The sequence below is a fragment of the Lepisma saccharinum genome, chromosome 24 (assembly GCF_977018435.1).
Source record: "Lepisma saccharinum chromosome 24, izLepSacc3.1, whole genome shotgun sequence".
Classification (NCBI taxonomy): domain Eukaryota; kingdom Metazoa; phylum Arthropoda; class Insecta; order Zygentoma; family Lepismatidae; genus Lepisma; species Lepisma saccharinum.
In genome coordinates this window covers 9,634,155-9,706,243 of record NC_139252.1, presented here as the reverse complement: position 1 = coordinate 9,706,243, position 72,089 = coordinate 9,634,155, and positions in this window count along the sequence as shown.

Genomic DNA, 72,089 nt, shown 5'->3' with positions numbered 1-72,089 from the left:
CTCCTTCAAAAATATTTGAATATATATTATATGACAGGATATACAACCATATTAAACCTTATATATCAATATATCAACATGTTTTTTGTACTGTAAAGTCTACGTCAAAGAATTTGGTCAATTTCACAAAGACTATATCCGATTCACTCGATGATAGGAATTCTATTGATGCAATATATATGGACTTCGCCAAAGCCTTTGATGCTCTTGATCACGATGTATTGTTGAGTAAATTGTGTAAGTTTGGTCTCTCTCATAAATTTCTTACGTTAATATCCTCTTACCTATGTAATCGAATGGAATTTGTGACATACAATCAAGCTAAGTCATACACTTAAAACATCTGTTCCGGTGTACCACAAGGCTCCAATCTTGGACCATTATTATTTCTATTATATCGTCAATGATCTACCCACAATTTTTAAATACTCAAACTGCTTACTTTTTGTTGATGACTTAAAATTGTATAAAGTAATGAAAGATCCAAACGATGCACATAAGCTGCAAAAAGACTTGGAAAATGCACAAAGATGGAGCATCGAAAATAAATTAAACTTTAATGTCACAAAATGTTTTGCAATAACTTTTTCCAGTCAAATCAAACCCAATATTTATCAGTATACAATGAATAATCGTGCATTACAAAGAGTAAATCAGATAAATGACTTAGAAGGTACATTAAATAATAAATTTTCTTTTCGAATACATATTGATCAAATTTGTAATGATGCTTACGGAACGTTAGGGTTCCTAATTAGAAGTTCACAAGACATGCATAATGAAACAGCTCTGACAAGCCTGTTTAACTGCCTTCTCCGAACTAAATTAGATTATGCAAGTGTAGTCTGGTCACCTTACACACAATGTAATAGCAAAAAGATAGAAAGTTTTCAGAAGACATTTGTACGTTACTTATGTTACAAAAACGACAAAAGATAATCTTTTCAGGATCAGGTATCATATAAACAACTACTCAGAGAATTCAATGTTACACCTCTGTACGAAAGGAGAGTAGTATCACATCAATTATTTTTATATAATTAAGTCAATGGGCTGGTCGACAGTCCAAGGCTCCTCCAAACATTATTATTTAATGCTGAGAAGGACATGTTACGGTTCAGGTAGCCTTTTTATTACAGTAAATACAACTCAACAGAACACCAGAATTCTCCCATTCAAAGACTATGTATTAAACATAATGACATTGTCAGAAACGGTGGAGACTTGGATTTCTCTATACCATTCATGCAATTCCTGCCCGTCCTTTGAAGAATATCATGAATAAATAATAAATAATTATAAATGTTTTCTGTGTACATGGGTATGTTTGCGAATATAGTTATGCCTGTATGTGTGTATATTTGTTTATATATGAGTATTTACATGTGTATAGTTATAAATGTCTCAGTCTGTATATAGATATGTATCTTGTTCTACCTCAGTGAATATCTTTCTTGGATATATGTTCTCTAGAATACTTGTGCTGGTGTTCTTTATGAAACGATTATTGTAGTTTTGCTCTCCTTCTTCTTCTTTTGTTTTGTATTGTTAGAATTATATTTTTTAATTATTTAAAATATATATATATACATGTTACGATAAAAAGCATGTAAGGCGCAATCAATTGGGGCTCGTCAGTGTTGCTAACTCACCCCATGAAAATGTCAACATAATATGATATTTCACAGGCGAAGCTAACCTACAAATAGGAGGTGGCGACACTGAGTATGATCTAATAATTATTAAGAAAACCTAACTGGAAACAGTGGTGCAGTGTTGATGACTCTTACTGTTTCTCTCCTCTTTGATCCCTGTGTAATACTTTCGCCTATTATAATATTCAAATAGCTATTGACAATATTGACCACGATATATCACATGTTAACAAAACCTTAAGCAATGTCGGGGCAAGCTGTACTTTTTCTTCCTTTTTTACACTTGTACGATGCGTTTTATCTTGGAACTAATTGCATACGCCATGGATGGAAACATGCATACCTCTGTCCCACTCACACAGAAACCTGTACATAAAAAAAATGCAATCTTTAATTTGTAGAAGAGGAAGGAGCCAACTAACCCTACAGCTAGAAATGATTTTATCAAATTAATACAGTGGTCTGGCATTCTTGCTCTACACAAAAATGTAGATGAAATAACCATGCCTATGAACTTTTCGGGTTCAAAAATCAGTCTGTCATGGAAACATCGATCAGACTGCATCACCAAGCATCGACCTGTTGCGTCCATGTTGCACAGACTCGAATGACTCTTTATCATTCACCTGTACAGCATTTGGACAAAATACAACGACGACGTTGGCAAAAGTTTTACATCTTCAACAACAACCTACATTTCTACAAAATTACGATCAGCGGCAAACTTCAGACAATTGCGAATCCGGAGAACGTGGGTGAAGACAAGGTTTCCTTTGGCAATTTTTTTTTATCGCATCAAGCACAATAGGATCGACAGTACTACCACGAACGATTTGTCTGCCGACGATTGCCTGTATGTCGAGCTTCTGGGTGATTACGACAAATTCATCCCTCTCTTCATCGAGTTGTGGATTACATACCCTATAATAAGTGAGGATAGTAGCAAAGCGAAATGCGACGGTCATGGCGACGAGCTTCTTCTGCTCGACGTCAGGGTCAAGAAGTTGTGGAGTGACCAGCAGGCTCTGCAGTCCACGTTCAATTCCAGTCTCCAGACCGAGAGAGCCAGCTTGTAGTCTCAATGCCTGGTCCCCATCCTCAAAATCGACTCCGAACTTAAATCCCTCTGCAAAAGTACACCGAACTCTCGTCCATCGAGAACCTTGGAAACTTGGAAGTGAGCGTTGGCTAGTAGGAACACGAACTCAAGGCGCGAGCCTACGACATAGAACAACGTAAAAAGTAATTATATGATCAAAGGAACAGGAACGAGACCAAACTGCACTCCATCGTTTAGAGTATCAAAACTCAGGACGATTACGGAAATCTTCGGAAGAAATTTCAATCATTCGAAATACTAACTCTTGAAAACATCAAGATAAAACTTCAAACAGATGCTTTGCGCACCGCCATCGCCGAGGTCCATGCCAAACTCTGAACGCTGGAAAGCAGGAAAACTTCGTCCTGCGAACTGAACGCCATTGCTCGAAGCTTAGCCATCATCAAGCTCCAGCTCGAGACTTACGAGGATTTCGGGAAAATTCAAGGCACAGTAGCCAGGAAGCTCTGGAATCGAAATTGCCCTTCATCGCCGAAACTCTGGTCAAAGCGGGAAAGCATGAATCCGAACTTTCGCATTTAGCATTTCCATCACTTTCCATCACATACAGAACAAGTTGGAAACGCTGCAACGGTCGACGCCTACTCAGGATGGCATGGCACAACTTCAAAAAGCCATGCGTAACGCGGCGAATGTTAACGAATTGGATACTGTGAAAGAGCCTTCGTAGTTTCTTGAAATTACGGTGGGTACCATGTCCACGTTGCAGGAACTGAAATCCGTGAAAGGAGCCGTAATCCAAGTACTTAAATCCGACGACGTCAAAAACTTCCAAGCCGAAATGCCTCAACTTCCTGACACGGTTGCTGCTTTGCCCACCTGCACGTGATGGTTGCTGATATCGGGTTCCAAGTGCACTAAATCACCACCCAAACTTTCAATTTGAGGCTCGTAGAAAGCTTGCAGCTGATCGTCGCAAACCGCGAGCTTCAGATCGTTGCCGTTGAATAGAACCAGGAATCGGCCTAGGCCGACTTCGCCACCAGACTGCATGAATTGAGAGAGCAAATCAAGCAAATGTACGGCAACGTGAGCGTACAAATCCAGCTACGGCGAGATTTTTCGTTCCATCGGGGAACACCTGGATCCGGTTCTGAGTAGACTGAACGATTCAGAATCTCATCAATTGTTCTCTTTCGAGATTGTCAGGCATCACAACTTTTTGAATGTTCGATGGCATTGGACGTACGATAGCGCTAGTAACATTTATAAATTATATTCTTACACCCAGTCTCACGATTTCTTCCTCAACGGCACCGTTTGATTTCTCAAATTTAGATACTGAAAAAATGGAAAGCATCCAGAAGTGCCGCTCTTCACCATGCAAAGATAGGATGGGGGTATTCAGAGCTCTCAAAATACCAATTGCATGTTATGACTACGCGAGTAACAAATACAAAATTCACGATGATGAACAATTATATGTTTTTGACGTCGAAAGTGGAGACAGTTTATTCTTCGAAGTTAAACAATTGTACCCAGAGGAAAACCCATCTTCTGTAATCTTTTCCTTCTGATGAAATCTCTCAGTCAATGGTAGGTAGGAAAGCTTTTGTTGCCGAGCTGCACAAACCTGCACGTCTCAACTACGAACGCTTGCCGGTGGTTACCAAGGCCATCGACGACCTCTGGCAGCCGGACCTCTTCGAAATGAGAAGCGTTAATTTGAAAAACTTGCACAAAGTCAACAATGGTCACAAGTACTTCCTGACCGTAATAGACACGTTTTGAAAATAGGAATTCCGGATCGACTACAACAACTCTGTCCACCGTACGATACACATGAAACCTGACGACGTGATTAAGTCTGATGAACTGCGATTGATCTACACTTTTTACTGTCCCATGTACCGACATACTAACAAAAAAAAAAAAAATATACAGTATTATACCCGGTTAGGATTAACTAGTTCAAGAGCACATTCGAAAAGGGGTTCACCAGAAACTGGAGCACAGAACTTTTCACCCTAATTCGGGTTATGCCGGAGACGTGCAACACGTATCTAATAAAGGATTCTCGCAACGAAATTTTGAAATGGTGATTCTACGAGGAGGAGCTCTCGAAGACAAAACATCGGGACGCGTACCTCATCGAGAAGGTGCTGGGCAGGAAAGGAAAAATATGCTGGACAAATGGCTGGGTCTTGAGAAAAAAAGCTGGATCGACGCGAACGAGGTGATTGTGTGATTTGTGTGTGGGATGTGGTGAGGACACTGCCCGATTCCTCCTCGGAACGCTCTAGGAAAAATGAAGAGTTGCTGCCGGACAACATTCACTGCCTCGTCGTCGCACCTTCGGGATGTGGGAAGCCAACGTTAATTCTGGACAACTTTTTGCTCGCAAACAACTGGTTGGATTTGAAGAACAGGCACCTGTACAGTTTCTCCAAAAGTTTGGAGCAACCAATACACCGCCAGCTAGCGAAACTGTACGAAGGACTGGGAATAGCCATATTCGCTTCTGAAGTGATACTGCTGGCCCGCTGTTTCGATAACTCGGTGGTGGTCTCGACTACGTGAACCTAGAAAACCAGAAATATATTCGCAATTTTTTCACCCAGGGTCGCCACAGTGGAGCGGACTGCTACTACCTTCGGCACACGTACTCCAAGATTCCCAAGCAGCTGTTCCGAGACGAGGCCAATCTTGTGTGCCTGTTTCTCAAGTATGCCAACAACCTCAAGCACGTGCACTACGACTACGTGGGCGGACATTAAGCTACAAGGCATTTTCAAAATTCTGCTCGTTGTGCTTGAACCGGGACGATTATGGATTAGTGACAATCGACATGACGAGGAAACCGAACTACGGAGAATACAGGAACAAAATCAATGACTTAACAAACGTTGCAACATTGCATAAAGATCGAATCAAATAACAAAGGGCGAAACGTAAACTCGCAGAGTAGAACCTGAAGCTGCGTGACTACTTGGCGAAAGTCTTCAAGGAGTGGGAATTCGAGATTCGTTGAAGTTACTAAGAGAAAAACCGTCAGGCACAACCACTTAACGATGTCATCAGCAGACTCGGTAAAAAAATCAAAGATGTCACTGAGGAAGACAAAGAGTTGATCAACAAACAAACCACACCGATATCCACCATTCGCACTACTCCGTTCGATCTCGCAGCGCCACCGAAACGTCAGGCCCTAGGTAGCACTTCTTTGGACAATCTTGTCGAGCTGGGTCCGTTAGCGAGGGATTACCTAAGCATCGGTATATTCGAAAAGAACGAGGTATTCAGATTGTTCCTGACCATGAAACTAAACTAGGGTGTAATTTGGAAGATTGGAAAACCGAAAGTCACGTTCGAGTGTGACGACGTGAAAATCGATTTGGCGAGAAGAACAGCTGGACCAAATTTCCCGGCACAGTGAGACTGTGGGAGCTCATCACCAAAAGGCAACCCAAAGATTTCACGGATGAGGATTTCCAATGTTACACGGAAATTTTGATACAGAATCGTGTCAAATCCAGCAGTGGTGAAAAGTACAAGAACCTCATCAAGCCGATATGGAACCAGGTCAAAACGGGCATCGGAGTCATACGCTACAATACTCTGCCCAAGGAGTTTGTGTGGGTGGACGAAGTGAGGAAGCTCGTGGACAGTTTACTGTCCATCGCAGACGAAGAAAAATGCCAGCAATCGTAATTTTCACAACGAGGAGTTGGGTTTGGTATCAAGGAATATTTGATTATAATTATCTGCATATAGTGTTCATCTAAACTTTAGATACGCGTATGGCTCACATAACTCCTAAACTACCTTAGCAGATAGAGACACACCTGACGCAGCTTCTTTAACTTCATATATTTTGCAGGACACTGTATTACAATCTTTAGCACAAACTTAGTTAGATAAAAAACTCGTTAGATAAAATTCTTCAAGAAACTAAAATAAAAGTTCAAGCATTTTAGATGCGTTTCAAACGAGAAACAACGAAGATAAAAAAAAAAGACAAATGAAGCCAAAATTCAAGTACGCATAATTCCCTTCATCTTCTTGACATTTAAGTGCTGATACTACCGTTAGAAAAATCATTCGATTTCCAATAATTTGAGAAGCAAGAAACATCGTGCCACACAAATATAAAGTAATACTTGTGTGAGCATCACATATGTTGCTCGTGGTACCACGGATGAAATACACGAGGATCACCTATGACGTTCATCGCAGTCAATCTGTTAATATTTGCACTGAATTTAGAAAAGTCCAGTGTTTCTTCATCTTCTGCTAGTAGCCGGCAGCTTGGAAAATGGACGAGGTTATTCCTCTCCAAATAATGTTGAAAATCTTCAGTGTATTACGAAACAAATTTATGTTTCCCATTAAATCTGACAACGGCTGTTTCATTCCTATAGTTTCAAGTTCAGTTCGTTCAGATGATTTGTGATATCTAGTAGAAACGCTATTTGTTTGAGGAAGTCTATACTCTGAAACCGTTACAATTGTCTTGCGTCCTGATGAGGCAAACTGTTCAAGGAACGCAAGGATTTAATTCATTATTGCAAAATACCTCTGAAGGCACTTTACTACGCTCAACCACCTCACATGGTTAAACGAAGTACGTCGCCATAATATGCCTCCTTATTTTAAAAAAAAAAACTCTCGTAACTTTCTATGTAGAAGTGCTTTGTTCACATCTCGAATTCTGTTTATTATTTGTAAAACTGTTTTAAATACTTCATTTAGTTTCACTGATTTCTCACAGAAAGCCATTTGGTGAAGAATGCAAAGCAATGCTGGACAATTTACTCCACTTTACTAAAGCAATCATACAAATCCAGATATCTCTCCTGTCATCGATTTTGCTCCATCTCTTACAATGCATGAATACTGTTACAATGCATGAATACTTATCAAAACCTCCCATCTTATCTACCAACATATTTACCGCATCATATATGTCCTTCCCTTAAGTGGTTCCGTAAATAGTTTTTTTGAAAAATCGTCCTGCGTTATTCACATAAATATCAATAGATGACTCACATCTCTTTGATCTGTACTTTCATCCAGACACAACGAAAAATAGGAAATGCTTTTAATCATGTTATATTTTCTTATTTTCTTAGTTGTTCTCCCATATCCATAACAAGACTTTGTACAGTCTGGTTATAAAGTGGCTAATTCAAATTTGCTAGCAGCACTAGGGTCCCCTAAACTCTTTGTCATTTCAATTGCGAACTTTTTCACCATGCTTCCATCAGAATAAGGTTTCCTTGTCTTAGCAAGTTCAAGTGAAACTTCATCAGAAGCATGCAAAGGTGATATCTGTCCCTTTGTAATACTGCTAAACATACCTGTCTGCTGTTTAACCTTCTTCTTCAGGTTCAAAATTAGCAAATCCCTTTACTATCTTTCATATTTTCCGTATGTTTCTTCATGCTTAGTTGTATAATGTCTCTTCACATTATATTCCTTGAGCACTGATATAATTTGCAAACCCATCAAACACGGAAGTTTTCCATTGTTGTTTGTACTTAGGTAGTCCCTTCACCAACGTTCTGAATAGGTTCTTACATTTTTTGGAGATATTGCGAATTTCGATATTTAACAAACTTTGACAATCATTCACAGTACAATCCGAGTTGGAACACTGGAAATCTCATCGTACTTCGTGCATAGTAAATAAGATCTCTATAGCGCCTCTCTGCAGTTTGTTTCTAAACACCAAGAGTAAAAACTTCGCGGAAGCGGGCGAGTTCACTCCGCCTAGCAAAGGGGTGGACTTCATGGTGTGAAGAGAAAGCTAAATCACATTCTTCTTATGATAATTATTGACTTCCAAATCAATTCTACCTGCGATATTGTCTTTATTCTAAGAGCTCCTTCCTTTCAGTAAAAATAGAACGTATTTTAATGTATATACATAAAATTAATATATTTTTAAAAACTGTTTGGCGGACCTCCAAAAAGTCATCGCGGGCCGTCAGTTGGAAACCCCTGGACTATAGGCTCGAGATTTTTTCACATGGAAAATGTTTTTTTACACGAAATATTGTTGTCGCTAAATAATGTTGAATTGCAAACATCTAACGCCCTCGCTCTATCTTAAAGGTTTTCTGAAAAGATGAAACGATCACCGAAAAACGATGAAACAATTAAAGAAAACTATTAAACGTATTGTCATCCTCATCTTGACGATTAATCGAACGTGTAACGAAAGGCAAAAGAAAAAAATAACCCCCAACTTCAAAATTAGTCAAACAAAACAGAACGTTCAAAAATGAAACCTTCAGGATCGCATTCTTCAACTAACCTGCCCCACCGGAGGTGCTGCATTAAATAATTTAAATTGTATTGACGCCAGAAAGCACTAGTGCAGTAAGCTCCGTCGCTTCCATTCGCAAACGTGTTTGTCAAAATCTTCATATTAGTCGCTAGATCTTGCCATTTCAAGGAGACTAAATAGCATGTGCAAATGAATGATGTCTGAAAATACCTTGCAGTTACTTAATTTTCAATTTTGCATTCCATAATTCGCATCGTGTGTATTATATATTTTGTATTTTGTGTGCTATATTCAGGGCGTCAAGACTTGTATATGAGTATAATGAGTATGCGTGTGTGTGTGTGTGTGTGTGTGTGTGTGTGTGTGTGTGCGTGTGTGCGTTTTCTCCTTCGCTTGAAAATTCGAGTCGTCACCAGTCAGTCAGTCAGTCATGCTTAATGTTAGGTGAAGCAGGACTGAAGATCCCGCAAATAGGAATGTCATCCACATGAAATCCAGCTTATTCGAAATTCACTCTTTAAAAAAAAATAGTTATATTCGTCGACACACCTGGAAAGGTTCTGATTTGAAATTATGAAGTTGATAAAAAGTAGTTTTGGGCTTTACTATCAAATGTTGCAATTGCGTTTTGGGGCAAGGTGTGCTATACCATAGCGTTTTATCTACTTCGAATTTAAGATAGAAGTAGTGTACTTGGGCCGTTTCTACGCCATAGTTGGTACGAGCCCTTCTTTTCCCTCTTTTTTTATCAATTGAATATCAGTTTTTGACATATTTTGACACTTTTTTGTCGATGTTTTAGCGTTTAGCGATGTTTTAGTAAAATTTCCCTTTTTTCCCACCTCGTATTGGTACGAATGCCACGATCTTACGTGATATAACTTAACCTATCCTTTTTTTTCTTACGATTTTTTTTTCAGTGAACCTATATTTTTTTTATTTACGATCTTTTACGCACCGAACTAACCTACAAGGGACTCTGTTTGTTTTAATATTTCAGTATTTTAAGGTTTTCACAAATTTTATATAACCTAAAATGTGTTGGATGTTGATTTTTTTTTTAGTATGTGGCAACTTTTTTTATGATTTTTTTTTAAACTGCTCCGTCACCCTCTCGTTCTTCACGTGGTACGCGAAGGACTTCTCTGCAATCAGGATGACGCTGCACACGGTATCATCGGGCAGCGTGTCGTGGAACTCGCACACGACCTTGATGTTGGTGCGATCGTTGACCACCACCTGCTTCCTCTTCGTCGTGTTGATGACGAACATTAGTCTCCGTGCTTTGAATTCGCTGGGTGTGTAGTACATGTCCACGTTTCACTCTGTTACTCTCTTGTAAGCGGTGTACGCTTCGTAAAGTTTGAGATAATCATCTTTGGTCATGTCGAGGTTGTAATTCTCGCGCGGGAACACTTCGTTCCTGCCATTCTTGAGATAAACGTTCTTGATCTTGCAGTCGTCGAATCCGCAAACAGATTTTTCCCAAGTCTTATCGTTTCCAAGATAATCCCACTTCCGGTCGCCATTTTGGATTTCCGAACATAGGTTCTATTCACATTTTACTCACATATAGGCGTACGTGATGAATCAGCAAACAGATTTTTCCTAAGTCTTACCGTTTCCAAGATAACCCCACTTCCGGCCGCTATTTTGGATTTCCGAGCATAGGTTCTATTCATACTTTTTCTCACGTATAGGTGTACATGATGAATCACCAAACAAATTTTTCCTAAGTCATGAATTGGAGGGTTCTATGACAACCTATATTAATTCTCGTAAGAGAACAGAAAACACAAAAAAAAAAAATACTGTGGTCACTTCAACAAATAGTCTTCTTCAACCCCAATCCAACAACCCAAAATCATCATCCTAACTAGAACCATGTAACTATCTGCCATCTGTTAGAGGTTTTGTGAACTAAGTGGTGCTTTGTTTGTGTGTAAAAAAAATGGAATGCTTTTTGCACTTGGTTATCATCACCTAACATGTTATTAATTGTTTTTTTAAAATTATTTACAACTGAAAACTAATAATTAATATTATCTAAAGTTACTAATTAATATTATACAAGTAATTCATATATTTTTTTTGTTCTTGTTGCAAGTGTTGGGTAATTATAGTTGTTGCAAAATATAGCTCTCGCGTATGACAGTGTCTGAGTTTTGTTGGGTATATATAGACGAATCGAAATTTTACATGTTATGTTAAATTGTATGTTAGGGTACATGGTAGGAGAAATCATTGTATATTAGAGCGCTCTTTTAATGATTTGCCTATAACTGCATATAACTTAGCAGAAATTCTTTTTAACCAAACAATCAACACAAATCTCTCTTTTTTATAGAGAAAAGGGAAGGACATAACAGTCCCGAGACAGTATTATTGATGTAACATTCTTAACAAGTCAATGCCTTAATGTTTACACACATACATAAACACATCAATCTCTACACAACCACACACACACATATACAAGAATATTTGGAATGGAAAAAAATTCTCAGGAAATTCCCCTTAGCCAAGCAAATCGCCAGTTACATGATCCTCTCTCTCTCTCTCTTTTTTTATAGAGAAAAGAGAAGGTCATGACATATCCAAGCTAGTATTATTGACGTGACATTCTTAACAAGTCGACGTCACATATACACACACGCTCACGAAGGGCTCATACTTTTCTGTTTATAAACGCTCCAATTACCCTTCTACTCTAAAGTAGGTCAAAGCATGTAGAGGCTCTCGTGTAGTTTAGCACGTAATAAAAAAAAATGCAAAATACCCCGACAAGGTTTCATCTACTAGGACCTCACTACCATGAGCCTAATCCTAGTAAGCCACATACACACCTGTTCTTCGTATCGCATATGCTAGTAAGTCAGATGACATACTGGGAGAATCACATTTCCCCCAATGATCCCACCACAACAAACGTCGCACATGCTAGAAGAAACAGGATCAGGATATTTTATGCTAAATTTACGGCTGCCTGTATGCAGTTATAGGCAAATCATTAAAAGAGCGCTCTAATATACAATGATTTCTCCTACCATGTACCCTAACATACAATTTAACATAACATGTAAAATTTCGATTCGTCTATATATACCCAACAAAACTCAGAAACTGTCATACGCTAGAGCTATATTTTGCAACAACTATAATTACCCAACACTAGCAACAAGAACAAAAAAATATATCAATTACTTGTATAATATTAATTAGTAACTTTAGATAATATTAATTATTAGTTTTCAGTTGTAAATAATTTTAAAAAAACAATTAATAACATGTTAGGTGATGATAACCAAGTGCAAAAAGCATTCCATTTTTTTTACACACAAACAAAGCACCACTTAGTTCACAAAACCTCTAACAGATGGCAGATAGTTACATGGTTCTAGTTAGGATGATGATTTTGGGTTGTTGGATTGGGGTTGAAGAAGACTATTTGTTGAAGTGACCACAGTATTTTTTTTTTTGTGCTTCTGTTCTCTTACGAGAATTAATATAGGTTGTCATAGAACCCTCCAATTCATGACTTAGGAAAAATCTGTTTGGTGATTCATCATGTACACCTATACGTGAGAAAAAGTATGAATAGAACCTATGCTCGGAAATCCAAAATAGCGACCGGAAGTGGGGTTATCTTGGAAACGGTAAGACTTAGGAAAAATCTGTTTGCGGATTCATCATGTACACCTATACGTGAGAAAAAGTATGAATAGAACCTATGTTCGGAAATCCAAATGGCGACCGGAAGTGGGGTTATCTTGGAAACGGTAAGACTTAGGAAAAATCTGTTTGCGGATTCATCACGTACGCCTATATGTGAGTAAAATATAAATAGAACTTATGCTCGGAAATCCAAAATGGCGACCGGAAGTGGGGTTATCTTGGAAACGGTAAGACTTAGGAAAAATCTGTTTGCGGATTCATCACGTACGCCTATATGTGAGTAAAATGTGAATAGAACAAATGCTCGGAAATCCAAAATGGCGACCGGAAGTGGGATTATCTTGGAGACGGTAAGACTTAGGAAAAATCTGTTTGCGGATTCGACGACTGCAAGATCAAGAACGTTTATCTCAAGAATGGCAGGAACGAAGTGTTCCCGCGCGAGAATTACAACCTCGACATGACCAAAGATGATTATCTCAAACTTTACGAAGCGTACACCGCTTACAAGAGAGTAACAGAGGGAAACGTGGACATGTACTACACAACTAGCGAATTCAAAGCACGGAGACCCATGTTCGTCATCAACACGACGAAGAGGAAGCAGGTGGTGGTCAACGATCGCACCAACATCAAGGTCGTGTGCGAGTTCCACGACGCGCTGCCCGATGATACCGTGTGCAGCGTCATCCTGATTGCAGAGAAGTCCTTCGCGTACGACGTGAAGAACGAGAGGGTGACGGAGCAGTTTTAAAAAAAGTTCGTAAAAAAATTGCCACATACTAAAAAAAAAAATCAACATCCAACACATTTTAGTTTATATAAAATTTGTGAAAACCTTAAAATACTGAAATATTAAAACAAACAGAGTCCCTTGTAGGTTAGTTCGGTGCGTAAAAGATCGTAAATAAAAAAAAATGATAGGTTCACTGAAAAAAAAATCGTAAGAAAAAAAAAGGATAAGTTAAGTTATATCACGTAAGATCGTGGCATTCGTTTTAAGTACGAGGTGGGAAAAAGGGAAATTTCATTAAAACATCGCTAAACGCTAAAACATCGACAATAAATTGTCAAAATATGTCAAAAACAGATATTCAATTGATAAAAAAGAGGGAAAAGAAGGGCTCGTACCAAGTATGGCGTAGAAACGGCCCAATTACAGTACTGATAGAGAAAATAATCTACCACGAATTCAAATCACTAGCATCTTGAGAGGAAGAGAGATACAATTTTTAATGTTCTGCTGTCCGAATGTTGAAAGTCAGTTTTATTATTACTATGATATAATACTGGAAGGAGCTAATTCGACAACCACCCACTACTATTTTATCCCAAATTAAGATGAGTTCTCCCCATTTGAAATTATTGAAGCAGATTTTTTTTTCATATCTTGTTATTAGATAGTTAATTTTTCAAGCATTTTCTCACATTTTTCCCTGTCATTTGAATGTCAAATTGAACAGTTGTGTTACATAAATATTTACAATTCATAGCTTATGGTAATCGCTACCTTACACTCGGCAAGTCATAAAATTTTCTGACTTGGTGAAAAATTTGCTAGTCTGCAACACTTCTGAGTGCAGTTTTCTGATTATTTATTTCGGGTTTACAGCCACATTCGATCGCCAGAAAATCTCAAATTTCACTCAATCGTGTTTGCCACTTTTCTCAACAGAAGTCGATAACGGAAGTAAAGACAGCTTGATATTTTGGAAATTTTTCGTTATCTCAAAGCATGGCATTTGCATCTTGAGAACATGATGAGATTAGAATTTGCGGTGTGGCACATGATATGATGGGATTGTTCGAAAACGACAACTTACAACATGTTTCCCTGTATTATTATCAACATCACTGCCACATGGTTGCAAAAAAATAGCTCAATGTTACACCACGCTTGGAAACACATAAAGATGGACATAATGATTTCATTAATTTTTGTTTTGGTAACAGTTCCGTATATCTGAAACACATGTCTTCATTTTTACAGAAGAAACTACTTACGCAAATGAGTTTCTCAAAGGTTTCCAACGTTCGTGGAAGTATTTCATTTCATCGTGGAATCTATTTGACCGGGAAATAATTAATTTTTCAAGAGAAATATCTCACCAACACACAAGTGCCATTCCTTTCGCTACGTGAACTGGATGCTACATACGTTTGATGATGCAAACCCCTGATAGTGTTTCCAAACCCTTTTTGTAACTATGTTTGCCTAACGTAACCAAACATAACCTAGCCTTATCGAAAATGGTTTTTAGGGCTATCCGTGAATGGTTCGTGGGGCTATACGTCTGCTCTCCGTGCATAATGTAAAATTTGCACTCGAGACAAAGCGATAGTTAGTATTTTTGGGAGAAGAACGTTGGAATCACTGCATAATCACTACGGTAGTCAACATGTGTCCACCATGTTGTATGTTAAGGAAGCGAAAGAAGGAATACGAAAAATTACTCTGTCTGAAATATTTTTTTTTTTCCTGTAAAATGGATAATGGCACCTTGAACTATGTTCCGCAATACACAATTGGTGAGCACGAACCATGAGAAAAAAACACAAAATATCCCATTGTAATGTGTTTCCGATATACGGAACTGGTACTTTTGTTTTAATAGAAAACCGGAAATAAGGGGTCAAGCATATTTTTATTTGCTCCACAAGGCAACTCACATGAACAGGAATTGCAAATTTAACAAATCTTGCAAATTTAACCTTTGCAAGATTTGCTTTCAAACGTTGATATTGCAATTAACACGAGCAGAGAAATAACGGGTGGAACATGTGTTGCTCTTGTCTGCTCGTGCGCATCAATGGGCGTTGCAAAGAATTCTAATAATCGTGTGTAAATCGAAAATCGTCCCAGCATTGGAATTACAACTCATATCTTCATTCAGCAGAATTGGAAATTGTTCAGTGCAGATGGATTTCTGTTTCAAGAATAAGCTACCAAAATACTCGATACTATCAACTATATGTATACTAAGTTTATGTAAATAAATTGTTAAATTTCAATCAATTGTGCTTTCTTTTATATACTAGATTAGGTTTCTGAAACCGTTTAAAGTACATTAGAGCAAGCAGAATGATGTTTTCGAATTATTCATAGAGGCGGACATTTTTCAAAATTTTCTCCAGCTTAGATTTTCGGAGATTGTACTCCTTAGATAGAAGGTGTCCCAAGAAACAAAATAACAGACACATTTTATTTCTAATGTTTTTCCTACTCAAGCGAAATTAAGGCCTAATTTATATTTACTGTAATTATTTTTATTATAGTAAATTGTCGGATTGTCCAAAGACTAACTGTCCATTCCAAAATGAAAGCAGTAATGCGAGACGCAGCTAAAGACTTACCTTCAACGCTTTATTCCTTATCTCACTCATACTCATATTTATGAGACTCCAATTTACATTAGAGAATTTCTTGAATTGTCCGTACATAGAACTGTCCGCATTTGTTACAAGCCGAAACAGTTCCTTTAGCACATTTTCCTTGGCAATATTTGTCTTACTAAAAATATAAAGATATATATGAATGTGATACACACACATGCATACTTATATACACATATACACACGCGCATGCACATGAACACAATCCCGTTTATGTATATCTCTATTGATATGGGAATGCGGGAGTACGTTTACATGTATGATTTCTGTATATAAACTGAAAAATACGCTAAGACATAGGCTAATGTGATTTTAATATTGTAATTTACATTTCAAACTTAGGATCCAGATTGAAGGTGATGGATTCAACGTCCACCCTGAAAACTACAAATCGCAACAATAAAGGCTACGCTCAACACTCTAGATACTTCAGTTAAGAGGGCGGGATAAGTTTAATCATAGGTGCTAACTTCTTAACAGTCGTTGAACACAGACTCCAATAAATATCTGAGGTCTTGGTGGGATAAGGAAAGGTTACACCAGTTTATATATTTTTGTTTATTATAAACTCAACACATGGATGTCTGTTAACACACTTACACACAGGTCTTTACCTGTAACTGTCACGTTAATTTACCTGTACTCCACACGTGCTTTTATATTTACCGCTTTTGGTTTCGAAGAGATAAGTGGGCAAGGAACATCCAAATTATTCCTCGCAGTGAGGCGCCAGGGGGAGTATGGGGACCTAATTTTATTTAGTGCGTTGCAAAATATAGTAGGAAGCACGCGGTACCACCAACCTCAACTTGGAACTGGCCGTAGCCAATCGGCACCCCCGACGAGCGGGACGTAGGAGAAGCTGTTCCCCCTCTCTCTAACCGGTTTGATGCTTCCGACAAGGGGGCGCTAGGTCAGGGAACAAAGGATGCTGCGACACCCCCGGCGTTAGCTGGGAATTGGCAAGCCAACCGGTGTCTCCTATACAGGGACGGCAGATTAGGAAGGAAGGTCCTTGTACTCCTAGTCAAGCAAGGCAGGTAGAACCTGATCACCTTTAAGCTAAAGCGATTGGACCAAGTTGGTAAGTTACTACTAAGCTCTTCTTTCTTTTCTTCCCTCCTTCTGGGATACCTGCTAAGCTTCGGGCTGGGAGGCCGGTTTACCCTGTATATTCGCCAGTTGACATCAGGAAGCCAACTGATCTCCCGGCCTGTCTGCGCTGGCTATATACTTTCGGTGGCGCATGGGAGGCGAAAATTCTAACTTAGAGTACGCGTTACCAACTTCTCTTTTTGTTTACATATTGCTAACTTCGTACTGAGATTTATCATGGTTTGATATTGAGAAATCACTAGTGGAAAAATTACTAGGAACACGTGTTATCACAAATTAAAACTGTGTGCATTAAGACGATACATGAGTCGCGAAGTCCTGTACATTACTAAACAATGGGTATAACAATGTCAATGATAAATATTAACGTTTTAAGGAACAAGTTTGTTTTAAAACTGAAAGGGTATGCCTCACGGGAACATTCCGTTCAACTTTGTAAACAGAGATGTCAAAATATCACCTGAATATTGTGACCACGCAGGGTCTAATAATACGTTAGTGATGACCACGCAGGGTATATTAGTAAATGGTGACCACGCATGGTCGTTACATGAATTCATAGAAGGACATATTTAAGAATGATACTAATCATGAGAAGTATTCCACTACGTGATATAATCGACATGCAACTTGAAATAAACTTAAAATACAAATTTCATATATTTTTATCCTTTAATTAGCTTTCTTGTCTTATGAGATTTCGTAAACCAAAGCTTCGATTTCTTTCACGTAGTCGTAAGAGGATTCTAAAATATTAATCCATTATGTACCACCATGCTATAAGTATGAACGTTGATTTCTGAATTTTCATGTAATGTAAAACTACATTTGGACGCGTTAATGTTACAGTGGTGTAAGTCACCTTTTGATTTTAAAAAATGTCTGACTCACAGTACTTTACTGATCAACACAACAGTTGTTTCCTTTATCACTAGAACTTCCACTCTCATCTTGTAATATTCACGTACTCGAGATTTCATCCGTGAATATTACACGTACCATTGAGTACGATTATAGAGTTCATTTGTTAAATAAACTCTCTACCCCAATAGACTGGAGTTCCTCGTCGTCATGTCTGTCAACCTGTAGTAGCACCATTTTGAATTCGAAAAATTCCTATGCCAGGATGATCTATGGGTTTTGTATAGTTTTGAACAACGTTTAAAAAGTTTTGAATCCGATTCAGTTTTTCGTAATAACGAATTCAAAAATGCTACTACAGGTTGACGCCTCAGTAGCACTTTCACCAAATTCAACGGAAACGATGCCATTTCGTAGTCTAGGTTATGTATCGTTTTGAACAACCTTCAGAAAGTTTTGAATCCGAAGGACAACTTCAAAAATTCAAATTCAAAAATGCTACTATAGCAGCACTTGTTTTGAATTCGAAAAATTTCTATGATAGGATGATCTATGGGTTTTGTATAGTTTTGAACAACCTTTAAAAAGTTTTGAATCCGATTCAGTTTTTCGTAATAACGAATTCAAAAATGCTACTACAGGTTGACGCCTCAGTAGCACTTTCACCAAATTCAACGGAAACGATGCCATTTCGTAGTCTAGGTTATGTATCGTTTTGAACAACCTTCAGAAAGTTTTGAATCCGAAGGACAACTTCAAAAATTCAAATTCAAAAATGCTACTATAGCAGCACTTGTTTTGAATTCGAAAAATTCCTATGCCAGGATGATCTATGGGTTTTGTATAGTTTTGAACAACCTTTAAAAAGTTTTGAATCCGGTTCAGTTTTTCGTAATAACGAATTCAAAAATGCTACTACAGGTTGACGCCTCAGTAGCACTTTCACCAAATTCAACGGAAACGATGCCATTTCGTAGTCTAGGTTATGTATCGTTTTGAATAACTTTCAGAAAGTTTTGAATCCGAAGGACAACTTCAAAAATTCAAATTCAAAAATGCTACTATAGCAGCACTTGTTTTGAATTCGAAAAATTCCTATGCCAGGATGATCTATGGGTTTTGTATAGTTTTGAACAACCTTTAAAAAGTTTTGAATCCGATTCAGTTTTTCGTAATAACGAATTCAAAAATGCTACTACAGGTTGACGCCTCTGTAGCACTTTCACCAAATTCAACGGAAACGATGCCATTTCGTAGTCTAGGTTATGTATCGTTTTGAACAACCTTCAGAAAGTTTTGAATCCGAAGGACAACTTCAAAAATTCAAATTCAAAAATGCTACTATAGCAGCACTTGTTTTGAATTCGAAAAATTCCTATGCCAGGATGATCTATGGGTTTTGTATAGTTTTGAACAACCTTTAAAAAGTTTTGAATCCGATTCAGTTTTTCGTAATAACGAATTCAAAAATGCTACTACAGGTTGACGCCTCAGTAGCACTTTCACCAAATTCAACGGAAACGATGCCATTTCGTAGTCTAGGTTATGTATCGTTTTGAACAACCTTCAGAAAGTTTTGAATCCGAAGGACAACTTCAAAAATTCAAATTCAAAAATGCTACTATAGCAGCACTTGTTTTGAATTCGAAAAATTCCTATGCCAGGATGATCTATGGGTTTTGTATAGTTTTGAACAACCTTTAAAAAGTTTTGAATCCGATTCAGTTTTTCGTAATAACGAATTCAAAAATGCTACTACAGGTTGACGCCTCAGTAGCACTTTCACCAAATTCAACGGAAACGATGCCATTTCGTAGTCTAGGTTATGTATCGTTTTGAACAACCTTCAGAAAGTTTTGAATCCGAAGGACAACTTCAAAAATTCAAATTCAAAAATGCTACTATAGCAGCACTTGTTTTGAATTCGAAAAATTCCTATGCCAGGATGATCTATGGGTCTTGTATAGTTTTGAACAGCCTTTAAAAAGTTTTGAATCCGATTCAGTTTTTCGTAATAACGAATTCAAAAATGCTACTACAGGTTGACGCCTCAGTAGCACTTTCACCAAATTCAATGGAAACGATGCCATTTCGTAGTCTAGGTTATGTATCGTTTTGAACAACCTTCAGAAAGTTTTGAATCCGAAGGACAACTTCAAAAATTCAAATTCAAAAATGCTACTATAGCAGCACTTGTTTTGAATTCGAAAAATTCCTATGCCAGGATGATCTATGGGTTTTGTATAGTTTTGAACAACCTTTAAAAAGTTTTGAATCCGATTCAGTTTTTCGTAATAACGAATTCAAAAATGCTACTACAGGTTGACGCCTCTGTAGCACTTTCACCAAATTCAACGGAAACGATGCCATTTCGTAGTCTAGGTTATGTATCGTTTTGAACAACTTTCAGAAAGTTTTGAATCCGAAGGACAACTTCAAAAATTCAAATTCAAAAATGCTACTATAGCAGCACTTGTTTTGAATTCGAAAAATTCCTATGCCAGGATGATCTATGGGTTTTGTATAGTTTTGAACAACCTTTAAAAAGTTTTGAATCTGATTCAGTTTTTCGTAAAAACGAATTCAAAAATGCTACTACAGGTTGACGCCTCAGTAGCACTTTCACCAAATTCAACGGAAACGATGCCATTTCGTAGTCTAGGTTATGTATCGTTTTGAACAACCTTCAGAAAGTTTTGAATCCGAAGGACAACTTCAAAAATTCAAATTCAAAAATGCTACTATAGCAGCACTTGTTTTGAATTCGAAAAATTCCTATGCCAGGATGATCTATGGGTTTTGTATAGTTTTGAACAACCTTTAAAAAGTTTTGAATCCGATTCAGTTTTTCGTAATAACGAATTCAAAAATGCTACTACAGGTTGACGCCTCTGTAGCACTTTCACCAAATTCAACGGAAACGATGCCATTTCGTAGTCTAGGTTATGTATCGTTTTGAACAACCTTCAGAAAGTTTTGAATCCGAAGGACAACTTCAAAAATTCAAATTCAAAAATGCTACTATAGCAGCACTTGTTTTGAATTCGAAAAATTCCTATGCCAGGATGATCTATGGGTTTTGTATAGTTTTGAACAACCTTTAAAAAGTTTTGAATCCGATTCAGTTTTTCGTAATAACGAATTCAAAAATGCTACTACAGGTTGACGCCTCAGTAGCACTTTCACCAAATTCAACGGAAACGATGCCATTTCGTAGTCTAGGTTATGTATAGTTTTGAACAACCTTCAAAAAGTTTTGAATCCGAAGGACAACTTCAAAAATTCAAATTCAAAAATGCTACTATAGCAGCACTTGTTTTGAATTCGAAAAATTCCTATGATAGGATGATCTATGGGTTTTGTATAGTTTTGAACAACCTTTAAAAAGTTTTGAATCCGATTCAGTTTTTCGTAATAACGAATTCAAAAATGCTACTACAGGTTGACGCCTCAGTAGCACTTTCACCAAATTCAACGGAAACGATGCCATTTCGTAGTCTAGGTTATGTATCGTTTTGAACAACCTTCAGAAAGTTTTGAATCCGAAGGACAACTTCAAAAATTCAAATTCAAAAATGCTACTATAGCAGCACTTGTTTTGAATTCGAAAAATACCTATGCCAGGATGATCTATGGGTTTTGTATAGTTTTGAACAACCTTTAAAAAGTTTTGAATCCGATTCAGTTTTTCATAATAACGAATTCAAAAATGCTACTACAGGTTGACGCCTCAGTAGCACTTTCACCAAATTCAACGGAAACGATGCCATTTCGTAGTCTAGGTTATGTATCGTTTTGAACAACCTTCAGAAAGTTTTGAATCCGAAGGACAACTTCAAAAATTCAAATTCAAAAATGCTACTATAGCAGCACTTGTTTTGAATTCGAAAAATTCCTTTGCCAGGATGATCTATGGGTTTTGTATAGTTTTGAACAACCTTTAAAAAGTTTTGAATCTGATTCAGTTTTTCGTAATAACGAATTCAAAAATGCTACTACAGGTTGACGCCTCAGTAGCACTTTCACCAAATTCAACGGAAACGATGCCTTTTCGTAGTCTAGGTTATGTATCGTTTTGAACAACCTTCAGAAAGTTTTGAATCCGAAGGACAACTTCAAAAATTCAAATTCAAAAATGCTACTATAGCAGCACTTGTTTTGAATTCGAAAAATTCCTATGCCAGGATGATCTATGGTTTTGTATAGTTTTGAACAACCTTTAAAATGTTTTGAATCCGATTCAGTTCTTCGTAATAACGAATTCAAAAATGCTACTACAGGTTGACGCCTCAGTAGCACTTTCACCAAATTCAACGGAAACGATGCCATTTCGTAGTCTAGGTTATGTATGGTCTTGAGCAACCTTCATAAAGTTTTGAATCCGAAGGACATCTTCAAAAATTCAAATTGTCACGTGCCAGTTTCGATGACAATGAAAATTGCAAGGAGGAATGGTTTCTCGGAAGCGACGATAGATGGCAGCACGCCATATAAAGAAGAACAGAGCTCATTGTACAAACTACTGGCGGAGAAGAGCGATTATATATATTATAGTAAATGAAAATATATAAAGGAATATTATATATTATTATATTTCACTCTATTTTCGGGTGAAAAAAACGTTTTGAATTCAGATGTGGATAATATGGACCATGACCATGACGCACCCAAAAATTCAAATTCAAATGAAAAACTTCACTTTATGACAGCATCATAGAACTGTTTTGATTTGATTTGATTGATTTTGCTTTGCTTGTGCCACTTTTGGCTAATTTGCGATGATGGGGTGAGTGATGATATGATGAAATTGATGAATAGACATCACAAACGTCCATGCCCAAGCCAGGATTCGAACCCGGGACCCCAGCATCATATAACTATTTTCAAAGAAGAGTTGTCGGATTGATCTGTTCTATTAGTAGCCTTCGATGTTTCTGTAAGTATCAAATTACGTATTATTGTGTCAACAACCAATGTTTGCGATTTCACTTCAGTCCTTATGTCAATTTTTTTTTTCCTGATTAATAAATTTGTGCTGTCTAATTTGTTTGTTTTTGTCTTGTGTAGTAGTTGTGGTGTGTTTATGTTTATATTGTGTTATAGTTGTGATGTGTTTGTGTGTGTCTTGTGTAGTAGTTGTGTTGTCTAATGTGTTTTTGTTTGTCTTGTGTAGTAGTTCCTCCATTCATATTGGGGGTTAGGCGTAGAGCTGACAACTCTGCACTGAAAAAAAAAATGTCAAGAAACTGCAATATAAGGCCATGGATGTTCCCAAGGTAAAATATTCCGGAGGTAAAATAGTTCCCCGTTCGAATCTCCGGGTGGGGACTACTTTGGGAGGTCCCTGGACTAAGGATAAGATCTACATTAGGAATAAGGATATTAAATTAGGCACCTGGAATGTTCTGAGCCTTTACCGGCGTGGAGCATTTCAGTGTACAGTTAATGAGATAGTTAAGTATAAATTAGATGTAGTAGCTGTCCAGGAAGTTAGGTGGCCAGGAGAAGGGAATTGTAAAACTAAAAATTATACTTTTTTCAATGGTGGTACTGAAAATCATAATTTTGGAACAGGCTTTTTCATAACTAATAGAATTATCTCGGCTCTTAAAACAGTAGAATTTATTAATGATAGGATATCATATGCAGTTTTACAGGGTAGGTGGTGTAAAATTATTTTAATAAACATACATGCACCAACGGAAGATAAAGATGATAATACTAAAGATGATTTTTATACAGAGTTAGAACAGGTCTTTGATAAATTTTCTCAGTATGATATGAAAATTCTGTTAGGTGACTGTAATGCACAGATTGGCAAAGAAGAGACATTTAAACCCACGATTGGTAAAGAAAGTCTTCATGAATTAAGTAATGATAATGGTATAAGATTGATTACTTTTGCAACCTCAAAGAATTTAATTGTGAAAAGTACCACTTTTAAACATAAAGATATCCATAAATATACCTGGTCTTCTCCAGATGGTAAAACTCATAATCAGATAGATCATATTCTCATTGATAAGAGAAGGCATACTACTATAATTGACGTTCGTATACATAGAGGTGCTGACTGTGCCAGTGACCATTATTTAGTAATTGCTAAATGAAGAGAAAGACTCTCAGTGATAAATCATAAGCAACAAAATCTAAAAGTTATAAAATTTGATACAGGAAAGTTTACTGATGAAAGAATTAAGAAAGATTACCAAATTAAACTGTCAAATAGATTTGATGTTTTGCAGGATTTAAATGATGATGAAAATATAAATGAAACAGACGTAAATAAGAATTGGGAGCACATACGTAATGCAATAGAATCAGCTAAGGAAAGTATAGGATACCATAAACCGAGAAAAAGTAAGCCATGGTTTGATAATGAATGTCATAATCTAATAGAAATAAGAAATCAGGCTAGACTTAGGTGGTTAACTAACTCTGATGATACAAACTAAACAATTATAATAGAATAAAGCGAGAAGTTAACCGCACATTTAGAAGTAAAAAAAGAGATTAGTTGAAAAGCAAAATTAACGAAATTGAAACAAACAGCAAAAAACAAAAATATCAGAGATTTATATAAAGGTGTAAATGAGTTTAGAAAGGGGTGGCAACCTAAAGTAAACTTGATAAAAGATAAAGACGGTGATTTTCTATCTGACCCAAGCGATATTCTAAATAGATGGAAGAACTACTTTAATGACCTTTTAAATGTCCATGTAGGAGATAAATCAGAAGTAAATGAAGTACACACAGCAGAACCTTTAGTTCCAGAACCTAACTTGACTGAAGTTAAAGATGCTATTAAAAGGCTAAAGAATAACAAAGCACCTGGCATTGATTTAATACCAGCTGAGTTAATTAAATATGGTGGAAATTCATTAATATCTCAAATTCATAAATTAATTTGTTTAATATGGAATAAAGAAGAAATCCCTCAACAGTGGAAAGAATCCATAATTGTTCCTGTGTTTAAAAAAGGTGATAAAATGAACTGCAATAATTACCGTGGAATTTCTCTACTCTCAACAACATATAAAATATTATCTAACATTCTTTTAACAAGACTAACCCCATATGCTAATGAAATTATAGGTGATTATCAATGTGGATTTAAACGTAACAGATCAACTACAGATCAAATTTTTGACATCAGACAGACACTTGGATAAAAAGTGGGAATATAATCAAAATGTCCATCAGCTATTCATTGATTTCAAAAAAGCATATGATTCGGTCAAAAGAGATAAATTATATAATATATTAGTCGAGTTTGGAATACCTAAGAAGCTTGTTAGTATGATAAAAATATGCACCAGTGAAACAGAAAGTAAAATTCGTGTGGATATTAATATGTCTGACAAATTTACAATTCATGATGGATTAAAACAAGGAGATGCATTATCTCCTTTGCTCTTTAATTTTGCCTTAGAATATGCTGTTAGGAAGGTAAAAGAAACTAAAGGACTAAAATTAAATGGTGTGACCATCTTTGGACCTAAAAGGGATGAGGAGACAGGTGAGTGGAGAAGGGTACATAATTTAGAACTACATAATTTGTATTCATGTCCAGATATTATTAGAATAATTAAATCAAGAAGACTTAGGTGGGCCGGCCATGTGGCACGAATGCGATAGGAAAGAGGAGTTTACAGGATTCTTGTTGGGAAACCTGATGGTAAGATACCTGTAGGAAGGCCAAGAAGAAGATGGAGGGACAACGTTGAGATGGACCTAAGGGAAATCGGTAGGGATGGAAAAGAGTATATAGAACTTGCTCAAGATAGGGAAAGATGGAAGACCTGTGTTGCTGCAGCCATGAACCTTCGGGTTTAAGAAGGCTAGGGAGTTAGTTAGTAGTTAGATTATAAAAATTATAGAATGAGTGAATAAAATGTTATATATAGCAAATTAAGATAATTAAGAACATGCTCATATATGAAACAATTAGGAAAGTTATTAAGTGAGCAAATTAATTCAGAAATTTATCTGTTTTTGAATCTCTGGCGAGGAGAACGTCGCCATGTTTTGGTTGCTTGTCCCCGGTGGTGCTGTTGTCAAATTAGACGCCCCGAAGCACTTTACGGTTGCGCTCTTTATTAGTCGCACAGGGCCATCGGCAGCGCTTGTTATTAGCGATCCTGGTTATTTCCCTTGGTTGTTGTTTTAGGAGGAGGCGCTATTGTCAGATTAGACGCCTCTAAAAATCCTCTATAGCTTTGGTTCAATTCTCTACAAGGAATGCAGCATAATGATTTGTCTATATTACTGAGAAGAGATATGGTAAAGAGAAATATTTGCGATAAATGAGAGAAATAAGACTTTTTCCAGTGGCAAAGAAGAATAGAGGAAATAAGAACTTGCTGTGGAAAGATACAAATACTAGAATTTATCGAGAATATAAGAATATCTCATCGGAATATAGAAGATAATAAGAATTGCTGCTGAAAGAAGAAATAAGAATTGATATGAATAGAGGAAATAAGAAACAGCGATGAATAAAAGGGGTGACTATCTTTTGTAAATAGAAGAAAGAGATTGTCATAAAAGGTAGAAGAAAGAAAAAGAAGATTATCCTTTTACCAAAGAAAAGAAGTGGAAATTGAAGAATGAAGAAGCCATTCATATATTTTGTCATAGAAGAAATTGATGAAAGAAGAAGAAGCTTTTATTTCCTATAGAAGAAATTGATGAAAGAAGAACGAGCCTTTCCATATTTTATCATAGAAGAAATTGATGAAAGAAGAAGAAGCCTTCCTATTACCATAGAGGAGATTGATAAAAGAAGAAGAAGCCTTTTACCAAAAATAGAAGGAAGAAAAGAAGAAGAAGCCTTTTCCCAAATTAGAAGGAAGAATATAAGAAGAAGCCTTTTCCCCAAAATTGTGAGAAGAAAAGAAGAAGAGGATTTCCTTTCGATTACACATATATATATGTATATACAAGCTTCGCTATATATTTTCTCTGTATTGTGTATAGTTTTCAGAATATAGATCCGCATTTAACTATATCCTCTTGGCTATAAAACGCTTTCTTATTTGGAATTCTCGAATAAAGAACCTATCCCCCTGAGATAAAGTTATCTGTAGCCGTGGTAAAGAACATTCAAGTACGTACCCCCAAAGGGCGTAGCATTTAGTGGCGCCCATAACGTGGAGCCTTGCCTTCCCTTAACTTACCCACGAACCAGACGTAGCAAAATTCAAAAATGCTACTATAGCAGCACTTGTTTTAAATTCGATAAATTCCTAAACGAATATGATCTGTGGATTTTGTATTGTTTCGAGCAACCTTTGAAAGGTTTTGAATCCCAATCGGTGTTTCAAAATGACGAATTCAAAAACGTTTCTTCAAATTTGCAACTCAGGATAAGTTTCAACAAATTCTACCGTTGAATTTTCCATTTCTTAATACACTCAGGACTGTGCATATTACACTAGAAATTGTTTCATCTTAACACGTAATATTGAAGTTGATAGTACCTTAGAAAAGGGGCCACGCCTTATAATTTTGTCCGGATTGCAGGAGCGAAATACTGATAAAATAATGTGGACGGATCTAATATTTATGAGTTTTACAAGCACGTATTCTCTGGCCCTCTTACTCTCATTCTTTCTTATATTTTTTTGTTTTTCTTTCGCCTTTTCTCTTTGCTGCTGCATCACTTCTTGTTTACCCTTTTCCACCATTGTCCTCTGCTTGTAATCCAACCACATTGCGCTAAGAAGCCAGGTGTCCCAGGTTCGAATCCTGGCCTGGGCATGGATGTTTGGAGTGTCCATTTATCAATTTCATCACTCATCCCCATCTTCGCAAGTTAGCCAAAAGTGACACAAATAGCGAAGCAAAATAAAGCAAATCAATCAATTGTATTACAGCCCTCTCTTCCGCTTTCACCGTTTTTCTAATGTTCTTGTTATCTGTCTCATTTTTAGTATCTCTATCCAAATACTCGATGTTGTCACCTGTTGTAAAGCAGCTTGTCTACCATTCCTATCTCTCCTGTTTCAATCTTCACATAATCTCCCTATTTCTCTCCCTCTGGAGTTTCCCTAGCTCCGGTCTCGGTGGCGGAATGCACAGCTCGTTTCTCGGTTTTGAATCCCGGCCTGGTGTCCCTTCAATCAATTTCATCTTAGCATCACTCATCTTCATCTTCGCGATTAGCCATAAGTGGCAGAAAACCGAAACAAAATAAAATAAATCAAATAAAAGTTTCCTGGCCTTCATTGTATCCCTGTCCATGTATTTCAGTTGCTCGCTGTAGACTTTTTCTCTTTAAGTTATACTAGTATATTAGGTGAACCAAGCAAATTACATTAATTGATATGAATGATTTGTATCATTTAGATTATTATACTGGCTTTGAGTCCAGATGTCAAAAGTTTGTTAGTCCGCAAAATGCAGTCTAGGGTGTACTAAGTTAGCATTTAGGGAACAGATTAGAGTATATTGTTTAATTCATGCGACAATTTTGAAAAATATGGAACATTTTCTTTACAAGTGCAAGTGACACCCAAGTTATACTATAGCCGTCCGTAGGAGAGGAGCAAGGTTTCACACTTCATGGATGGAAGCAAACGAGCAGCAAAACTTTTTGAAATGTAATTTTAGCGTTTAGAATCTATTTTGTATGTATGCAACCAACCACAGGAAACGACCGTTCTGACTTAACTTCCAGGGAAGCGCGGCAGGGTTGCCACTAGCGTCACTTGGCAGTCTTACTTGAGTTAAATACAAAAGAGTAATGATACGTATTTGCGATGTTGTAAGAATTACATATTTACAGTACTTATTAGAATCAACACTCTTGACAGTGGTAGCGTCATTGCCTTGTAATCGAGGGGTTTCGGGTTCGATACCCGGTGGAGGCTCAAGTGGTTCGGATCCCACTTTAAACTGAAGGTCCAGTCCCGATTAGCCTTACTGTGCATAAAGTGGACTTAAAACACCAACTCAACCCAACTCAACACTCTTGAATTTCATTCCTCATTTATTTGAAATCCTTTGCATTGGTAAGTTTGTAAGTACTGTAAATACTACTTACAACATCACAAATAACATTATTCTTTTGAATTTAGCTCAGGTAAGACTGCCAAGTGACACTAGTGGCAACCCTGCCGCGTTCCCCTGGAAGTTATGTCAGAGCGGTTGTTTCCTGTGTTGGGTTGCATACATACAGGATAGATTTTAAGCGCTTGTACCGCAGAAACTAAGCGCTTTCGAGGAAAAGTATATTAGGAAAGGTTACTTTTTTTTATGATATCTACCAGCACCCAAGCGTTGTTGAAGTTGTTTTGCGACACCCTGTAAATTAAATATAAAATTGATTTAACTTCTGATTTTCCTGTGTTCAGTACTGTCCTTCACTTCTCAAAGTTCTCTCGATCCATCCACATAGGAGTAGCTACGTCTGTCCATCTTGAAGTGCTTCCAAGTTCTAATTTGAAGGAATCCTGCTTTCAAGAAGAATTACAAAACAACCCTTTTCCTAGCTCCACCTTTTAGTCTACAAGGAACGGACATGTTTCCATTTTCATACTGGTGCTAATGCAGGCCCAGACTGGCCCACCGGGACACCCGCCAAAATCCTGGTACACCCTCTCAATGCCTTTCCGAAAACATATTTTTGTCCCCACGTTTTTGTCAACTCCTGGCAATCAGCGCCCTGTTGAGAAAAATTGCCACCGACCTCTTGGCAGCCCCAGTCCGGTGTAGTGCTAATGCACGTGTTTCTGGAGAACAATTAACAACACCTTGCAGTCACGGTAGCACGTAACACATTAACAGAATAACGACTTACCTTCTTCCGTTTGGAAACTGGTTTTGGGGAAATGTTTTCGATTCTGTATGATTGTATGTCTGTCTCAAAACTATAAAACTATAAGTAACTATCCATCTAACAATACATAGCTGTTAACAATTGGGTCGTAATTTGAGACGGAGTGGTGGACTATTGCGTAGTGGTTTAGATATGTCATCATTGGATATACTATATGAGTCAATAAGTTGAATTGTTCTACAACTCACACCTAGTATCAAAAAATAAAAGAGAAGTTTAACGCGGCAGAGTTGAAACCTTTCAACGCCTTTACATAAATGGCAATCACACTGTATTTTTGTCTCCAGGTCTGAAACTTCTATTTTATGGATTTCTTTGTATTGGTATGTGCGCCCGCTCGTGTTCGTATTTTACCGTATATCTTCCTGCACTCTATGGAAATACAAAAATATCGTTCTGTTAATATTTACTACAATTGGTCCACTTTGCATGTCATATGTACGCCTAAAAAGTACATCTGACTGTACTAAAGGAACGTGGAAAAATTCTATAGGCTGAATTGAATTAAGTAAATGTATCGAACAGAAAGCAGTGGTCATTATTCAGCTGATTAGAAAGTACTTTCGTTTCTTGTTTTTCAAATTGCCTCGATACACTTATCGCCTTTAAAGAATGGTATCGAAGGTGTCGTTATTGAGATTGAACCCAAGTCTTAGGAATGTTAGGAATGTTTCTGTTAAGTTTTCTTTAAAACGTATTGTTGAATTCAAAGAACATCCTCTGTGGGATTTTAAAAACATTATTTTAGAAATTTCAGATTCTCGCCCGCAATAACAGAATAAAAAGTTCGGTAGGGGAGACTGTTGTCCTATGGAACACTTCTAATTTACATTTAAAGTGTATATTGTTTACAAACATTACCTTCTTCTTTAAAATAATTCAAAGCACTGTGAACATATTCTACAATATTGTGGTAGTTAGTTCACTTTATCTGCGCTCTTGTAAACATTTTTTAAAGAGATGAAAATTGTTTAAAATGGGTGTGTAATGGTGTAATATGAAGAAGTGTAGTTACAGGATATTACATCGATTCAGTGCCGCATCTACAAGACGCAAAACCCCGCAGTGCAAGGGGGGGGGGCGGAGACAAGCAAGCCTTTAGGGGGCCCTCAGCCATTGTCATAGTGGAGGGTTAATATATGCATAGGCTATGGAAAAAATACAAACTTAGTTACTCAGGGGTACAGAAACGAATACAATATATACAGGTAAAAGAAAAATTATATTCCCTGTGCATATAGCACCGTGCTATGAAGGCACATTTAGGGAATGTGGCCTCACAGATTTTCGATGTCAGCCATCTTGGAGATGATGTGATCAGCACCACGCTGCGGTTGCCTTTACTCCCCGGCCAGATTCCATTTGATTTGAGGTTGGGTGGGCCCTAGAGTCGCTTTATACGGGGACAAAGCCGGAAAAATTACGACCTTAGATCACCCACCCTGGGTCTCCCGCGTGGCAGTCAGACTAGAATCAAATCAGGCTAGAATTTTACGAGAAAAGCAGAGGTGAAGGTTTCTTCAACCTATCTTTAATCAGGAAAAAAATATGACTGCATGATTGTAACAAATGCATCATTTTCCAGGTGTGAGAAAATAACCCCCTTGCCATTTTAAAAAAAAATTGAGTTGGGTGGGTGTGTGTAGGTGAGTGGAGGTAGGGGGGTAACCTTTGGTAATATTTTGCGGGGGGGCCAAAGACTTGTAGATACCGCACTGCGTCTATTGCTTGATAAGATGCAAATTTGTTTCAGAAGACTATGCTGCAGGCCTTCTTTCCCTCAGATTTTTTAAAAATAATTTTCCGAAAGTAAATACCGTACTTACACAATTCACACAAAAGATATTGTAGGAATTTTTACTACCTATGAAATTATATATATTGTAACTTTTTGTATTCCATCACTAAGAAGAATTGATATTTTCCTCATTGTATGCATATATAAATGAATTAAAAAGGTCACATACTTTTATCAGATAAATTATTTGCAGATAGGTATTTCTATTTCAATTTAATCGCCTGGTTCAGTCCCGATTAGATTGTTTTAACACACTTCTGAGTATAGACTCAGACGAGAACAAACACAAACAAGGAGAAGGGCCTCATCATACACAAGACGAAACGAGATTGTGACAAGTTGCTGTGTGAAGGGCACTGAGATCCTTGGACTTGATAAAAAGAAACGGTTCTATTGATTTCTCTCATCTGATAAAGCTAGATTCATAGCATTGACCCCGCTTTCACATTCAGCTGTAGATATTGTTACAATTTCGATTGGATTCACAAAGTCTTTGAGTGTGTTGGCAGTGTGATTTATATTTTATTTGTAAATGCGATAATATATAACATGCTTTCGCTTACATTAAACTTCACATTTTCACATAAACGAGGTACTAACATGTCGCTATAAAACACACGTTGACGCTCATCTGAATGTTATGTATCTGCATTCAACACAAATATATCCAGAATATTATATATATATATTTATTTTGTTCAGTGTCTTCAGGACATATATTACATAGTTTGTTACATATTTGCTGTTATTTATGTCACAAACCAACTTTTACTGTAGTCGGGCCCCTTGGGGGAGTAGTTAGCAAATTGCACTACGACGTCAGAGGTCCAGGGGTCTCGGATTCGAATCCTGGACTGGGCATGGATGTTTATGAATGTCCATTCATCAGTTTCATCATAACATCTTTCATCTTCGCAATTAGCCAAAAACTGGCACAAAATGAAGTAAAATAAATCAAATAAAGAAATCAACTTTTACTCTAATTAACAAATTAAAGTAAATAATTGGAGCTTTCTAATTCAATTAAGATATAAGATAATTTTATCAAACAAAAACCATAAGTTATCAAATGGTCTGCTCTTTAATTTTGGTTATCTTCAGTTTTAGTGACAAATTCACCGTTTTCGAGATATTCTTTTTTTAAATTTTCAACGTTAAATCTTGGCGCCATTTTTCAAGATGTCGTCGAAGTTACAGATTAGAGAGTTGTAAACTCTTCAAAATCGGATTCGTCACATTCTTTTTACTATGGAGGCAGTTAGTTTCATTTCTGTTGCAATTAGTTGCCCAGACGACATTACTAGACTAAGTTCTAAGGTGTTTCACTCAATGTAGCATATACTACTGTCAGATTTGTTTTATACCTGTTCTCAAATCAACCCCTAAATGAAACGTACACCAAACAGACATTACACTTAACTGTATAACATACCTTATTCCCACCAAAATTGAAGATCCGCTTTGCTAGGTATTCGAAGTCAAAGGTCACATCATGAAGTGTGAAACCTTGCTCCTCTCCTACGGACGGCTATAGTATAACTTGGGTGTCACTTGCACTTCTAAAGAAAATGTTCCATATTTTTCAAAATTGTCGCATGAATTAAACAATATACTCTAATCTGTTCCCTAAATGCTAACTTAGTACACCCTAGACTGCATTTTGCGGACTAACAAACCTTTGACATCTGGACTCAAAGCCAGTATAATAATCTAAATGATACAAATCATTCATATCAATTAATGTAATTTGCTTGGTTCACCTAATATACTAGTATAACTTAAAGAGAAAAAGTCTACAGCGAGCAACTGAAATACATGGACAGGGATACAATGAAGGCCAGGAAACTTTTATTTGATTTATTTTATTTTGTTTCGGTTTTCTGCCACTTATGGCTAATCGCGAAGATGAAGATGAGTGATGCTAAGATGAAATTGATTGAAGGGACACCTATTCCCAGGCCGGGATTCAAAACCGAGAAACGAGCTGTGCATTCCGCCACCGAGACCGGAGCTAGGGAAACTCCAGAGGGAGAGAAATAGGGAGATTATGTGAAGTTTGAAACAGGAGAGATAGGAATGGTAGACAAGCTGCTTTACAACAGGTGACAACATCGAGTCCCTTCCCTACTTCTTTCTAGATTGGAATGGATAGAGATACTAAAAATGAGACAGATAACAAGAACATTAGAAAAACGGTGAAAGCGGAAGAGAGGGCTGTAATACAATTGATTGATTTGCTTTATTTTGCTTCGCTATTTGTGTCACTTTTGGCTAACTTGCGAAGATGGGGATGAGTGATGAAATTGATAAATGGACACTCCAAACATCCATGCCCAGGCCAGGATTCGAACCTGGGACACCTGGCGTCTTAGCGCAATGTGGTTGGATTACAAGCAGAGGACAATGGTGGAAAAGGGTAAACAAGAAGTGATGCAGCAGCAAAGAGAAAAGGCGAAAGAAAAACAAAAAAATATAAGAAAGAATGAGAGTAAGAGGGCCAGAGAATACGTGCTTGTAAAACTCATAAATATTAGATCCGTCCACATTATTTTATCAGTATTTCGCTCCTGCAATCCGGACAAAATTATAAGGCGTGGCCCCTTTTCTAAGGTACTATCAACTTCAATATTACGTGTTAAGATGAAACAATTTCTAGTGTAATATGCACAGTCCTGAGTGTATTAAGAAATGGAAAATTCAACGGTAGAATTTGTTGAAACTTATCCTGAGTTGCAAATTTGAAGAAACGTTTTTGAATTCGTCATTTTGAAACACCGATTGGGATTCAAAACCTTTCAAAGGTTGCTCGAAACAATACAAAATCCACAGATCATATTCGTTTAGGAATTTATCGAATTTAAAACAAGTGCTGCTATAGTAGCATTTTTGAATTTTGCTACGTCTGGTTCGTGGGTAAGTTAAGGGAAGGCAAGGCTCCACGTTATGGGCGCCACTAAATGCTACGCCCTTTGGGGGTACGTACTTGAATGTTCTTTACCACGGCTACAGATAACTTTATCTCAGGGGGATAGGTTCTTTATTCGAGAATTCCAAATAAGAAAGCGTTTTATAGCCAAGAGGATATAGTTAAATGCGGATCTATATTCTGAAAACTATACACAATACAGAGAAAATATATAGCGAAGCTTGTATATACATATATATATGTGTAATCGAAAGGAAATCCTCTTCTTCTTTTCTTCTCACAATTTTGGGGAAAAGGCTTCTTCTTATATTCTTCCTTCTAATTTGGGAAAAGGCTTCTTCTTCTTTTCTTCCTTCTATTTTTGGTAAAAGGCTTCTTCTTCTTTTATCAATCTCCTCTATGGTAATAGGAAGGCTTCTTCTTCTTTCATCAATTTCTTCTATGATAAAATATGGAAAGGCTCGTTCTTCTTTCATCAATTTCTTCTATAGGAAATAAAAGCTTCTTCTTCTTTCATCAATTTCTTCTATGACAAAATATATGAATGGCTTCTTCATTCTTCAATTTCCACTTCTTTTCTTTGGTAAAAGGATAATCTTCTTTTTCTTTCTTCTACCTTTTATGACAATCTCTTTCTTCTATTTACAAAAGATAGTCACCCCTTTTATTCATCGCTGTTTCTTATTTCCTCTATTCATATCAATTCTTATTTCTTCTTTCACCAGCAATTCTTATTATCTTCTATATTCCGATGAGATATTCTTATATTCTCGATAAATTCTAGTATTTGTATCTTTCCACAGCAAGTTCTTATTTCTTCTATTCTTCTTTGCCACTGGAAAAAGTCTTATTTCTCTCATTTATCGCAAATATTTCTCTTTACCATATCTCTTCTCAGTAATATAGACAAATCATTATGCTGCATTCCTTGTAGAGAATTGAACCAAAGCTATAGAGGATTTTTAGAGGCGTCTAATCTGACAATAGCGCCTCCTCCTAAAACAACAACCAAGGGAAATAACCAGGATCGCTAATAACAAGCGCTGCCGATGGCCCTGTGCGACTAATAAAGAGCGCAACCGTAAAGTGCTTCGGGGCGTCTAATTTGACAACAGCACCACCGGGGACAAGCAACCAAAACATGGCGACGTTCTCCTCGCCAGAGATTCATAAACAGATAAATTTCTGAATTAATTTGCTCACTTAATAACTTTCCTAATTGTTTCATATATGAGCATGTTCTTAATTATCTTAATTTGCTATATATAACATTTTATTCACTCATTCTATAATTTTTATAATCTAACTACTAACTAACTCCCTAGCCTTCTTAAACCCGAAGGTTCATGGCTGCAGCAACACAGGTCTTCCATCTTTCCCTATCTTGAGCAAGTTCTATATACTCTTTTCCATCCCTACCGATTTCCCTTAGGTCCATCTCAACGTTGTCCCTCCATCTTCTTCTTGGCCTTCCTACAGGTATCTTACCATCAGGTTTCCCAACAAGAATCCTGTAAACTCCTCTTTCCTATCGCATTCGTGCCACATGGCCGGCCCACCTAAGTCTTCTTGATTTAATTATTCTAATAATATCTGGACATGAATACAAATTATGTAGTTCTAAATTATGTACCCTTCTCCACTCACCTGTCTCCTCATCCCTTTTAGGTCCAAAGATGGTCACACCATTTAATTTTAGTCCTTTAGTTTCTTTTACCTTCCTAACAGCATATTCTAAGGCAAAATTAAAGAGCAAAGGAGATAATGCATCTCCTTGTTTTAACCCATCATGAATTGTAAATTTGTCAGACATATTAATATCCACACGAATTTTACTTTCTGTTTCACTGGTGCATATTTTTATCATACTAACAAGCTTCTTAGGTATTCCAAACTCGACTAATATATTATATAATTTATCTCTTTTGACCGAATCATATGCTTTTTTGAAATCAATGAATAGCTGATGGACATTTTGATTATATTCCCACTTTTTATCCAAGTGTCTGTCTGATGTCAAAAATTTGATCTGTAGTTGATCTGTTACGTTTAAATCCACATTGATAATCACCTATAATTTCATTAGCATATGGGGTTAGTCTTGTTAAAAGAATGTTAGATAATATTTTATATGTTGTTGAGAGTAGAGAAATTCCACGGTAATTATTGCAGTTCATTTTATCACCTTTTTTAAACACAGGAACAATTATGGATTCTTTCCACTGTTGAGGGATTTCTTCTTTATTCCATATTAAACAAATTAATTTATGAATTTGAGATATTAATGAATTTCCACCATATTTAATTAACTCAGCTGGTATTAAATCAATGCCAGGTGCTTTGTTATTCTTTAGCCTTTTAATAGCATCTTTAACTTCAGTCAAGTTAGGTTCTGGAACTAAAGGTTCTGCTGTGTGTACTTCATTTACTTCTGATTTATCTCCTACATGGACATTTAAAAGGTCATTAAAGTAGTTCTTCCATCTATTTAGAATATCGCTTGGGTCAGATAGAAAATCACCGTCTTTATCTTTTATCAAGTTTACTTTAGGTTGCCACCCCTTTCTAAACTCATTTACACCTTTATATAAATCTCTGATATTTTTGTTTTTTGCTGTTTGTTTCAATTTCGTTAATTTTGCTTTTCAACTAATCTCTTTTTTTACTTCTAAATGTGCGGTTAACTTCTCGCTTTATTCTATTATAATTGTTTAGTTTGTATCATCAGAGTTAGTTAACCACCTAAGTCTAGCCTGATTTCTTATTTCTATTAGATTATGACATTCATTATCAAACCATGGCTTACTTTTTCTCGGTTTATGGTATCCTATACTTTCCTTAGCTGATTCTATTGCATTACGTATGTGCTCCCAATTCTTATTTACGTCTGTTTCATTTATATTTTCATCATCATTTAAATCCTGCAAAACATCAAATCTATTTGACAGTTTAATTTGGTAATCTTTCTTAATTCTTTCATCAGTAAACTTTCCTGTATCAAATTTTATAACTTTTAGATTTTGTTGCTTATGATTTATCACTGAGAGTCTTTCTCTTCATTTAGCAATTACTAAATAATGGTCACTGGCACAGTCAGCACCTCTATGTATACGAACGTCAATTATAGTAGTATGCCTTCTCTTATCAATGAGAATATGATCTATCTGATTATGAGTTTTACCATCTGGAGAAGACCAGGTATATTTATGGATATCTTTATGTTTAAAAGTGGTACTTTTCACAATTAAATTCTTTGAGGTTGCAAAAGTAATCAATCTTATACCATTATCATTACTTAATTCATGAAGACTTTCTTTACCAATCGTGGGTTTAAATGTCTCTTCTTTGCCAATCTGTGCATTACAGTCACCTAACAGAATTTTCATATCATACTGAGAAAATTTATCAAAGACCTGTTCTAACTCTGTATAAAAATCATCTTTAGTATTATCATCTTTATCTTCCGATGGTGCATGTATGTTTATTAAAATAATTTTACACCACCTACCCTGTAAATCTGCATATGATATCCTATCATTAATAAATTCTACTGTTTTAAGAGCCGAGATAATTCTATTAGTTATGAAAAAGCCTGTTCCAAAATTATGATTTTCAGTACCACCATTGAAAAAAGTATAATTTTTAGTTTTACAATTCCCTTCTCCTGGCCACCTAACTTCCTGGACAGCTACTACATCTAATTTATACTTAACTATCTCATTAACTGTACACTGAAATGCTCCACGCCGGTAAAGGCTCAGAACATTCCAGGTGCCTAATTTAATATCCTTATTCCTAATGTAGATCTTATCCTTAGTCCAGGGACCTCCCAAAGTAGTCCCCACCCGGAGATTCGAACGGGGAACTATTTTACCTCCGGAATATTTTACCTTGGGAACATCCATGGCCTTATATTGCAGTTTCTTGACATTTTTTTTTTCAGTGCAGAGTTGTCAGCTCTACGCCTAACCCCCAATATGAATGGAGGAACTACTACACAAGACAAACAAAAACACATTAGACAACACAACTACTACACAAGACACACACAAACACATCACAACTATAACACAATATAAACATAAACACACCACAACTACTACACAAGACAAAAACAAACAAATTAGACAGCACAAATTTATTAATCAGGAAAAAAAAATTGACATAAGGACTGAAGTGAAATCGCAAACATTGGTTGTTGACACAATAATACGTAATTTGATACTTACAGAAACATCGAAGGATACTAATAGAACAGATCAATCCGACAACTCTTCTTTGAAAATAGTTATATGATGCTGGGGTCCCGGGTTCGAATCCTGGCTTGGGCATGGACGTTTGTGATGTCTATTCATCAATTTCATCATATCATCACTCACCCCATCATCGCAAATTAACCAAAAGTGGCACAAGCAAAGCAAAATCAATCAAATCAAATCAAAACAGTTCTATGATGCTGTCATAAAGTGAAGTTTTTCATTTGAATTTGAATTTTTGGGTGCGTCATGGTCATGGTCCATATTATCCACATCTGAATTCAAAACGTTTTTTTCACCCGAAAATAGAGTGAAATATAATAATATATAATATTCCTTTATATATTTTCATTTACTATAATATATATAATCGCTCTTCTCCGCCAGTAGTTTGTACAATGAGCTCTGTTCTTCTTTATATGGCGTGCTGCCATCTATCGTCGCTTCCGAGAAACCATTCCTCCTTGCAATTTTCATTGTCATCGAAACTGGCACGTGACAATTTGAATTTTTGAAGTTGTCCTTCGGATTCAAAACTTTATGAAGGTTGCTCAAGACCATACATAACCTAGACTACGAAATGGCATCGTTTCCGTTGAATTTGGTGAAAGTGCTACTGAGGCGTAAACCTGTAGTAGCATTTTTGAATTCGTTATTACGAAAAACTGAATCGGATTCAAAACTTTTTAAAGGTTGTTCAAAACTATACAAAACCCATAGATCATCCTGGCATAGGAATTTTTCGAATTCAAAACAAGTGCTGCTATAGTAGCATTTTTGAATTTGAATTTTTGAAGTTGTCCTTCGGATTCAAAACTTTCTGAAGGTTGTTCAAAACGATACATAACCTAGACTACGAAAAGGCATCGTTTCCGTTGAATTTGGTGAAAGTGCTACTGAGGCGTCAACCTGTAGTAGCATTTTTGAATTCGTTATTACGAAAAACTGAATCGGATTCAAAACTTTTTAAAGGTTGTTCAAAACTATACAAAACCCATAGATCATCCTGGCAAAGGAATTTTTCGAATTCAAAACAAGTGCTGCTATAGTAGCATTTTTGAATTTGAATTTTTGAAGTTGTCCTTCGGATTCAAAACTTTCTGAAGGTTGTTCAAAACGATACATAACCTAGACTACGAAATGGCATCGTTTCCGTTGAATTTGGTGAAAGTGCTACTGAGGCGTCAACCTGTAGTAGCATTTTTGAATTCGTTATTACGAAAAACTGAACCGGATTCAAAACTTTTTAAAGGTTGTTCAGAACTATACAAAACCCATAGATCATCCTGGCATAGGAATTTTTCGAATTCAAAACAAGTGCTGCTATAGTAGCATTTTTGAATTTGAATTTTTGAAGTTGTCCTTCGGATTCAAAACTTTCTGAAGGTTGTTCAAAACGATACATAACCTAGACTACGAAATGGCATCGTTTCCGTTGAATTTGGTGAAAGTGCTACTGAGGCGTAAACCTGTAGTAGCATTTTTGAATTCGTTATTACGAAAAACTGAATCGGATTCAAAACTTTTTAAAGGTTGTTCAAAACTATACAAAACCCATAGATCATCCTGGCATAGGAATTTTTCGAATTCAAAACAAGTGCTGCTATAGTAGCATTTTTGAATTTGAATTTTTGAAGTTGTCCTTCGGATTCAAAACTTTCTGAAGGTTGTTCAAAACGATACATAACCTAGACTACGAAAAGGCATCGTTTCCGTTGAATTTGGTGAAAGTGCTACTGAGGCGTCAACCTGTAGTAGCATTTTTGAATTCGTTATTACGAAAAACTGAATCGGATTCAAAACTTTTTAAAGGTTGTTCAAAACTATACAAAACCCATAGATCATCCTGGCAAAGGAATTTTTCGAATTCAAAACAAGTGCTGCTATAGTAGCATTTTTGAATTTGAATTTTTGAAGTTGTCCTTCGGATTCAAAACTTTCTGAAGGTTGTTCAAAACGATACATAACCTAGACTACGAAATGGCATCGTTTCCGTTGAATTTGGTGAAAGTGCTACTGAAGCGTCAACCTGTAGTAGCATTTTTGAATTCGTTATTACGAAAAACTGAATCGGATTCAAAACTTTTTAAAGGTTGTTCAAAACTATACAAAACCCATAGATCATCCTGGCATAGGAATTTTTCGAATTCAAAACAAGTGCTGCTATAGTAGCATTTTTGAATTTGAATTTTTGAAGTTGTCCTTCGGATTCAAAACTTTCTGAAGGTTGTTCAAAACGATACATAACCTAGACTACGAAATGGCATCGTTTCCGTTGAATTTGGTGAAAGTGCTACTGAGGCGTCAACCTGTAGTAGCATTTTTGAATTCGTTATTACGAAAAACTGAATCGGATTCAAAACTTTTTAAAGGTTGTTCAAAACTATACAAAACCCATAGATCATCCTGGCATAGGAATTTTTCGAATTCAAAACAAGTGCTGCTATAGTAGCATTTTTGAATTTGAATTTTTGAAGTTGTCCTTCGGATTCAAAACTTTCTGAAGGTTGTTCAAAACGATACATAACCTAGACTACGAAATGGCATCGTTTCCGTTGAATTTGGTGAAAGTGCTACTGAGGGGTCAACCTGTAGTAGCATTTTTGAATTCGTTATTACGAAAAACTGAATCGGATTCAAAACTTTTTAAAGGTTGTTCAAAACTATACAAAACCCATAGATCATCCTGGCATATGAATTTTTCGAATTCAAAACAAGTGCTGCTATAGTAGCATTTTTGAATTTGAATTTTTGAAGTTGTCCTTCGGATTCAAAACTTTCTGAAGGTTGTTCAAAACGATACATAACCTAGACTACGAAATGGCATCGTTTCCGTTGAATTTGGTGAAAGTGCTACTGAGGCGTCAACCTGTAGTAGCATTTTTGAATTCGTTATTACGAAAAACTGAATCGGATTCAAAACTTTTTAAAGGTTGTTCAAAACTATACAAAACCCATAGATCATCCTGGCATAGGAATTTTTCGAATTCAAAACAAGTGCTGCTATAGTAGCATTTTTGAATTTGAATTTTTGAAGTTGTCCTTCGGATTCAAAACTTTCTGAAGGTTGTTCAAAACGATACATAACCTAGACTACGAAATGGCATCGTTTCCGTTGAATTTGGTGAAAGTGCTACTGAGGCGTCAACCTGTAGTAGCATTTTTGAATTCGTTATTACGAAAAACTGAATCGGATTCAAAACTTTTTAAAGGTTGTTCAAAACTATACAAAACCCATAGATCATCCTGGCATAGGAATTTTTCGAATTCAAAATGGTGCTACTACAGGTTGACAGACATCTCGTCGTCTGCTTCGTGTCTCCGTCTATTGGCCATAACAAAAAACTACTCTCTCCTTTTCTCCCCCTCCCCCTTTTTTTTCTTCCCCGTCGATTCCGATCGGGAACACAGCAGTTTTCGCATTCAGACTCCACGTAGTGCATTATCAGTCCGGCAGTATTGACACGGGAAAGCTCACCTTGAACTTTTTATTTCCTTCGGAAACCTACTGGGACCACGAAAATGGAACACACATTTTAGTAGCAGCTGCATTTACGGTCTCAAGTGGAAATACTTAACTGCAGTTTTTGGTACCAGATCAGTTGAGTGTACTTGGTTTACGACTAGAGCTCCGAAGGAATACATATAAGGTAAATTGGACTTCTATCAAATATTCCCGTTGTCAGCTTGCTTGCGGAACTGTTCTTTTTTTTTTTAATTTTTTGCACACGTGACTGACGTATGTTATCCCTCCTTTCAGTTTTTAGACTTGTTCCGTTGTTGTAATAACGAGTACTGTGAATTTGAGTGACTGCGCGATTATTACTCCTAATTATCGTCGCAACGAAAACTTATAAAAGTGCCTTTTAGTGTGAAGTGTTCGTTTTGAGCACGCTGCCGGTACCAAACGACGGTAGTAGTAAAAAAGGGCTTACTTAATTGCAACCGCATCTCTTCCATTTTGATTGAGCGCGTGTTAAGTGACAGAGGAACCATTTGGACAGTTAATAGTGTTGTTGAAGAGCCACTGGGAGTTTATCCTGAATTGCTTTAACTACGCCCCCCACCCCCTTTTTGATAAACCGTACAACACTCCCCGCATTTTTCCGATTTCAATCCAGTACCACCACATAACCAACACGGTAGCATCAACGGCCATGCAATAAAAATTGTATTACAAAAAAAGAGAGAAAGGAAAATAATTGTAGTCTATTACTGATAAAACAGATTACCATTCTTAATGCTGTTGATATTTTTGTATATTTATAATGCACTTGTTACGATCGTAATTACTCTTTGTGAGACTGAATTGTTAACCAGAGTCCTGATGGACCTTTTTATAATAGTTATTGAGAACAGAAATTAAAGAGATTGTTAAAAGGAAGTTGAATTGCACTTGTTTGATTAGAAGTTTTTACCCCAGTTATCTGTGAACAATCTTTTGCTCTGATTAATTAGATTATCGCATAATAAGTCAGGATATGTCTTGCTCCTGGTAACCTCCTTTCTTGTTTTTCCTTCAACAGGACTAAATCTTAGAAACGCCGCGTTTAACTATAATAGCGACGAGTGAAAAGGGGTGCAAGTCATTATATTGATACGCAACTGTTGTGTTGCGGAGTGTTATCCAATTGCTTACGCTAGTGTGTTCTTAGTTTTGAAATTATTCCTTTTATATATATATAAACATTAATATTCTTATTTCTTGCAGCATTATTAGCAAAAATAAAGTGAACGGAATCATATGATTTCGACCGTTCCATTGGATTCCAAAGTATACTGGAACCTGACGTGACCTTTCTGTGACTTGCCTTGTGTTTGAGAATATAGGCTTAACGGGAACGTCGCGTCAGATTGTGTTTGTGACCCTTGTGTGGGCGTAGGCGTTGACAATTGTAAATTTCCGCGCGCTTCCATTATACTTTTACCATCAATTCGGGCAAGTCAGCGTCCTCCCCAACACAAGCGTTACAAAGTTTTGGAAGCAGAGCAGGTTAAATTTTTTCGATCTACGTCCCAGTTCCCAGTTCAGTGGCAGACAACCCCCCTCCCAACCTTTTTCCTTGTTCGTTATTTTTTTTCCCTTGTGCCCTTTTATCGGGGTTAAAATTTTTCCATCTGGTGGCCCCTCCAGATGAGATCAAAGTACGGGATGCTAGTTGCCAGACGGCATTGTCGTTTCCTGTAGCGCCGCCTTTTCAAGGCGTGATTCCTTCCGCGCCGTCGGCCCCCCCTGCTCCGTCTTCTCATTCTTCTTGGACTTTTCCTCCATTTTATAGGTGTCCCGATTTGGCGGTTCCTCCCTCGTCGGCTATGCCATCTCGATCATGCACAACCCCATCTCCCCCTTTACTTTGTGCCCCCTCTGTTTCTATGGGTGCTTCCCAGGCCCCGGCCTCATTAGTGTCGTCACATTCACCGCTGGATACAATTAAGATGAAAAATCTCAATAGGGCAATTGATGCCTTACCAGTTTGTAATGGTATGGACCCTCCCCGACTTTTTCTGTTCATGGCAGCCTTACAGCGCCTTATTGGTAATGGCCTTTTCCCCCTCGAATGGTTTTTGCATAATGCCTTCCGCCGTACGTCTGGTTTCCTTGAGACTACGTGGTTGGAGGCATTGTCTCACTCCATACCCTGGGAGGAGCTTAAATCGAATATATGGAACAGTCTTGTTCCGAACCACCAATACCTTATGTTAGTTAATCAGCATGTGACTCGTCTTCAACGAATAGACGAAAATTTATATCCTTTTGTATCTGATATTGTCAACTCTGCGTCCGCCTTGGCTTTGCCTTATGACGAATTTACGCTTTTACAAACCATCCTTCTCCATCTCAATCACATTTCCATGGGATGTCTTGTGCTCCGTGGTCACCCCCAATCCTTAGCGGATCTTACTGCTTATGCCAAGGAAATATTTTCTATTGAAACTAACAAGTCGGCTTCTTGGAGACAGTCCTTGACCTTTATGGCGCGTACCTCTCCAACTTCTTACCCCTCAATGAACAGGGACTCTGGACCTTATTGTTCCTACTGCCGTCGGAGGTGTCATCTTTGTCTACGTGTCGTCGTCGTCCAAACCCCACTCATAACTTTGGATCTACCCAGGTTGGGCATACTTTACAGAATCCAAACGCTAACACCTAGACTCTTTTTCTCTAACCTTTTTTGGCTCAACATTTTTTTGATTGTAAAATTGTTATATTATAGAGATATGAAGGTGCCTAGGATATAAGGGTAATTGTTATATTCCTGTTATTTTTTTTACTTAAAACAGGCATATTATTGGTATATCAATATGTAAGAGTAGTGTCACAAATATGCCTTCCAGCACAACTCTGGTTTCTTGACCAAACGACCGCCAAAAGCTCAAAAACTCACTTTCTCTCCCCGTTCCGCGCCTCATTTATTACGCTGACGATGTTTCACGGCGCAGAAAAGCAGTGATGAGTGAAATTCACTCTCTCATCCTCTCATCCTTCAAGGATGAGTGCACCTTATCGTAATTTTTTTTCTAAGTCCCGGGGACGCCAATGTTTATATATACCGTGACCCTTTGTAAACCTCTCTCTCGGGGGAAAACGATGTGCCACACACACACACACACACACACGCGCGCGCGCGCGCGCACTGGCGCCTCTCATTATTTCCGTATTGCGACGCAAACAAACAAATAATAATAATTGTTTTTTTTTAGGATTCCTGGCCCCTATAACCTCGCCAGGGTGCGTGGTGCCCAACCAAAAAAAAGTAAAAGGTTCTCTAACGGCTGCGGTTGTAGATAACCACACCTCTATAGAGTTTCACGTGTTTCTTTTTTTTCTCAAACTTCCATGAAACTCTGCAGAGGACCTCCGTAATGCATGCAACGTGTACTAACGACTCTAGTGTTATTTTGATATTGTAATATTTTTGGATATAGAGTTTTATTGTGAGATAGATAAAAAAATAATTTTGTTTATTATAATATTTTCTTGATGAAGATGGAGAATTAATGTGTATGTTACAAATAAAGTTGCATGCTTTTTTTTTCTAGTGTGTGTGTATGTGTATGTGTTTTTTGATGTTTCGACAGCATCTGAAACGATAAAAAAAAGAAAGAATTTTATTGTTAATTTTCTCGTGTAAAAAAATAACAACAAATTTTTGTGCAAATTCTGATTGTCTCGTGCTATAGTGCAAAAAAAAACTGATGAAAAAAAAGATATTGTAACTGATAACTGATGAAATTGACATTGTAACTGATCTGAACTAGTGAAATTCGTATTGTGCCATTGTAACTGATTGTGCTAGTACAAAAAATTCCTTATTGTGCAAGAAAAGATGTTAAAAACCTGTTAAAACTGCTCTGTGACCCTCTCGTTCTTCACGTCGTGGACGAAGGACTTCTCTGCGACCAGGATGACACTGCATAGAGTATCCTCGGGCAACGGACTGTTGAACTCGCAGACGATATTGATGTTGGTGCGATCGTTGACCACCACCTGCTTTCTTTTCGTGGTATTGATGACGGACATGGGTCTGCGTGTTTTGAATTCGCTGGGCGTGTAGTACACGTCCACGCTTCCCTCGGTCACGCGTTTGAAAGAGGTCTAAGCTTCGTAAAGTTTGAGATAATCGTCTTTGGTCATGTCGAGGTTGTAATTCTCGCGCGGGAACACTTCGTTCCTACCGTTCTTGAGATAAACATTCTTGATCTTGCAGTCGTCGAACTTGCTGGAATCTTTCTCCTGATTGTTATCGCGCCCGGTCTGAAAGAGCACTACGACGAAATCTGGCATGTCGAACTGTATGTTGTTGAACTGAGTCGTCACGTCGAATTCCATGTGACTTCCCGACGCCATCTTCTGCACGCACTGGTAACCGTGAAAGTGAATCGGCACCTGCGGACTTTTCAAGATCTCTGCTTTGTACTTGAGGGCGTAGTTCGTTTCGTATTCCACCACCGGCATTCTCAACTCCATGCTCCGGATGACGCACTTGGCTGCTTCGGGTAAAGTGTTGGCTATCGGCGTGCCGTCGGCATTCAAGTTGGTGTATCGCATCAGTGCGTCGTTGTCGTTGGCCGCTCTTCGAAATGTGACTCTCAGTCCTCCCTTCCACATGATCTCCTTGTAGTCCGAGAAGAATCCCGGAAGCAGACGCATGGGAAAGAGCACCGTGTGACTTCTCGTCGATATTTTCGTCCCCGCTTCGAATCCTCCCGCTTGATAGTATGCCGCGTCCGTTTTGGATAATTTCAATGTTCCCACTGCCGTCGACGTGATGCCTGGATAATCTATTCTGTCGATGACGGTACCGTGTTTCCTCACCTCCACCTGCGAGAACAGGTGAGGCACGACGTTGTCCACGAGTATCAAATTTGCTGCTGGGGGAAACGCGTCTCCGCTTTCTTTCTTCACCACGTCGAATTGAAGGTAGAGGTCCGCTCTGTGAGGATGAACGAACCCGTCCCCGACGTCCACGTCGTATTCGATCTCCCTGTTCGCTTCGTTGAGATTGGCGAACGTGCGACGGTTGGGAGGAAAAGATTGCAATTCGTAACTTTCGATTTGCTCCATTTTTTTTTCAGTATGTATGGTTATTTATTATACGTTGATCTCCACGATGGCAGTGGTCGTTGCACCTGCGAAATCCACCACCTCTCCTTTCTCGTTCGTCACCACCAACTCTATGTCGTCTATGCGGTTGCGACATACTGGAAAATAGATCGGCGAAGAGGGTGTGTAGATGATCGGTTCCATGAACTCGGAACTGGGTTTCAACGTGGCGATGATTCCCGTCTGCTTGTGACTTCCCAGCAACCCCTCGTCCGAAGATTTAGTGATCATTCCTTCCGCCACGTTACAGTGAACGTTCAGAGTCTCTATGGCCAGAAATTTAGGAATGTTTGCTGCCTTGTGCTTGATGCCAGCTTCGAGTTTTGTGTTGTTCTCGAAACCTAAAAGTTCTCCCATGGTGCCCAGGTCCACGGTCTCCGTCGCCGACACGATTTCCACTCTGTGCGTGACCGAATTTTGAGAAAGGTACGTGCCTTTGGGTAATTGAGCTTGCAAAGTGGAAAGATTGTATTGACCTGGCGTGACGACGATATGTTCGCTTCCGACGCTAATTTTGTTGTTGTGATGCGTGACGTTAGGTATGAGGTACATGCTGTAGAATGCACGCAGAGCTACGGATTTAGGATAGACGATGTCGTCGTGCAGCGTGAGTTTCAAGATCGAAGATTCGCTCGTGAGATGGAACACGCCCATCGTGTTTAAGGTTCCACAATGCTTTCTGGAAATCTTCCACCTGTGGCTTATTTATTTTAGAGAGAAACGCGAGCACGGAGAGACAGAGATGACCGCAGTTCACGTCTCCGAAATTTTGAATGCGTTCGTCGTTGTAGTATATAGAGGTTTTGTTCGTTTTCAGATAATGAACTAAATTTGTAGGTGGAACGCCTCCGAAAGAATCGAAAACGAATGCTTTATCATTTTTGTGGTAACATATCCAATGCGTGCCTGGATTTTCTTGACTGTCCAAGTTGACTACTCCGCATTCTCTTCTTTTAACGGTTGAAGGTAACGAGTCGGACATGAAAACTCCTCTGAAGTTTTTGATTTGTAATGGTTCGATCAGAGATTCAATGTCTCGGTTGGTGAGTGCTGCTGTTTCTTTTTTTAAACTTTTTCATCACGCCCTTCCCCCCTTTCTTCTCCATGGCCAGATTATGACGTTTCTGTTCTTCCAATTCCGCCTTGTTCTTCTTCGAGTCGATGACGGTTTTCGCGATGGCGGCGCTACCCCCAGCCAAACTTCCAACGGCCCCCAATGCTGCCAGGATGGCCGGGATGCTGAATATGAAACCTCCGATCTTTTGCTGTTTCCGCGAACGCTGCAAGCGTCTCAATTGAGGTGTGCTGAGAAGTAATTTCATTCCGTGTCCTTTCGACAAGCAAGAACGTTTCTTCTCGCGTTGTTTCTTGGTGAGTAACCCATCGAAGGCACCTAGATTTTTGAGATTCGAATATGGTATCTGGTACACGACACCCTTGGGCTTCATGTTGATGCTCTATATATATATTTTTTTCACGGTATGTTATTTATATATATAAATGTTCTGAGATTTTTTTTTGTTTCGTGTATTTTTTTTTTCACGGTATGTTATTTATATATATAAATGTTCCGAGATTTTTTTTTGTTTCGTGTAATTTTTTTTTTCAAGGTATGTTATTTTATATATACTCCGCACAGCGTCGTTAAACAAATTCTATTACGTGCTTTGTTTTCTTACCAAGAAGTTCCTTTGTCCCCTTGTACACGATTCGAGTTTTGTTCTCGATTAAAATAGATAGCTTCTCGTCGGATAACATGTTAGCGTATCGATCTGGTAAAAATAGACTGTATTGTCCGTTGAGCAACAGACGCACCTTGGGACCATACTGGGTAGAAACGATTGAACCGGAAGTTATCGTGTAAGGTTTGTCGACTTCCAATTCCTGAATTTTTACATATTCGACTGATAAATTTAGCATTTGTTTCAATGCTTGGAGGTCACTCATTTTTTTTTCACTCATATCGTAGAGAAAAATTTCAGTGTGTGTGTTAGAGAAATTTAATTTTTTTCATGATGTGTGTTATTTATATATACACCGAAAGATTTTTTTTTCACGATGTGTGTGTTATTTATATATCAAGTTTTGACACGTATATATATTATTATTTTTTTTTTAACAGAGGAAGAAAGTTCGTGCTTCGGAAAACGCGATGATGTGCGTGATGATATCTTCCGTCTCCTGTTTCGACTTATGCCAATCATCCGTGTATCGTCTTCTTCCCTGCCTCGCCTCGTGCAATTCATCTAACCTATCGTTTAATTTTTCCCCTGCAGTCGAAAGAAGAGTGTCGAGATCACCGCACCTCATGCCACTGATCTCCCGAAGACGGTCCTTGACAGCCATTTCACAAGGGATGCGAAAATCCGGCGTTGATCTGGCTATGATCAAAAGTTTATTAACATCTCCGTTTACTGCCTCTTGGAATATTTTACATAGCAGTTCGTGCGGCAAATCGGTTATACGAGACATGTTGATTTTTTTTTACTGTATGTTATTTATTTATACACCCCACCCAAATTTTTGTTTCGTGTTCATGGCGATGGTGGTGCCCAGTGCTGCAACTCTTTCTCCCAACGATGCGTCTCTGCTGACGAATCTTTCGAAAGCGGCATGCTCTAACTTTCTGTCTGCTTCGTGACGTGCATCCAGATCCGTCTGCGTGTTGTTGTAGGCGATGTCGTGATCTTTGCATGCGGCGTCCAACGGATTCACACCCTTGTCTCCTCTCTCCAATCTTTTCTCGAGTTTGGTACCCGGTCCGCAGTACTGGTAGCCAGGTAAATGCATCTCGAAAGGTAACTTGTTGATGATGTCGTTCACGAGTCCCTTTCCTTCGGCCACGTTCCAGAATCTCGGAGGCAGCGTGTTGATGATTTTGATCAGGTAACCTATGCCTTTGTCGTCGTTCACGATGAAGTTGGAAAGTTTCGTGCTGATCATGTCCACGATGCCAACCTTCTCGTTGTAGAAATTACGATTGCCTGCATTCTCCTCTCCTGCAATAACCAACAATCGGTCCACGAGCTTCCTCACGTCGTCCACCCACACAAACTCTTTGGGCAACGTGTTGTAGAGTTTGACGCCGCTGCCTGTTTTGACCTGGTTCCAAATCGGTTTGATGAGATTCCTGTACTTCTCACCGCTGCTCGATTTCACCCTATTCTGCGAGGCGTCGTTGTTTTGGTACAAGGCATCCGTCATGATCAAAATTTCCTTGTAACTCTGGTAATCTTCGTCGGTGTAATCTTTCGGCTGCTTTTTGGCAACGAGTTCCCACAGTCTCACCGTACCCGGATACCTCGTCCAACTATCCTTATAGCCTAAATTAACTTTAATGTCGTTGCCTTCGAAGGTCACCTTCGATTTCCCAATCTTCCACACGACACCCTCGTTGGTTTCCATGCTCGGATACAATCCGAACACTTCATCCTTGTCGAACTTCCCCGTGCTCAGGTAGTCTCGTGCCAAAGGTCCCAACTCGATCTTATCCGACGACGTGCTACCTATGGCTCGACGTCGTGCCGGTACTTCCTTCAGTTCGAACGGCGTCGAAGGAATGCTCGAAATGGGCGTGGGTACCGCGTAACTTTTAGCTGCGAGCGGTACGAGTTCGTTGATCAAATTTTTATTTTGTTCCGTGACGCTTTTAATTTCTTTACCTAGACCGCTGATGGCATCGATCACAGGTATATCTTGACGTTTCTTCTCTTCGTAGGATCCGCGATTCTCGGATTTCCAACCTTTGAAGCGTTTCACGAGGTATTCCCGCAACTTGAGATTTTTGTCTTCTTGAAATTGACGTTTTGACATTTTGCTATATACGTTGAAACGTTTTTGAAACGTCTAATTCTCAGCCTATACGTTCGGTTCTCCTAGTTTTCTGCTGTCACCGCTTGAGACTATCCACTTTTTCTAACACTCACTTTTTGTTGTAAAGGTTATTTATATATGCTTGTCAGACGTTTGAAAAAAAGAACGTTTTTCAAATTTTATTTTTTTAGATTCTCACGACCATTTGATTTTTTTTGGGATTTTCTTCTTGTTGCAAATCTGAAATTTTCCGCTTGTTAGCCTTTGAGACGTCTAGATAAACGTTTATTTTATTCCTATATTTTCCATGGTTTGCCTTTCGAGTCATGTCGATGGTCACGAATCCGAAATCGTCACTGTTCCAACAGTGGGAGCAGCGTTCCGAAAATAGATTGTAATTCATGTCAGCCCCTACGTAATCATCGTGTGCGTGTTTTAAATTGGTGTGGTCTTGTCGAAACAAACATATGAAATTAGCGTTGTCGCGTAGCAGTTGTTTCGGAACCTTGGAAAAAGTTTGTGCCAGGTAGAAACAATCCATTCCTTTGTGACGACCTCGAGTGAAAAAATTACGAATCTCGTTTTGATTTTCCAAGATCATGTCGTCGAACACCACAACGGAATTCTCGAGACAATCGTCCAGTGGCATGATTTCAGTTGCAAAAGTTGCAATGCCCAGTCCCTCGTACAGTTTCATAAGTTGCTGGTATTTCGCTTGTTCGAGACTTTTCGAAAATACGTAGAGGTGTCTGTTTTCCCAGTCTAACCAATTGGGTGCGATGATAAAATTATCAATGAGCAGCGTCGTCTTTCCGCACCCCGAAGGTCCTACGATCAGACACCGTATGCTGTCGGGGAGCAATTCGCCGTTCCTTTTCTTCGTTCGATTTTCCGAATCAGGTAGACGTTTCACGACATTCCACGTACTCATAGAATCACTTCGTTTGAATCGATCCAACTCGTGTCCGGAAGTCACAGCCATTTCACCAAAAGTTTGTCGCCTCTCTTACGCAAAACTTTTTCGATAAGGTACGTGTCGGGGTATTTAGTTTTAGAGAGTTCCTCCTCGTAGAAGCGCCCCAATAAAATTTCACCGCCACTGTCCTTTATTATATACGTGTGACGGTTCCCGGGTAGAACTCGAACCACGGTAAAAAGTTCCGTGCTCCAATTTCGTGTGAAACCCCTGTCGAACGTTCGCTTCAATTTACTGACCCTCACCTGGTCTCCAATTTTGTATTTAGGTTTTTTTGTCGTGGGCGTGTACTTTGGACAGTAAACGCTGGAAATTAATCGCTGCTCGTCGGACTTGGTAACGTCAGCTGGCTTCATGCCTATCGTTCCGTGCACCGTGTGATTATAGTCGTTAACGAGTTCCGGAAGAATGGTGACCCACTTGTAATTTCCCTGAAGCGTGAAGCGTGACCACATGCGCGATTTCAGAGTGCGATTGAATCTTTCCACGATGCTAGCCTTGACGTCACTGAAGGTCGAGTAATGTCGAACGTCGTGTTTGCGAATAAACTTTTGGAATACGGCATTGTAAAATTCTTTACCGTTGTCCGTGTGCAGAAACCGAGGTCGTCTGCCGCCGCTTTCGCGAAAAATTGTCTTGAATGCTTCCGTGACACACGTTCCTGTTTTCGCCTTCAAAGGTAGAGCCCATGCGAATTTCGAAAATGTGTCTATGACTGTGAGGAGGTACTTGTTGCCCTTGTTCAATTTATGTACGTTTTTCAAATTGCCGCTGCTCATCTCGACGAGGTCGCTTTCCCAGAGGTCGTCGATGCCCTTGGTTACCACCGCCAAACGTTCGTAGTTGCGGCGTGCAGGTTTATGCAATTCTTGGACGATGGCTTGCCTAGACATTTTTTTTTAGAGATTACGTTTGAAGAGAAGCACCAGCGTGATGGGATTCAAAGAGGGTGGTACCTCGCTCGTGTTTTGAACGATCAGCTTATCGCCGGCACTCACGTCGAAAACTGTAAGATCTTCGTCTTCGTGTATTTCATATATGTTGCGCGTTTCGTTCCAACGTGCCAGAGGAATGTTTCCTGCTTTCTGGACACCACGATTCGATATCAAGGTCATGGTGGGAACGCTAGCTTTTCTGCCGTGAGACCAGTACGAAAATTCGTTTATCTGAATCGTGCCATCGAGGAGAAACTTGTAGTACGGATGATAAGGATGCAACATATACAGTTTGTTACCTTCGACGAACGTGGAGATTCTCTGTTGATTGGGTACGCTGTTGATTTCGATGGCTTGCAGAGAATGCAGTTTAGCGAATTTTAGTATCGACGCTAACGAGGTTGCTGTGAAGCTGTCCCAGTGTATTTTGTATGGGCAGCAAATGCTCGACTATGGTATCCGTTACTGTAGAAAATGACGGTTTGATTTTCACTTCCACGTTCAACTGCTTGTAGTTTTCGTTGAGTTCTTGCAGCTTGGCACCGAAAGAGGCCAGCGTCGATTCCTGCGTGGATTCCAGCACTCCAACTTGATCTCTGATGTTGACGACAATACTCTGAAGGTTCTCGACTTGATTCAATTTCGAGCTCTTCTCGGTAAGATCGTTCACGATGCTTCGCATCTCTGTAAACTGCGCGTGAAGGTCGGCGACGCTCTGCGAAGTGGGCAGCGTCGACACCAGCGAAGTAATTTCATCTCGAATCTGTTCCACGTTCGCCGTTTCCGTTTCTAGTCGTTTCAGCATACGTGATATGTTCCTTTTCAAAGCGTGCAATTCTTTGGAGGTGGGGAGATTGGACACCCTACTCTCGAGATCGCTCAACGAACTTTTGACGTCGCTCGATTCGGATAATGCCGTCACCGCCGTTTTCAATTTTTCCAAATCTTCGCTCGAAGGCACGCTCGTCCGTAACGATTCCAAGTCACCCTGTATGTTGTCCAGTACGTGATGAAAATGAGCAAGATTCGTTTCGACGTTCAAATTTTCTAAATATTCCATCTTCTGCTGGACCGTACTCAACGTGTCCTGAATGCTCGTCAACGCGCTCTCTTCAGCGTGAATATTTTTAATTTCTTTGTTGATCAACTCCAGAGACGCCTGAAGCGTAGCGATGGTGGTTTGAATGTGTTCGAAATCTTGATAAGCCTCCAATTGAATTTTTATGTTCTCGACGCTTTTACCGATGACCTGCAGTTCGTCTGACGATGGTAGGTTCGTCATGGTATCTTCCAAAGTCTGTAACTTGGATTTAATTTCTTCCAACGTGCCGGTTAATTCTTCTTGTAATTTGGAAACGACGACGTGCAAGCGTTCTACATCGATATCATTCACGACGGTTTGAAGTTTAGATAAATTATTTTCTATTGCGGAAGTTCGTTCTTCGATTTCGAGTTTCAATTTTTCCAAATCTTCATTTTTCGATTGAAATTGCTGTAATTTGGCCAAATCATTTTGAAGCGAATCCACGCTCAACTGTATATTTTGAACGTTGTCGTAAGAAGGTACGTCGACATAATTTTTTATGAGCGTCTTCAGTTCGGAATCGATTTTCAGAATGGGGTCGAGACATTGCGTTTGGAGCGTAGCGATCTCCGATTCTAAACTTTTGTTTAAGGTCTCCTGCAAAGAGATCAAATCGCTTCTCAACTTTTTAATTCGGACATCCAACATGAGAATCTCTTCTGCGTGGTCTACACGCTTCGTGTGGCCGAAAATGTCGTTAGGCATTTTTTGGTTAACGGTTATTTATAATAGGATAGACGATTCGTAATTCTACGAAGAGAGGAATGAGTTTATCGTAATCTCCTAGGAGTTCCACGTAAAGATAATCTCCTGCAGAAACATCGTACGACATGTTAGAAAGCATCTTGTCGTGCTTGATTCGAAAAATGTTCTTGCCGCTAGAAATTTTAATATTTTGCCCTTCGTTCTCCGGATTCACGGTGATTTGAAGTTTCCCACCGATCGGAATTTCGTAGAAATGTAAATTGTTATTAAAAACGTAAAAGGTTTTACCCACATCGTCATTCACTTTCGTCCAGATACTGTTGAGGTGTACTATCAAAAGACCATTGAGTTTAGATAACACGGAATGTAAGAGGTTATTGGAATTTGGTTGTGCAGTGTCCATGATGCTTTGTTTACGGAAACCAAAAAGATTCATTGTCCCTGTTATTTAAATTAAATTTCTACATGTTCGAGAGTCTTTTGTCATTCTTCAAAAACAGACGGAGGAAAAGAGGGGCCCTCGGGCGATGAAATTCAAAAGACTCTCGAACATGTAATTATCTCATTACATCACGATGAAGAAGAAAAAAGTAAAAGTTGAATTTAATGAGCCTCGTGTTTAGAGCGAGCCTTAACGACATAATTACAACTTGCAACTTTTCATCGCCCGAGGGCTCCCCCTTTCATTCTTTTCCTCCGTCTGTTTTTGAAGAATGGCAAAAGACACAGCGGACTTCATGGCTATGGGGTTACAGTTAACACACGTCACATTTATCGCTTCCATTGCAGTGGCCCCACTCTCTCGTGTGGATTTGACAATCGAGAACACGTAACTTGTTGTCTCTGCCATCCAATGCGACCTTGGTTACGCGCGTCGTATACATTTCGTGTAATTTATTCGCAATGCGATGATCTGTGCTCAGTTTTCTTTTACCTTGAAACAGGCATTCTTTGTAGTCTTCCATGGTGAATTTGCTGGTACTTGTTCTTCCTACCCCTTTCGCTTTCTTGATCTCTTTTTCTTCTGCAATCTTGACGCAGTACATTTTGGCACGAAGCCCTGCAAATTCGCTGATGTAATTACCAGCCGCTTCGTCTTTGAACTTTCCTATGGTCATTTTATTTTCCGTAGAATGCAAGTGATGGCCTGATGGTAAGTTACTGAAATCAAAAAGATGCTTCATCTTAGTCAGATCATGTTCGAGGCTTGGTGTGTTTTGGATTAGAAAAATGAAGCTATCCGTGTCAATGTAACATATTTGGATGTTATCTCCATAAAAAGGTTGAAACTGATCGTAGTACGATTGGTACATGTGCAATTTAGAGAGTTCAAGGACTGTGGCACCTATGGCAATCGGCTTGTTGAGCATCACTTGCTTCTTGTTCTTCTCGACGAATACAAGATTCTCGTCGAAAATGGTGACGTTTTTGAAGTAGGGTGACGCGACAATCTTTTCGAATTTCTTTTCATCCGTGACCAACGTTGCGTCGATGTAATTGCGTACGTTCTCCATCGTCTTGCCGTAGATGGCGTTATTGAACAGTTTGTACAGATCCTTGTCCGCAGGCGATGTCGATTGCGCTCTGCGTCGCGTGTTCTCGGCTATGTAGGGTTCCAGCCACCTACTCTGCCTAAATTTCAATCCTCTGTGTACTTTCTTCAGCTGCAAGCCGTGACGCACGTAGAATTGGAGGAGCCGGTAGTGCAAAACGTAATTTCGCTTGTTCTCCACGCTTAGTATGAGTTTTGGCTCCGATGATCCTCCAGGTGGCTTCATTTTGGTGGGGGCCAGGGCCAATCCGTGATGTTTCTCGTGCAGCGTTTCGCGGTAATCGAGATCCACTTCCAAGAAACAGCCCCATTCGTTATCTTCGCTCCAGTTTAGAGAAAAATCCTCGCAGGAGAGTTCCTCTTCGGTCATCCACGCGTAGTCGCTGATGGGAAGACACTGGGACATGGAGTGGCCATACAGGTTGTTGACATCCCAGTAGACGATGTAAGTGTTGGACTTCGATGCATCGTAACCAGGCGTATGAGGATTATTTGCCTGAGCATGGCGTCGAGGACATTGGACGATGCCACCGCGTATCGCACTCTCCATGAAGGCATACTGTTCCTTCTCTGCGATGAGCCCCAGTTCCACGTTAGTGTATTTCATCATCGATTCCCAAGTCAATCCCGGCGTCGTGAAGAAATACGCAGGATCCAACTTGTAGATCGCGATGCATCTCTTGCGAAACTACTCGAAAATGTCCATGAGGAGAGTCACGTCCAATTTCAAATACAGGTCGTGATAATCACGAAAAGTTTGGCAATTTAAGGCCATCCACACACTACGAGCGTGTTCGTAGTCCTCTTCGGAACAGACGTCCTCCGTGAGATGAGAATAAAATGCCTCCCGGGGTGGAAGTTCCGTCTCGTCAAATTTGTCGAAATCGTTGACGTACTCGTAGGGGTAGACGCCCTTGCGACGCAACAGATTCAAATTTTCATCTCTCCCCGAAAAACATTTTTGCTTGGTGGCCACAAGATCTTCGTTGCCAAGTTGAGCTGCAAGGGTAGGCTGGAGGACAGGAAATTGTAGGAGTCCAAGATTCTAACTTCCACACTTCCTCCTTCTTCGAGAGGGATCCACACTCTCACCGCGATGTACTTCTCGCTCGTTCTCGGAATGATCCTGATTCGAGAAGTTATGTTGTAGAGCTCTTTGACGAACAGATGCGTATCGTACTTCTCCGTGTAGTGCAGAAACACGGCAATGAAATGCGACTCCTTAATCTTAAGATTGCACGAATTACAGATGGTGCTCAGGAATAATCCATTCTGATGGTCATGGTGTACGACCTTGTGATTTTCGGGGGTGAAAGCCTGGTCACACTCCGCGCATCTTGTCGCCGTGTCATGTCTCCGCTGTTGTTCCGTCGTGAGAGCAGGTGCAGAAACGTAAGAGCCTTTCAGGCTGGGTGCAAGTTCTCTCGCGCATTCCGCTATCTTCTTAACAAAATGTTTTGCCGCATCGGGTCCGCAATACAAGATGACATCATTCAATTTTTCTCCGTAGATGGAGAAACTGCAAGGTTCGTGGTGAAAAATTTGAATCGTGCTTGAGGTAGAGGGATCAGGGTTGCAAGACGTCATGGGAACTTGGAAGCTTTCAAAGTCGGCATAAAGGACAGCGCGATGGTGGAGAAGAGCCTGGTGTTTCTGAAATTTCATCTTGGTTCCGGGTTCCGGCATGACATCTTCGGGTTCTGCATTCACGGAGCCAAAACATTTGTGCTGTTCTTTCGTCTTCTTTCCCACGCGAAAAATTCTCAAGCACCGATCGCAAATTTCGATCTTATCGTGATCCTTGCTGATCTTTCATCCTACTAATCGTGAGAAATTCCGTATCAAACTGTAACGGCCATCTACGAGCAAGAGTCGAATTACATTATTCTGGCTTCTAGCAGGTCTTAACACACGAATGTTGCCGCAATCGTCAACCCCAAACACAGAAATATCGATATCTTCTCCTTTTTCCTCTCTATAGTTTTTTAAAAATTGATTGATCTTATTCAGGGCCACAGGATAGGAAATTCCTCTCATCATATTCTCGTATCTCCCCTCGTATCTTCTGTAATTGGACAGACGTTGGGGGTTATTATTAGCTGGGTGTAATGCGGCGATCACAGACCATAGGAAACTCTTCGCATCATTACTTTTTATGTTCAACACTGCATTTTTTTTAATGTCTCGTGCAACATTTTGCTTTTTTTGATTGTTTCTTTTTGAGCGCTGCGTAAGGGTTTTAAATTGCAGACTCGAAGCTCTAACATGTGGCTGCGACCGCAAAGACTCCATCCACTTCCTCTACCTTCAAAGTCTTCTTGTTTTTGTCCCAAGTGCTCGAATAGCCGTGTCACAATTTCCTCCAGATCCTCGTGATTGCCTTCGTGTAAGCCTTCACACCCTACGTAAAAGCTGAAAGTGCTTGTCTTGGACGAGACAACTTTCTCATACAGCAGGGTCAAGACGAGATGAATTTTAACTGCTACATTAACAATGCAATCCCGTAATTGATCGACTACAAGGGATTTCACATTGTCGAGGAAGGTGCTCGAGTCACATTTTTCGTCACCTCCAGATTTATACATCATGATGCGTGCACTTTTATTCAAAGCACCACCGCCTTCATGCGCATCAATGCGAGATTTCTTTGCCGGGGGGACTACGACATCATGTTCCGGTAGACGACATTTTTTCAAATGCCTAGCAATATTAGGTTTCGAAATTAATTTTCCACAGTTGCGACATGCCACTTTCCCGCAAAGACCGGAGGGACCTGGTTGCGGTTCCATTTTTCCTCTGTTATTTATATATACAGAGAAATTTTTTTGGGGGGTTGTGGTGGTGGTGGTGGTAGGGGAAAGTGCACTGAAACAGAAGGAAAAAAAAAGTTGAAAAATGCTAGACATTTTTTTCCTTCCACATATATATATATATATATTAGACGCGAACAGTATGTGTGTGTGTGTGTGTGTGTGTGTGTGTGTGTGTGTGTGTGCAATGTTGTAGGAGGTAAAAAATATGCGACATGTAAGTGTGTGTGTGTCAATTTTTATGACTCCTCTGAATATGTATGTGTCAGACGCAAAACAAAATATAAATATATCATGAAAAAAATAAAAACTTACCTTTCAAGAGAGATAGAGAGAGACTTCAAAAAACTTGTAGCTCACTAAAAAAAAACTTCCACGATGATATGTATGTATGTATACTGCCAGACAAACAAATTAAAAGAATACTGAACTTCCACGATTGACGTTCACCTTTCAAGAGAGATAGAGAGACTTCAAAATAAAACTTGTAGCTCACTAAAAAAAAACTTCCACTATGATATGTATGTATGTATATACTGCCAGATAAACAAATTAAAGAATACTGAACTTCCACGATTGACGTTCACTATGATAATGATGTACAAAAGAAGAAACTGCTACGTTATATAGGAACCCCCCACAACCCACGCGACCCCCCCTCTCCTTTGGTGAAAACACAATGAGCGCTATAGTCAATGTCCTAGCAATAACCCCCCCCGTTGACCGATTCACTCATGCATGTGGTACAAACGAACAATGCTATACTTTTTTTTTTCAACAAAAGACTTTTCGATGCGCACAATATCCTGTGGGGGACAAATAGCAAATGAACGGGCGTTGACAGTTCCACCCATGCATTGTTGTCGATCATTTCCTCGGTCTCTCTATTCCACACGCCCCGTCAGGGTGTAGTGTGTGAAACGGGCGATCCCCCACCAAAGCTCTGTGAGAACCAGCACACAAAAACTCAACCATGCCTGAAACGAAAAACGGTGGACGCTTTGTTTCGTGCTTGTGATTCCATAAAAATAATACGCGAAAAAGTTGAAAAATTCCACGTGCAACAATACAGCTTTGTTGTCGGTCGAGCATAATTGTGGATAGATAAAAATTTCCAAAGCGGATGCTGTTGCTGTGCTCGCTTCCGCCGCATCCGCTTCTCATTCGATTGTTATAGGGGGATGTGGTGGATTCTTCGTTCAGGACCGTGGGAAAGCTGAAAAAATAGAATCTCTTCGTGGCGGAATAGAGGATGCAAGCTGAATGGGTTCGGGGAGGAGGGGTTGCGGTTGTTGTTGTTGCGGCGGCGACGGCGTGGCGGTCGTATGTGTCGAAGCTGGTAGCAGCACGGGTAGTACTGCGATCAATTCTTGTGAATGTAGTAATTCTTTCGAAAAGATAACGTTACCTAAACGAGTGCACGCTTCCAAAAAAGATAAAACTTGTGAGCGAAATTGTGAATCACTCCAATATGCGGGCACGGAACAAAAAAACAAATGGGTGAGGTTTCGAAGCCACGACGAACGTTCAACACCTGTCGTTGTTTTTAAAATTTCATTATTGTATGATGTCAGTTTCGGAAACGCTTGCAATATACTTTGCACGTTGCGCGAAAACAATAATTTCACCTCGGACGAAACAATTATTTCTCGCTGTGTAAGCTCAGCTAACGTTTGAGTTGATGCTCTCAACGAATCGAAAATTGATTTTAATTTTTCCAAACCACTATCGAATGACATTCGGTAATTTCGAATTTGCGCAAATGCTTCTGGGTTGGTTCGAAAAATAGTTTGGTCCGTGATGAAAATATTACATTGAGCGATGAAACACAATTTTTCCTCAGGGACGGGAAAAGTTCTACCGAGCGTCGCTATCCACGCGAACATTAGAAATTGCCTGAATGTGCTTTGGGGGCTTTGCACATGATTATCGATTTTCGTTTTAGAGAATAATCTATGTAAGATTCTAGCATTGAGAATGAACAACGTTGATTGAATTTTTGACAACATTCGCAGTACAAATCCAAACTCGTGACGATTTCGCCACCACCACGCACTCCTGGCGAGGTTATAGGGGCCAGGAATCCTAAAAAAAAAAACAATTATTATTATTATTATTTGTTTGTTTGCGTCGCAATACGGAAATAATGAGAGGCGCCAGCGCGCGCGCGCGCGCGCGTGTGTGTGTGTGTGTGTGTGGCACATCGTTTTCCCCCGAGAGAGAGGTTTACAAAGGGTCACGGTATATATAAACATTGGCGTCCCCGGGACTTAGAAAAAAAATTACGATAAGGTGCACTCATCCTTGAAGGATGAGAGGATGAGAGAGTGAATTTCACTCATCACTGCTTTTCTGCGCCGTGAGACATCGTCAGCGTAATAAATGAGGCGCGGAAAGGGGAGAGAAAGTGAGTTTTTGAGCTTTTGCGGTCGTTTGGTCAAGAAATCAGAGTTGTGCTGGAAGGCATATTTGTGACACTACTTGTAAGTGTTTTTTTTACTCAATATGTAAGTTCATTGTGATATAATCTATGTTTTTTCTTATTGTTTCTTGTATGTGGTGCGGGTATATATATACCTATCTTTATTGATCAATAACATATTTGTGATGCATGCGGCCTTGTAATGATGCTACTTTCCTTCTCTTCCTTCCTTTTGTAGTTCATAGTCTTCACTTTTCTATCTCTCTTTCTAATTTCCTACTTTCTTATTCTTTTGTTGATTCCTTTCCTTTTTTTGTTTCATATTTCTCGAGACTACTGCGCTCCTGTTACGCCATAGGAAGACTTTACATCATCATTGCCTTTTGGACCATGGTATTGAGCATGTCATTAAACGCCTACGACAAATTGGATCTACTGTGCATCACTACGCATATACCCCCCCCCCCTTTCTGCTTTGCATTCGTCAGATTGCACGCTTATGGTGCGGCATAAGTTGACTACATATCGCTTATATGTTTGGCTTGGTACCACGTTTTGTGTGTTGTGCGCATATAATGACTTTTGTGTGTATAATTGCTCTCCTCAGATGTTGGAGCCGGGATGGCCAACATGGAGTTGTGTGTCATTTGGTATGCATGTTTGTCTTGAACCTTTTAGGTTCTAAAATTTTTATCTGATTGCAAGTAAGAATGCATATATGTATGGTGTGATGTTATACCTTGCTCATCTATCCTTACAAGGGATATATATATATCTATATATCATTAGTATTAGTTTACTAATTTCATGTGCTTGATTTTTTGCCTTGTGATGGTATGGTGGACATATGCTTTGGGATAATTCTTTGCATACAATTTTCATGAACTGCCCTTGTATTTTTTGTGGGTATTTTTTCTGCGTATCTTATATGTTGTTTAATCGGTCAAGTTTTGGGTGCAATTCTGAGCGATTGTTGTGTATCTGATCTTTCACGAGATTTTTTTGAGTATTTATCTTTATTGGAATAACGTACTATAATCATGCTTATTGTATTTTGGTATTTTTGTTATACTTGTTCTATTTACATTTTTTTTGGGTTGTTACTTTACAGGTTTCAGGTTTTAGGTTGTTAAGCCTATTGATGCTACTTAGCCGTTTAGGCCTTTTTCCCTATTTCTCTGTTTTGTGAGGTCGATTCTCTTTTCCCCAAGACCCGGGAATTTGTAATATTCACGTACTCGAGATTTCATCCGTGAATATTACACGTACCATTGAGTACGATTATAGAGTTCATTTGTTAAATAAACTCTCTACCCCAATAGACTGGAGTTCCTCGTCGTCTGCTTCGTGTCTCCGTCTATTGGCCATAACAAAAAACTACTCTCTCCTTTTCTCCCACTCCCCCTTTTTTTTCTTCCCCGTCGATTCTGATCGGGAACACAGCAGTTTTCGCATTCAGACTCCACGTAGTGCATTATCAGTCCGGCAGTATTGACACGGGAAAGCTCACCTTGAACTTTTTACTTCCTTCGGAAACCTACTGGGACCACGAAAATGGAACACACATTTTAGTAGCAGCTGCATTTACGGTCTCAAGTGGAAATACTTAACTGCAGTTTTTGGTACCAGATCAGTTGAGTGTACTTGGTTTACGACTATAGCTCCGAAGGAATACATATAAGGTAAATTGGACTTCTATCAAATATTCCCGTTGTCTGCTTGCTTGCGGAACTGTTCTTTTTTTTTTAAATTTTTTGCACACGTGACCGACGTATGTTATCCCTCCTTTCAGTTTTTAGACTTGTTCCGTTGTTGTAATAACGAGTACTGTGAATTTGAGTGACTGCGCGATTATTACTCCTAATTATCGTCGCAACGAAAACTTATAAAAGTGCCTTTTAGTGTGAAGTGTTCGTTTTGAGCACGCTGCCGGTACCAAACGACGGTAGTAGTAAAAAAGGGCTTACTTAATTGCAACCGCATCTCTTCCATTTTGATTGAGCGCGTGTTAAGTGACAGAGGAACCATTTGGACAGTTAATAGTGTTGTTGAAGAGCCACTGGGAGTTTATCCTGAATTGCTTTAACTACGCCCCCCCCCCTTTTTGGTAAACCGTACAACACTCCCCGCATTTTTCCGATTTCAATCCAGTACCACCACATAACCAACACGGTAGCATCAACGGCCATGCAATAAAAATTCTATTACAAATTAAGAGAGAAAGGAAAATAATTGTAGTCTATTACTGATAAAACAGATTACCATTCTTAATGCTGTTGATATTTTTGTATATTTATAATGCACTTGTTACGATCGTAATTACTCCTTGTGAGACTGAATTGTTAACCAGAGTCCTGATGGACCTTTTTATAATAGTTATTGAGAACAGAAATTAAAGAGATTGTTAAAAGGAAGTTGAATTGCACTTGTTTGATTAGAAGTTTTTACCCCAGTTATCTGTGAACAATCTTTTGCTCTGATTAATTAGATTATCGCATAATAAGTCAGGATATGTCTTGCTCCTGGTAACCTCCTTTCTTGTTTTTCCTTCAACAGGACTAAATCTTAGAAACGCCGCGTTTAACTATAATAGCGACGAGTGAAAAGGGGTGCAAGTCATTATATTGATACGCAACTGTTGTGTTGCGGAGTGTTATCCAATTGCTTACGCTAGTGTGTTCTTAGTTTTGAAATTATTCCTTTTATATATATATAAACATTAATATTCTTATTTCTTGCAGCATTATTAGCAAAAATAAAGTGAACGGAATCATATGATTTCGACCGTTCCATTGGATTCCAAAGTATACTGGAAACTGACGTGACCTTTCTGTGACTTGCCTTGTGTTTGAGAATATAGGCTTAACGGGAACGTCGCGTCAGATTGTGTTTGTGACCCTTGTGTGGGCGTAGGCGTTGACAATTGTAAATTTCCGCGCGCTTACATTATACTTTTACCATCAATTCGGGCAAGTCAGCGTCCTCCCCAACACAAGCGTTACAAAGTTTTGGAAGCAGAGCAGGTTAAATTTTTTCGATCTACGTCCCAGTTCCCAGTTCAGTGGCAGACAACCCCCCCCCCAACCTTTTTCCTTGTTCGTTATTTTTTTTCCCTTGTGCCCTTTTATCGGGGTTAAAATTTTTCCCTCTGATGGCCCCTCCAGATGAGATCAAAGTACGGGATGCTAGTTGCCAGACGGCATTGTCGTTTCCTGTAGCGCCGCCTTTTCAAGGCGTGATTCCTTCCGCGCCGTCGGCCCCCCCTGCTCCGTCTTCTCATTCTTCTTGGACTTTTCCTCCATTTTATAGGTGTCCCGATTTGGCGGTTCGTCCCTCGTCGGCTATGCCATCTCGATCATGCACAACCCCATCTCCCCCTTTACTTTGTGCCCCCTCTGTTTCTATGGGTGCTTCCCAGGCCCCGGCCTCATTAGTGTCGTCACATTCACCGCTGGATACAATTAAGATGAAAAATCTCAATAGGGCAATTGATGCCTTACCAGTTTGTAATGGTATGGACCCTCCCCGACTTTTTCTGTTCATGGCAGCCTTACAGCGCCTTATTGGTAATGGCCTTTTCCCCCTCGAATGGTTTTTGCATAATGCCTTCCGCCGTACGTCTGGTTTCCTTGAGACTACGTGGTTGGAGGCATTGTCTCACTCCATACCCTGGGAGGATCTTAAATCGAATATATGGAACAGTCTTGTTCCGAACCACCAATATCTTATGTTAGTTAATCAGCATGTGACTCGTCTTCAACGAATAGACGAAAATGTATATCCTTTTGTATCTGATATTGTCAACTCTGTGTCCGCCTTGGATTTGCCTTGGGACGAATTTACGCTTTTACAAACCATCCTTCTCCATCTCAATCACATTTCCATGGGATGTCTTGTGCTCCGTGGTCACCCCCAATCCTTAGCGGATCTTACTGCTTATGCCAAGGAAATATTTTCTATTGAAACTAACAAGTCGGCTTCTTGGAGACAGTCCTTTACCTTTATGGCGCGTACCTCTCCAACTTCTTACCCCTCAATGAACAGGGACTCTGGACCTTATTGTTCCTACTGCCGTCGGAGGTGTCATCCTTGTCTACGTGTCGTCGTCGTCCAAACCCCACTCATAACTTGGGATCAACCCAGGTTGGGCATACTTTACAGAATCCAAACGCTAACACCTAGACTCTTTTTCTCTAACCTTTTTTGGCTCAAAATTTTTTTGATTGTAAAATTGTTATATTATAGAGATATGAAGTTGCCTAGGATATAAGGGTAATTGTTATATTCCTGTTATTTTTTTACTTAAAACAGGCATATTATTGGTGTATCAATATGTAAGTGTTTTTTTTACTCAATATGTAAGTTCATTGTGATATAATCTATGTTTTTTCTTATTGTTTCTTGTATGTGGTGCGGGTATATATATACCTATCTTTATTGATCAATAACATATTTGTGATGCATGCGGCCTTGTAATGATGCTACTTTCCTTCTCTTCCTTCCTTTTGTAGTTCATAGTCTTCACTTTTCTATCTCTCTTTCTAATTTCCTACTTTCTTATTCTTTTGTTGATTCCTTTCCTTTTTTTGTTTCATATTTCTCGAGACTACTGCGCTCCTGTTACGCCATAGGAAGACTTTACATCATCATTGCCTTTTGGACCATGGTATTGAGCATGTCATTAAACGCCTACGACAAATTGGATCTACTGTGCATCACTACGCATATACCCCCCCCCCCCCTTTCTGCTTTGCATTCGTCAGATTGCACGCTTATGGTGCGGCATAAGTTGACTACATATCGCTTATATGTTTGGCTTGGTACCACGTTTTGTGTGTTGTGCGCATATAATGACTTTTGTGTGTATAATTGCTCTCCTCAGATGTTGGAGCCGGGATGGCCAACATGGAGTTGTGTGTCATTTGGTATGCATGTTTGTCTTGAACCTTTTAGGTTCTAAAATTTTATCTGATTGCAAGTAAGAATGCATATATGTATGGTGTGATGTTATACCTTGCTCATCTATCCTTACAAGGGATATATATATATATATAAATCATTAGTATTAGTTTACTAATTTCATGTGCTTGATTTTTTGCCTTGTGATGGTATGGTGGACATATGCTTTGGGATAATTCTTTGCATACAATTTTCATGAACTGCCCTTGTATTTTTTGTGGGTATTTTTTCTGCGTATCTTATATGTTGTTTAATCGGTCAAGTTTGGGGTGCAATTCTGAGCGATTGTTGTGTATCTGATCTTTCACGAGATTTTTTTGAGTATTTATCTTTATTGGAATAACGTACTATAATCATGCTTATTGTATTTTGGTATTTTTGTTATACTTGTTCTATTTACATTTTTTTTTGGGTTGTAACTTTACAGGTTTCAGGTTTTAGGTTGTTAAGCCTATTGATGCTACTTAGCCGTTTAGGCCTTTTTCCCTATTTCTTTGTTTTGTGAGGTCGATTCTCTTTTCCCCAAGACCCGGGAATTTGTAATATTCACGTACTCGAGATTTCATCCGTGAATATTACACGTACCATTGAGTACGATTATAGAGTTCATTTGTTAAATAAACTCTCTACCCCAATAGACTGGAGTTCCTCGTCGTCTGCTTCGTGTCTCCGTCTATTGGCCATAACAAAAAACTACTCTCTCCTTTTCTCCCCCTCCCCCTTTTTTTTCTTCCCCGTCGATTCCGATCGGGAACACAGCAGTTTTCGCATTCAGACTCCACGTAGTGCATTATCAGTCCGGCAGTATTGACACGGGAAAGCTCACCTTGAACTTTTTACTTCCTTCGGAAACCTACTGGGACCACGAAAATGGAACACACATTTTAGTAGCAGCTGCATTTACGGTCTCAAGTGGAAATACTTAACTGCAGTTTTTGGTACCAGATCAGTTGAGTGTACTTGGTTTACGACTAGAGCTCCGAAGGAATACATATAAGGTAAATTGGACTTCTATCAAATATTCCCGTTGTCTGCTTGCTTGCGGAACTGTTCTTTTTTTTTTAAATTTTTTGCACACGTGACCGACGTATGTTATCCCTCCTTTCAGTTTTTAGACTTGTTCCGTTGTTGTAATAACGAGTACTGTGAATTTGAGTGACTGCGCGATTATTACTCCTAATTATCGTCGCAACGAAAACTTATAAAAGTGCCTTTTAGTGTGAAGTGTTCGTTTTGAGCACGCTGCCGGTACCAAACGACGGTAGTAGTAAAAAAGGGCTTACTTAATTGCAACCGCATCTCTTCCATTTTGATTGAGCGCGTGTTAAGTGACAGAGGAACCATTTGGACAGTTAATAGTGTTGTTGAAGAGCCACTGGGAGTTTATCCTGAATTGCTTTAACTACGCCCCCCCCCCCTTTTTGGTAAACCGTACAACACTCCCCGCATTTTTCCGATTTCAATCCAGTACCACCACATAACCAACACGGTAGCATCAACGGCCATGCAATAAAAATTCTATTACAAATTAAGAGAGAAAGGAAAATAATTGTAGTCTATTACTGATAAAACAGATTACCATTCTTAATGCTGTTGATATTTTTGTATATTTATAATGCACTTGTTACGATCGTAATTACTCCTTGTGAGACTGAATTGTTAACCAGAGTCCTGATGGACCTTTTTATAATAGTTATTGAGAACAGAAATTAAAGAGATTGTTAAAAGGAAGTTGAATTGCACTTGTTTGATTAGAAGTTTTTACCCCAGTTATCTGTGAACAATCTTTTGCTCTGATTAATTAGATTATCGCATAATAAGTCAGGATATGTCTTGCTCCTGGTAACCTCCTTTCTTGTTTTTCCTTCAACAGGACTAAATCTTAGAAACGCCGCGTTTAACTATAATAGCGACGAGTGAAAAGGGGTGCAAGTCATTATATTGATACGCAACTGTTGTGTTGCGGAGTGTTATCCAATTGCTTACGCTAGTGTGTTCTTAGTTTTGAAATTATTCCTTTTATATATATATAAACATTAATATTCTTATTTCTTGCAGCATTATTAGCAAAAATAAAGTGAACGGAATCATATGATTTCGACCGTTCCATTGGATTCCAAAGTATACTGGAACCTGACGTGACCTTTCTGTGACTTACCTTGTGTTTGAGAATATAGGCTTAACGGGAACGTCGCGTCAGATTGTGTTTGTGACCCTTGTGTGGGCGTAGGCGTTGACAATTGTAAATTTCCGCGCGCTTCCATTATACTTTTACCATCAATTCGGGCAAGTCAGCGTCCTCCCCAACACAAGCGTTACAATCTGTTGGCAGTTGAATGACTTACTTCAAGTTTTCTGTTAACAAATTGACTTATATCTATCTGGTTAATGTATCTAAGTATTTTCTTAAAGTGTCTTACACCACTGTAACTTTAACCCGTCCATTTATGAACATTAAGATGTTTTAGTATTAAAGAAAACTTGTTAATAACTCTGTTCATAGTTATAGCTAACTATTTGGGATGAGTACAGAATAGTACACTTAGAGTTAATTCAAAGGAATAATTAGACATATGCACATGTAGTTCGCAAACAATATGCAGTGGACATATAAAAATGATATGTTACTTTGAAAAGGTCTTTTGATGAGTTATATGAATAATATTTCAAAGGCAAGTTATTTCGGTTCGTTAAAATGATAATAGTAGTGTGTTTGGTACTATTAGTAGCGCACACATAGCGTACAAATGAAGAGGTTATTTGATTAAACAGCCCGATTTGGCTACACTTAAAACTATGCCAAGATGCCCGTATGGCCCAATTGCTCAAGTGTGATATGTTCTCAAAATCCCAAGAACCCTGAATCCTAGTGTATAAATGAAGAACCCTCAATAGACAGATTTGGCTACACTTAAAATTAAGCCAAGTACCCATATGATCTTATTGCTTATAGTGCGTTACTCTGTCAAAATCCCAAGAATCCTGAATTCTAGTGTACAAATGATGAACCCTCAACAGATTGATTCGGCCATGTGTGCAAAGGCTGAATCTGTAAGATTGTTATCCATAAGCTTGTCAAAAATATGCCCCTCTTGATATTGTTTTGGCTACACTTAAAACTAAGCCAAAATGCTCATATCCTTATGCTCTACAACTTTCAGATCAATACAATACAGGATTACTTGGAAAAAGGCAGGCTTCAAATTGAAGTTTCATGTTCTTTCTAATCTTTGATCAGTTTCATTGCCCGGGGTAAGCAATTACTTAGCTCAGCAATACATTAGTCTGTCAGATAATTTTGATCGGGAAGACTAATGTATTGCTTACCCCGGGCAATAAATTATGCATGCCTAGGGGCTTTCATATTCCATTATTGCTAGCACGCATGGTATATAATCTACACAGCTAAAAGGGGGCAATATTAATATATCTGTGTAATTCACTGAAAGAGCATAAAACTTCAATTAATATTTCTGTGTAATAGAGGAAATTCTTAGTAAAAGAACATTACCCCCTTGCATGCTGCCATGCAGGCCTGAGACCAATTCTAAAAGGCCTTGCTCTGATAATATATACACAAGTAAGATATTGAGAATATTTATTGCACAGTTCAAAGTCCAACTTTGCTCCTGGGTCCTATACTCAGTAGAATGTGGGCATAGCCCCATAGCTTATATGCCTTGTAATCAAAGGCTTCTGGGTTTGAGGCTTCTCCATGGAGAAGTGTTGGTATTGCTGCCTTGTAATCAAGGGCTCCGGGTCTGAAACCTGGTAAAATATGTAGGCCTCCCCTGATGGCAGAGTGTTGGTATTGCTGCCTTGTAATCAAAGGCTTCTGGGTTTGAGGCCTGGTAAAATGTGTAAGATTGAAATACATGTGGCAGAATAATATCCCCACACGTGAGATGTTAAGAATATTCACTGCTAGCTGATATACAGCTGAGGTTTGATACCTGGTAAAGTGTGTTATACAACAGCATAATAGAACAAAACTATTTTATATCGGGGATCCCCAGAGCCTAATTACTGCTGTTGTCTGGGTATAAAAGCACCAGCTCAGCCACTAACTGCTGTTATAATTGTTTTGGCATATTATCCATAGTTCTGTCTTTTTGGACCAAAAAAAGTTATATAAATAAACAATAAAAATGTCAAACTTGAAATATTGCAATCAATGCAATAAAAATATATCTAGTTCTAATTGGGCTAGGCACCGGCATAATTGTGATCCTAAGAAATGCAGAAAGCCTACAAAAATATGCCCAAGATGCCATAAAATATTAAGCAAAGCATATTACAATAGGCATAAGTGTACTTGTTATGTACAGTCATCAACATTGCTCTCACAGCCATCTACATCTGGTCTGAAAAGGAAGCATGAAGCACCTGTTAATGCTAGAGCAGCAAGGCAGCCACGCTATGAACCCATCCATAGCAGTTTTGCTGGCGAACTTAGGGATTACCGGTTTGTATCAGAACCAAGATGTGACATTAAGAATTTTTTGAACAGTAAAAATCGTAATGTGCAGGCAATTCTAAATGCACAAAATGGCTCTTATAAGCTGTCCCTCAAATTGTTTACACAATATAAGAAATCAAATGGCACAAAATTTACACAGCCCCACATAACAGAAACTGTACCTATATATTCAAATGCAAATTTAGACAAAATAATAAGCACTTTGATAGAGCAATTGAATATTAAACACTCTGAATTTGCAGCAAAAGAGTCAGGATGGAGCCTATGCGGATCTCCACACAAGTTATATATTAATATTTCTGAATTCAGCCCATTACAAGGTTCTACATATCTGCTATTACCTGCCAACATTAAAAACAAAAAAGCCGTGGTTAACATAAAAAATAATGATGAGAAATGTTTTCTGTGGTGTATTTTAGCTGCTTTGTATCCAGTTTTAAGGAATCCTCAGAGAATAATTTATTATAAACAATATGAACATAATGTTGATGATGCAATGGAGGGCTTAGAATATCCAATGTCTGTTCAGAATATTGATAAATTTGAAAAAAAGGCCAGGAATATCAATGGCAAACAATTATCTATTAATGTTTTTATTTGTTCTACTGGCCGTGGCAATTGCTTGATAGCACCTCTCAGAATCAGTACACTTTATGATGATTCTGCTGTTCCGATTGATCTGCTCTTAATTGAAGGGGATGACACACACCATTACACTCTCATACACAGTCTTGAAGCTTTAGTCAGAAAACAACAAGGCAAATCCAATACAATATTCAAGTTGTGCAGAAGATGTTTGACTGTATTTGATGGTAGAAAAATGGTGAATGGGTTCGGGAAGTGAATTCAGAAATTGCTAAAAACAAGTTAATTG